General features: G+C 44.0%; 3 protein-coding genes and 1 pseudogene across 4 annotated transcripts in view; 1 reads left to right on the forward strand and 3 right to left on the reverse strand.

The window, feature by feature from the left end:
• Positions 1–3,921: 3,921 nt before the first annotated feature.
• On the reverse strand, positions 3,922–28,362 carry LOC149317842 (cytochrome P450 2J5-like). 2 transcript variants are annotated; one of them, XM_089507310.1, is made up of 9 exons: positions 28,192–28,362; positions 21,109–21,271; positions 16,561–16,710; positions 12,016–12,176; positions 9,173–9,349; positions 7,958–8,099; positions 6,935–7,122; positions 5,391–5,532; positions 3,922–4,156 (listed from the first exon to the last, which is right to left on the reverse strand). In XM_089507310.1, the coding sequence occupies exons 1-9, from the start codon at positions 28,360–28,362 to the stop codon at positions 3,966–3,968; spliced, it is 1,485 nt and encodes a 494-aa protein (XP_089363436.1). In that variant the 3' UTR covers positions 3,922–3,965. The 2 variants fall into 2 exon arrangements, with proteins under 2 accessions (XP_089363436.1, XP_089363443.1); XM_089507317.1 differs by lacking the exons at positions 12,016–12,176; positions 16,561–16,710; positions 21,109–21,271; positions 28,192–28,362 and adding an exon at positions 10,544–10,591.
• A 19,845-nt stretch (positions 28,363–48,207) lies between these two features.
• Positions 48,208–49,312, reverse strand: LOC149317843 (artemin pseudogene; annotated as a pseudogene).
• A 14,380-nt stretch (positions 49,313–63,692) lies between these two features.
• Positions 63,693–64,898, reverse strand: LOC149317844 (artemin-like). The gene is made up of 2 exons (XM_089513245.1): positions 64,763–64,898; positions 63,693–64,054 (listed from the first exon to the last, which is right to left on the reverse strand). Exons 1-2 carry the CDS (start codon positions 64,896–64,898, stop codon positions 63,693–63,695), a joined length of 498 nt encoding a protein of 165 aa, XP_089369371.1.
• LOC149317845 (persephin-like) overlaps positions 64,897–71,643 on the forward strand; it is a 16,572-nt gene continuing 9,825 nt past the window's right edge. Inside the window, exon 1 of the mRNA XM_089513246.1 lies at positions 64,897–64,926. Within this exon, the coding sequence (XP_089369372.1) occupies positions 64,897–64,926 (30 nt within the window). The remainder of the gene's footprint in view (positions 64,927–71,643) is intronic.

The following is a 71,643-nucleotide window of genomic DNA, read 5'->3' on the forward strand; positions in this document are numbered from 1 at the left end:
CATGGCCCAGTGCTATGAAATCCTGGGAACTGTAATTTGTTGTCACACCAGAGTTTGCTGAGAGAGAAGGTTAAATGTCTCACAACACTAGAATTCCCAGGATTCCCTAGCACTGAGCCAGGGCAGTTAAAGGGGTGTCAAACTGGATTATTTCTGCGGTGCGGTTGCAGCCGAACGTGTTTCTATTTGGCACAAAGCTTCCTGGACCCCCTTCATGTCAAAATAAACATCTTAAAAGTATTAGAAGGACTGAAAGATTTCTTTGGTTGGTTTTAATGGTAATTTTGAGAGTTGAAATAAGTTCCAATTATTTTTATTCAATTAGGGCTACGTTTATTTGCAAAAGGTCGGCCCTATTAACATTTCAGGGACTTTGCAGGGATTTTGACTGAATATTCCAGGTAATAGGGGAGATTCCGGGGATTCTCAAGACAGCCCCAAAACCAGGTTGAAAACCCCCTCTTGTAAAACGTTTTCTGCGATGGCCCCTAGACTTTGGAACAACCGACCGGAAGAGATCCGTCTTATACCTTCTTTGGAAGCCTTCAGGAGGGCATTGAGGACGGATCTCTTCCGGAGGGCCTATCCAACGGGTCTCCTCTAATCTGATTTTGAACATCTGAATATGATGACTCCACTCTTACGACTGTGAGCAATACTGTAACATCTCTTCCCCTTTTTATTTTTGATTGATGTATTTTGTATGTATTTTATGATGTTTCTACTGCTGTAATCCCGCTTCAATCCGAAGGGACAAGCAGGAGATATAAATAAAATGTATTATTATTATTATTATTTTGGTAAAACATGCCGGGAATATCTTCAAGGCTTGTTGGCAACACTGGTCCTTAAGCAGAGCCTGGATGGCCAACTGTCGGTTAGACTTTGATGGAGAGCTCCTGCATGGCAGAAGAAGGCAGTTACACTGGATCAGGGCCCTTCTTGGGGTCTCTCCCAACTCTGTGACTCCATGATTGAAAAGCCCAGGAGGACATACTGCATTCTAGAAGCCTGGAAGGCAGGTTAAGGCTAGTTCTGTCTGCCGAAGTCAAGCTGTTCACTTCCTTTGGATTTCTGAATATCCAGTCCAGACCCTTTTTCTGCCATGCAGGAATACATAGGATATTAAGAGTTGGAAGGGACCCCCAAGAGGTCCCTTCTTCTATCTTGCAGAAATACACAGAATCCTAGAGAGGGAAGGGACCTCCAAGGGTCATCCAGTCCAGTCCCTTCTTCTGTCCTTTAGAAATACATAGGATCCTAGAGATGGAAGGGACCCCCAAAGGGCCATCCAGTCCATCCCCTTCTTCTGTCCTGCAGGAATACATAGAATCTTATACATGGAAGGGAGCCCCAAGGGCCATCCAGTCCAACCCCTTTATTCTGCCATGCAGGGACCTTCAATCAAAACATCCCTATTGACAGATGGCCATCCAGCCTCTGTTTAAAGACCTCCAAGGAAGGAGACTCCACCACAATCTCCGAGGAAGCGCCTTCCATCATTGAATAGCTCTTACTGTCAGGAAGTTCCTCCCAATGTTGAGGTGGAATCTCTTTTCCTGTAGCTTGCATCCATTGGGTCCTATTCTCTGGAGCAGCAGAAAACAAGCTTGCTCCTTCCTCAATATGACATCCCTTCAAGTATTTAAACAGGGCTATCATATCCCCTCTTAACCTTCTCTTCTCCAGGCTAAACATCCCCAGCTCCCTAAATCCTTCCTTGCAGGGCTTCATGGTTTCCAGACCCTTCGCAATTTTGGTCGCCCTCCTTTAGACATGTGGCTCCAGTTTCTCAATGTCCTTTTTGAATTGTGGTGCCCAGAACTGGACACAATATTCCAGGTGGGGCCTGACCAAAGCAGAATACAATGGCACTATTACTTCTCTTGATCTAGACACTATACTTCTATTGATGCAGCCTAAAATTGCATTGGCCTTTTTAGCTGCTGCATTGCACTGTTGACTCATGTTCAACTTGCACTCTGCTTGGACTCCCAGATCCCTTTCACAGTTATCATTCTTCTCTCCTTTTGAGACCATAGCAGTGGCAGCTAGCAAAGGGCACGATATATGGCCACATTTTCCCCACTTCAGTCTAGTCAATTGAACAACACAATAGCATTCCTTTGAATGGCATGTTTCTATTGTGGCAGCAACTGACTGAATAGAAAAGAGAAACGGAGGCAAATAATATTTAAGGTCATGGTTGCACAGTAGAAAATTGAGGGAAATGTCACACATTGCAAAAACATTGCTTTAAGTCTGTTTATTTTTGCAGCTGGAGCAGCAACAAATCCTTGAACACGAAGGACAAACTGAAGCTAGTTTGTTAAAAAAAGTTAAATAATTTGAAATAAATTAGTCTAGGATATGAAGCTTTAATTATGATCCATAAATCTGCATGGGCAAAATGTGTGTGTGTGTGTGTGTGTGTGTGTGTGTGTAGACAGAGAGAGAGAGAGGTTGGGGAAACAGGTGTGGAGAGGTCCCTGGACTCTCATGAGATGTATTTCTAGATGTTCACATTTCTTAATATTAAATTGTTAACGCTCATGGAATCTTTAACAGAGACCATAAGATTCTCTTTGGCCTCATTCCCACTTTAACTATAATTGGTCTCTGATCCAAATAGATGGATCGATTCAACATTGGATTGTGGTTCCCACTACATTTGCTTCGATCTCATTTTCTGTCATCTAAATGCATTAAAATAACCCGCTTATGGTTTGAATCAATTCTATTTAAATTGGTTCCTGAGGCAGATAACCCACTTGTGGTTCGCATTAAGAAATGAATTGGTTTAAATAGAATCGATTCCATTAAAAAATGTCCATCATTACACACTTCTGCTTTAATAAACCAATTCTGATCTGCATCCAGTTCCCATTTGCTCAGAAGTGATTCATTTAAAACCGTCTTGTGAAACTGAATCCAATTTAGTTCTGGTTCCCACTTGCACTGATTCGATTTGGTTGAAAAGAAGTGGAAAAAATCAGTGTCAAAAAGACGCGGGTTAAATGTGTCTAGAGCATGTTCCGCCTTTCAGAATCGCATCTGTGATTCAGATTAAGTGGGAAGCAGGGTTGTTCAAACAGATTTGAACCGAACTATGATCCAGTTCAAAAGGTAGTGGGAATGAGGCCTTTGTCTAACAAAGAGAAGCCGCAGGTGTTGGATACCGAATATTCCCCATACTCTGTGCCTGTGAGAGACCCTGGTTGGGAGACTTCTGTCTATGTAGGAGGTACAGTACTGCTTTCTGCCTTTTTGCTATGCATCCTCTTCTGATCCTGTCCTCTGGGCTATGAGCTGTTCCTCTTAATTTGGTGTCATCTGCAAATTTCTATCATTTCTGTCCTTGCAAATCACCCCTAGATTCAAACTCACAATCTGTGAATGAGAATATCATCGTTGGGATGGGGCTTAACTACATGATTTGTTGTTGTGTTCCTTCAAGTCATTTCCAATTTATGGGGACCTTAAGGTGAACCTATCACAACATTTCAGAAAGGGGTTGCCTTTGCCTTCTTCTGAGGCTGAGAGAGTGTGAATTGGCCAAGCTCACCCAATGGGTTTTGAACCCTGGTCTTAGTCCCATTTCAAACCCCTACAACCACACTGGCTCTCTTAACCGCAATGACAGAACTGCCTCCATTTCTAATAACTTCTAACCAATTTCTGGAGTGTTCCTTCCTTCGGTGAAATGGCAACGGCACGACAAACGGATAGTAGTGAGAAAAGGGCTTTCTTGTTACTACAGATTTGTCCTGCCCTTTTTCCTATTTGTGTATTTTATATGTATTAGCCTATTATTTCTTAGATTGCACGCCAGAGGCAGGTTTACTCTTATATATTTATTGTTTTATGTACATCGCTGTACAAAACTACAGCGCTATATAAATAAAGATTAATAATAATAATAATAATAATAATAATAACAATAATAAAAATAAAGTGTATATCTTCTAAGATAAACCGGTGCGGGGAACAGCGCAGAGTTTGTAAGGATGGGGATGGAAGGTCAGCCCCATCACAGGCTCTTTCCGGAGCTCTTTGACACCTTCTGGCAGCTGGAACCTGAACACTTTTAGCAAGTTGCTGAAGAACAGGAAGAGCTCCATCTTTGCCATCTGCTCCCCCAAACACATCCGAGCCCCTGCCGAAAACAGGAAAGGAGGAAAGGAAAGCAGTAAGCAAGTGAGTAAGAACAGCCAACAACTCCTCCTCACTTTAAGAAGGCGATTTGTGGGGTTGTAGCTACTAGGCTGAGGACCCCAAAATGTGGGCATTGATCCTTCCAAATAAGAATTCCCTTCGCCTGGGGAAATTTCCCTTTAGTCCCATATTTCTAGCATTGCAGTTAGTTAAAATGTGCAGTGACACATTTTTGGATCGGTTGGATTCTGCGATACATAATCAAACCAAACATGGGAGTTTTATCCCACTGGGGCTAATTTTGCCATTAAAGAGAGATTAAAGCACATTTAAAGCATCTCACAAATAAAGCAAAAGTGGCAAGTAATTGCGCAAAAGACTATCACACGCAATTGCTCAAATAAAGCGATATCGGAAAAGCATGTCATTGAAACCTGAAAGTAAAAAGATGCACATTTAATGCTTCTTTGTGACTACTTTAAAGGCAAGTTCTGCACAATGTTGTGTGAAATTGTTTCACAGAATTACACAATTTTCAGGGATATTCATGGGATAAACTCCCGATCTCCTCCGTGTGATAAACTCCATGGAGAGGGAAATTCCAGAGGAGCAAGAAGGATTCAGGAAAGAAAGAGGCGCCAGGGACAAATGTCAGAAAAAGAAAACCAGCCTGTGTTTTATTGACTATAGCAAAGCATTTGACTGTACTCTTGTCCCTCCACCTTCGCTGAGGGTAGGGCAACGTGGAAAAACCGCAGATAACAAAACCACCATGTTTTTACCTGAGAGAACACCTCTCTAGGGATCTCTAGGTCCTCCAGGGCCACTCTGTGGTCAACATCTGCCAGACATTGACCGAAGAGTTGCACTGGAGGAGCTACAAAGGCCTAGCAGAGTGTTCTCTCTAGGGATCTTTTCCCCCAAGACATAACTGGATGTCCTTTGTGGTCTCTTCCAACTATGGTTCTATCATTCTAATACAGTCCTCTTCTGGAGATGAACTTGCCCTAATAAAAATCTTCCCAGGAAGGGAAAAAATCTTTGGCAATAATGGGAGTGTGGGAAAGGGTTAAACCTCCTTTAAACCTTTAGTCCCAGGGTCCTAATTTGATTTATTCCTTTGCCAACCACAGGAGAGCTAACATCAGATCTCCCACTGTTTCATTTACTCTCAACTCCAAATCTCTGCAGAGATAATGCCAGTAAACACAGCGATAAACAACGGCTGCCCTCACCTGCTCCGAATGGCAGAAATTCCTCTCTAGCCACGAAATGCCCATCCTTGTCCAAAAAATGGTGTGGGTTGAACTCTTCTGGGGTCTCCCATTGCTCAGGGTCCAGAAGAACGGAGCGCAGATCTGTGATGACAATTGTATTCTAAAAGGAAGAAAAAGTTGTGTCTGTATGCTTCCAGAACAGTACTTTCCCCTGATCCAACAGTAAGGATCAAAGGCCGCATCCGCACTGCAGAGATAATAACCCAGGTTGACGCCACTTTAATCTAAAAAGTCATAATCCAGTTTGAGAGGAATGTAATATAATGCTAGGGAATCCTGGAAATTGTAGTGTTTTGTGAGGCATTGAGCCTTCTCTGTCAGAGAGAGCTCTGGTGCCACAATCAACTACAATTCCCAGGATTCCCTAGCACTGAGCCAGGGCAGTTAAAGCCGTCTGAAACTGGGTTATTTCTGCAGTGTGTTTTGGACCCAATGTAAAGAACTGAAGCATTAGCGAATTCTACTAAAATGCAATTCTGAAGTTTGTCATATGTTGAAAGGAACTTGTCTTTGAAGAGGGAAAATAGAACATGTAGGTAGGACATGTAGGACTTTTATATTGCCCAGATAAGTTAGCTGAATAAATGTATTAGAAACCATGATTTTGGGTTGATATAAATTGAGGAACCAGTTTCTATAGAAAGCCAGACAACGGTCAGTAATCTTGTGCTCAATTAGACAAAAGACGGACATTAGCATTGGCAGACTCTGCTATAATGAAGAAGTTTCGCATCTCTACATACAGAAACTCCCTGAGGCGAGTTCCCCTTTTTACTGTCTGGACCTGAAGTCCGGCAGGTATCCATGGGATGATGACCATTGCCACCTTGCCCTCTGAGGAAGGGGCTAATGGGAGGCGAAGGAGAGGAGAAAGCACTCTTTTCTTTGTATAGTGAAAAATGTAAAAAGCTTGTTTTTCTGTAACTCTTTGCAATGCACAGTTTCTTGGCTGTGTCTCTTACATATGCAATGAAGAACTCCTTGTATCCTGGGACTATTTGTGAAGTGTTTCCTGGCTTTTGAATTTTTCCTGTTTCGTCTTCACAAAGGTTCCAAATTTCTTTGGACTTTAGGCTTTCTTCCCAGTTTTCTAGGCAGGCGGCCCATTGCGTGTACATTGTGTAGCCTTGGGATTGTTTATCCATGGATTCAAGCATTCGTGCTTTGAAAATATCCCCAAAACACATAATTTCCATAAAGTAAACCTTGATTTTACCGTTTTATATAAGGGACACCATTTTACGCTGCCTCCGTATTTAATGGGACTTGAGCATCCACGGATTTTGGTATCCACGGCGTGTCCTGGAACCAAATCCCAGCGGATACCAAGGGCCCCCTGTACTTGGCAGACGAGGGTTTCCTGAATTTCAGGGAAGGGACTTTTTCTGGACCTTCAAACTTTGCGTTTCACAGGACGTTTCTGTATGGATATACAGTATAGCCCATAAAGGATCACCTTTGCTCTTGCAGTACACAAACGAAGCCGTATCACTTTTCTGTACCTTGGGAATAGTAAAACCTTGCATGTTCACATCCTTCACGCTCCGCCTGGGAATCCCAACTGGTAACATAAATTTCGCCCGCAGGACCTCATGAACCACAGCGTTGGTGAAGGGCAGTTTGTGCCGATCCTGATAGCAGATTGCGTGAGAAGAACCAAAGACACCCGCAATCTCCCTGTGCACCTTTTCTGAGCAAAACAGAAGAAAGGGAGGTCTTTCCTGAATAGTAAAGCATATCTACTTTGCAAAGTTTAATCACTTTGATCACACTATCACAACTCCATCTTACGTGAATCCTGGGATTGGTAGCTTTTGTTAAGCAAATTAGAATTCTTTGCCAAGTTGTTCAGGGCGTTTCCCTGAACCTGAGCACTGGAACTCTCTGGCAAAGAATTCCAAGTACCTTGCCAAAATGCAAATGCTACATTGCGGTTGGTACTAGCTATATCTGATTTGCTCTTACCCAACATCTGCAGCTCATTGTGCATTCCCCGAACCTCTAAGAATATATCCCCGGCATCTGAGGAAATAAATGTTAGCCCACAAAAAACCATGATATATTTATCTCTTAGTTTTAAGGGAACATTCCTTTTAGTTCACTCTCTCATAATCTTTCAAGAGCATTACCCACAAATTAATTTACTTTTATATTCACTTCATGTACTTATTTGATCTACTTCTTATGTAACCAGGATCCAAAGTGGTTTGCAACGTAATTAAAGACAAGTAAGAATACGGACAAAAACAGTTATGCTATTAAAAAGGTAATAAAAAAGTTATAATATAAACTGAATGTTGCTTTAAGCTGTTGTTGGAAGCAAGGAATGGTATAAAATCATCATCGCCATCTTCCCTGAAGGATCGACGCCGGGTGGAGCCATGATACTTGCTTGACGGATATGAATGAATATTTATCACCCACTCGCTATGAATGTTGGAACGATTGTGAAATGCTCCTAAAGAACCAAACTCTTCCCTGCTAGGTTTTCTGTTGTTCCTTTTGGCGGCACATGCTGTCCTCACCTTGGATATCCGAATAAGCCACCATGAGGAGCAGAGCCCATTGCAAAGAGGTGGCCGTTGTCTCGGTGCCGGCTATAAAGAGGTCAAGGATGCACTCTGCCAAATTGTCTTCATTGTAGGTAGAGTTGGGGTCACCTTTGCTCTGTTTAAAAAGAAAAGAAATACTGTTTAAATCCTATTACAGACTGCATTTCAAAGCTTGCATGTGTGTATTTACTTTGAAGAGTCACCTCTTGGCTTATGCCAACCCCATGATTTTTGTAGGGTTTTCTTTGGCAAAGGAATACTCAGAGGTGGTTTTGCCAGTTCTTTCCTCTGAAATAGATCCAACGGCGCCTGGGATTTGTTGGCGGCCTCCCATCCAAATGCAAACCAGGGCTGATCTTGCGTAGCTTCCAAAAAGAGTGATCTGGTGCCTTAGGTCCAAAACACACTGCAGAAATAATCCAGTTTGAGACCGCTTTAACTGCCCTGGCTCAATGCTAGGGAGTCTTGGGAACTGTAGTTTTGTGAGACATTTAGTCTTCTCTGTCAGAGAGTTCTGGTGTCACAATGAACTAAAGTTCCCAGGATTCCCTACAACTGAGCAATTTGTAAACAAATGCAACTTGTTTCGTAAAGATCAAGCAGACAGAAGGCATTGTAAATAATGAAAATAACTTTCTGGCCTTGCATCACACATTTTAGTGCAAATATTAAGACACAAATAGTGTTCAGTTCAGCAAGTATTGCAGAATGCCACACTGCAAGTCCGCTTCGAAGAGGGCCATGACACACAGCTGTTAATAAAATGCTGCAGTATATTAAAAAACCACATGTTAAATTAATAAAATATATAGCATTGAGCCAGGGCAGTTAAAGTGGTCTCAAACTGGGTTACATCTGCAGTGTGTTTTGGGCCATTGCCTTAGCATTTTGCCATGGCAGTTAAAGCAGAATCACAGTGCTTTAACTTCGTTTTCGGACTGCAGCTCCTAGCATCCTCAGCCAGAGTAGCCAACTATGGAGTGCAAATGGCGCCCCTGGACTTTTTGTGTCCTAGGCGACTGCCTATGTGGCCTATATGGGAGAGCTGGCCCTGGTGATTCTTATTTTGATATGAGTGGTAGTACATTAAAACTATTTAACATGCTGGCTCTAGGTTGCATGCTTTTTGGGTCGCATGCAATTTGGGCCAAAGCAGGAAAATGTCTTGAGATGATGGGGGAGACTCACTTTCTCTATTTGGAGCAGATAGAAATCAATGAAATCCCTCGGTTCATGGAAGGACTGCTGCTCCTTATGCTTCTCAATCTCTCTTTTTGTGAATGAAAGGACCATCGCTGCAGAATAGAGGGCCTTCTGGTGAGGCCCTGGCAGTCTTTTCATCAGCCGCGGGAAAACTTCAGTGACCTAAAAGGAGGAGAGAAGGAAGAAAAAGGAAAACCCTGTCATCTATTTATTGATTGATTTGACTTATAGTCCTCTTTTCTCCCAAATGGGGCCCATAGTTTGGCATTACACTTATCCCTCCATATTTGCGGCTTTGATATTTACGGGTTCAGTTATTCACAGATTTTGTTAATATGTTCTCTCTAGAAACATCTAGGTCCTCCAGTGCAACTCTATGGTCAACTTTAACTAAAGGCTGCACTGAAGGGCCTAGAGGTTCCTAGAGAGGACACTCCGCTAGGCCTTTGTAGCTCCTCCAGCGCAGTTCTATGGTCAATGGAAGACCTAGAGATTCCTAGAGAGGACACTCCGTTAGGTCTTTGCAGCTCCTCCAGTGCAGTTCTATGGTCAGTGTCTGTCGAATGTTGACCACAGAGTTGCCCTGGAGGACCTAGAGGTTCCTAGAGAGGTGTCCTCTCAGATAAAAACATGGTGTTTTTGTTATCTGTGGTTTCCCCTCATTCACGGGGGGCTTGTGCCACGAACCCCAGCGAAGCGGGAGGGACAAATAACAATAAACAACCTTACAGGAACAAATGCTGCAAAACTCTGTTACATTTCTTTTTCCTATCAGGAGGAGCCTATTATCGTAATGGGACATCCACACGGAAGAGTTATAGCGGTCTGATCTCACTTTAAGTGCCAGGGTCCCACCCTTCAGAATCCTGGGATTCTAAGTTTCATGCTGTAAACAGCCCTGAGTCCCAGTCCTGGGATATAAATAAATAGAATAATAAACAATAATAACTCTCTGCCAGCGAACTCTTGGGCTAAGAGAATTCTCGCATTCTCCCTAAACTACAACTCCCAGGATTCCACAGCATGGAACCATGGCAACTGAAGTGGAATCGTAGCGCTGTAACTGTGCAGCGTGGCTCCATTCCAGGCCAAACACTGAGGTTTTTGTCCAGTTCGTTTTCTATAAGAAAAAATAAACTTCCAAAAGTTGTTAATTTCTTGATGAAGAGGATGGGAAGATTTTGAATGTTTCTGACGTAAAGGAATGCAACGTCTATATATTTACAGATCCCTAAAGTTTGTCCAACAAAGCTGTGGCTGATGGACTCTACGCTTATCCCTCTGCATTTGCTAGGGTTAGGGGGGCACAAGACCCCCATGAATGTGGAAAGACCGCAAGTAACAGGAAAAAAGCACCTCTCTAGGACTCTCTCGGTCCTCCAGGGCAACTCTGTGGTCAGCATCTGCCAGACATTGACTGTAGAATTGCTCTGGCGGAGCTGCAAATGCCTAGTGGAGTGTCCAGTCTAGGAATCTCTAGGTCCTCCAGGGCATCTCTATGGTCAACGTCCAACAGGCATTGACCATAGAATTGCGCTGGATCAAATGCCTAGTAGAGTATTCTCTCTAGGAACCTCTAGGTCATCAAGTGTGACTTTTGGTTAAAGTTGACCATAGAGTTGCCCTGGAGGACCTAGAGATTCCTAGAGAGAACATATGAATAATAATCTGTGAATAATCAAATCCACAAAAGTCAAAGCCGCAAATGTGAAGGACGAGGGTATATTCAAATAATATTTGTCACCCCAGACTATTTTTTGGGATTTTCCAGCACCGGATACAACGTTTCATTCCTATCTTTGAGTTTCTTTTTAATTCTTAAACATGCTCTAACCAAACAAACAAAGAAAGAAAAGGTATCATTTGTTCCTTTCTCTTCCATTCTCTCTCTCTCTCTCTCTTTTAAAAAAACCCTTTGGAGTTTTAGCAGATCGTTGAAACTTTTGCTCAGTAGCACTATCCAGTCACTCTACATTTTAAAAAATGGAGAGAAGAAAATTTGCCTTTGATTTTAAAAACAACTTCAGCCCATTACATCCCAGGTCTTTAAAAATATCAAACAATTTTGGAAGCGCTCTAGTGCAGATCCAAGGACTCATTATAGACAGTCCCTAAAAAGAATGGAACAAGTGGATGTGGAGAAGGTTTGGATTTGGACCCTTGTGCATTCAGGCATGTTTCCAAGGAGTTATACTGCAAGAAGTTATATTGCAAAATCCAAGGATTTATATTGCAAGTTCTTTTTCTGCCAGGTCATGGACCTCTGAAGGTGAGGAGCCAATCAGAAAAGTGAGTTGGCAACCCTAATCCGGCACCAGAAACATGTCTGAATGCACAACGATTTAAATTCAAACTTTCTAAGTACTTAAAGCTCCTTGAATTTAATTGGCTTCCCTTTCTCATATGAAATCTGGATTTATGAACGCTCGTGTTCTTTCCAGTAAATTCATGAAGAACGTTGCAAATTTCAGAATACTCTCATAACGAAATGAACCAAATTAAATTATGTTTCATTGACCAATGACTTACTGTTATGGTTCTGGGGATCCTGATTACAGATGTTAGTCTGTGAGTGCATCTACGCAGCAGAATTAATCACGTTTGAAACCACTTTAAATGCTGTAGCTGCATCCTATGGAATATTGAAATTTGTAGTTTTACAAGGTTTGTAGCCTTCTTTGCCGAAGAGTTCTTCTGGTGCCTCACAAAACTACGAATCCCAGGATCCCGTCGGATGGGGCCATGGCTCTTAAAGTGGTGCCAAACTTCATTATTTCTACAGTGTAAACTTCCCCTATTTGAAAGAGAGAGAAAAAAAGAGAACTTACAGCATGACAAAAGCTGCCTCCAAATTTTAAGAGAAAATCAACAGCTTCCATCATTTGCTGGAATTCTTCATCTTCAAGAGAAAATCGATATCCAAAAGATAAAACGCATATCAAACTGGAGACTGCATTAGTGATGGGGAGTAATGGATCCAGTGGCTGCCCTGAAGGTAAAGGAATGTAAAAGTTACTACTATTATTATGATTATTATTATGATTATGATTATTATGTTTATTCATATCCCGCTTTCCTCTCACTACAGGGACTCATTATTCTGTCCTTCATGTTGCAAGACAGAGAGTGAGGCTTCGTGATGGAAGTGCTGGAACTGTATTGGGAACTGGACTACAGTTTAAATTTATGTTTGAATCCAAGCAAAACTAAAATGGCATGAAATTCTGTTCCAAAATGTACACAGATTGTACATAAAACTATGCCACAGAGTGACTGGGGCAGATCCAATTATATTTCCATCCCACTGGAAATATCTCCATAGAGAATACAGCCAGACAGCCACACACACACACACACACACACACAAACCCCATGGTGCACTTCTATATGCATTGTGTGCAGACTCTTTCACGCCAGATAATTACACCACGGGGATCCCACTTTGACTAAAATGAAAGGAAATGAATAGCAACTGCCATAGCTCCATGCTACCCAGAAATGAGGATGCAGATTCAGGTCAAGTGTGAATTTCTACAGATGCAAAATGTGAAGGAAAGCAGATATTCTAAGATGGTGACACTTAAACTTTGGTCCTCCAGGTGCTACAAACAAGGAGACTCCCAAAAGTCCCAGTCTTTTTAGCCAGCATGTGCTTTATAGACTGTAGCAAAGCTTTTGGCTGCATAGATCATGAAAAGCTATGGCATGTCCTTAAAGACATGATGGGAGTGCCAACACATCTGATAGTCCTGATGAGGAATCTGTACTCGGGGCAGAACAGAAGACAGAGAAACAGAATGGTTCCCAATTGGAAAAGGGGTCAGACAAGGTTGCATTCTATCACTCTACCTATTCAACTTATATGCAGAACATACTGCAGTGTGCCCGCACTGTACGCGGGTGCACCATACGCGGCTTCAAGCATACGCTGAAGTTGTGTGGCAATTAAACAAATGGTGCATGCGCTGCAAGCACGCTCCCCATTGTTTGCAACAGAGCGCAGGCATACGTGGGATTTCCCTTACGCGGGGGGATCGGGAACAGAGGAAGGAATATCAACCATCTAAGATATGCAGATGACACCATAGTACTAGCAGGGAACCTCCCAGACCTGGAATAACTACAACTAAAGCACTACATGGCTTGGGTCCGGGTTACTTACGGGAATGCATCTCCCTATATAATCCGCCCCACACTCTTAGAACAAGTGGGAAGAATTTGTTGGAAATACCATCATCCAAACATGTTTCGACTTCCCTGAAGGCATTTAGTATAGCTGCCCCCAAACTTTGGAATGGACTCTCAGAAGAGACCCGCCTTACTACATCTCTAGAAATCTTTAAGGAGGCGGTAAAGACAGAACTCTTTCGCCATGCTTATCCTCCTGACCTCCTATGAAGACCATTAGTATGGAACGAGTCCAGCTGACCCCTTGATTGATGGATGCTATTGTTTTAAATTTGATGTTTTTTAGGTTTTATGTTTTTATTTTATTGTGGTTGTAATGTTGTTGTAATTTTAACTTTGTGATTTTAACCTTGTTGTGATGCCGCTTCAATCCATGGGGAGAGCGGGAAGATAGAAATAAAAATTATTATTATTATTGTTGCTGTTGTTAAGAAAGGTCAAGGAAGAAAGTGCAAAGGCAGGCTTATGGCTGAACATAAAGAAAACAAAAATAATGACCACTGAGGACCTTCACAAATTTGAATTAGAGAACGAAAAAATAGAAATAGTAAAAGACTTCCCTTATCTGGGATCAAACATTGATAGAAATGGAGACTGCAGCCAGGAAATCAGAAGAAGATGAAGAATGGGAAGAGCGGCTATGAGAGAACTAGAAAGATCCTAAAATGCAAAGACATACAGCTGAGCACCCAGTTAGAATAGTACAAGCCATTGCATTCCCTATTGGCATGGATGGATGTGAGAGCTGGACAGTAAAGAAGGAGGATAGGAGGAAAACCAACTGATTGGAGATATGGGGCTGGAGAAGAGTGCCAAGGATCCCAAGGACTCCCAAAAGGACAAACCAATGGGTCCAAGCCAGAAATCTCTCTAGAAGCCAAGATGAAAAAAGCTACCCGGTAGGCTGTCATACTTTGGACACATTGTTATTGTGGGCTTTATCACACGGGAGGAATTTCTCTTAGTTTCAAATGAAAAGAAAGTGGGGCCAGAACGCATTCACGTGAATTCACTAGTTCAGCGAATTTACGTGAATTCGAATTGTGTTCAAACTGACTCCCCATTGCCCAAAAATAGCTTACCATTGCCCGAAATTGCGCGTGATCACCTCTTACGCAATAACGTCAAACCCCCTGATTGTGTTCGGACTGACTTCCCATTGTCTGAAATTGCGTGTGGTTGTCTATCATGCAATAATGTGAAACCCCATGATTGCGTTCGGATTGCCATTGGATTATACTTCCAATTTGCCTTCCATGAGAAGGCATGAATCGTTAGAAAAGGCAATAATATTAGGAAAGGTAGAAGGAAGTAGAAAGAGAGGAAGGCCATGGACCAGATGAATGGACTTTATTAAAGAGATCATGAATATGGGTTTGCATGACCTGGGCAGAGCAGGAGAGGACAGAAGGACTGGAGATGTCTCGTCCATAGGATCGCCATGGGTCCAGGTCAATGTGAAGGTAGTTAACAACAACAAGGTGACCTCCTATTAATCCCAATTTTGGGGTCAAACCATATGTTTTTAAAACCCAGTTCTCCCCCAAAGAGTGAACTGGAGGTTTTTAAAATTGCCTTGCAGCCCTGAGGCATCAGAAAACAGTGTTTTCACATCAGAAGGAGAGGAAAGTTGTGTGTTCCAACAAGACTAGAACCCAGGAGAGGATGCATTATTTAGCCTTGTAGATTCAGTCCAGGATTCCCAAGGGTCCCAAAGAGAACTGGTGTATGTTTGTTCTTTGTTCTCCAGCTTGTTTGGGTTTTGTTTTGTTTTGTTACATTATTTTACATTATCTTTTAAAAAGGGGAGTAGTGCAATAGCTCAGTTGTGATGTAATCTCATTAAGGTTTAATGCCCAGAGCAAATGGTATAAATGGTGTTGTATTATTTCAAGTTTGATAAAGCAACATGGGCCTCACATTCCCACTCACAATCAATCAATCAATTAATCAGTCTTTATTGCTTTTGGCCAATGGCCATTGCAAAAACCAAAGTAGTAAAACAATACACATAAAATTTCCATAAAAGCAATATACAATGAATTGTATCAAATAACAGAAGTTTAACATTAACAATTGTGGGTAACTTATATGACATGAATATGTTAAATGGCCCTGTACAGACGGGCCCTTTGATGTGCTAGGGTTGCCTTAGGGTGGCGTGTGCACACGCCCCGTAACTCTAGCACATGATGAGGCCGTTGCAGCTGTGGAGCACCACCCACACGGCGCACACAGCTATGACGTTGCAGCTGCGCAGTGTCCAAACAGCGCTGTGCAGCTGTGACACCATCGGGATGTCTTTGTAGGTTTGCAGCAGTGCAACTGAACTGCAGAAAGAAGCAGCTTTTTAATGCTTCTTTGTTGCTGCGCAGCAGCGTCGCACAGTTTGGTTGCTGTGGCGCTGCTGCAGAGCAAAAAGAGGTGTCTCTCCGGCGCCTCTTTCTGGCGGTCTGTACCCCACCATTCACAGTTGAACCCTTACAAATAAATTGCTCTGTGATGTGAATTAATGGATCGGTTCAGCAGCGGAGCGTGGCTCACACTGCATTTGCCCCAGTCGCATTTTCTTTCTGTAAAATAAAATAAAATTCTATGATCCTGGAAAACGAATTGGTTCAATTTGAAGCGTTTTCAGCAGGACTTTTTTTTCTCTGCCCATCACTGCAATCGCATTTATCTACTTCCATACGCGCATCAAAGGGTGGGCGCACACAGGTTGTTAATTCCCACTTTTCCACCCAGCGACCCCTTATCATAGTGAATCGATTCCGAGCCACATCATGTTCACACTGACAGTGGATCGATTTGTGAATTTGATTCTTCAGATCGATTCTTGAAATTGATTCCAATCTACATCTGGTTCACTTGAATGCAATTGATTTATCCAAAAGGATGTGGAAAAAACCAGCGTCAAAAAGACGTGGGTGAAATGGTTCTAGCGCATGGCCCCCCTCTCTGAATCACTTCAGAGAACCAAAGTCATTGAAACTGCTTCAAACTGATTTGCAAACCAGTTTAAAACATAGTGGGAATGAGAACTAATCCGACTGAAGTGCAAATGCAATGATGGTGCAAAAGAGTGTGCTGCTGTTTCATTACCTTTCCAGGTACAGGCAAAGCAGTTTTCAAAAAGAACAACCTGAAACGACTGAAACAATGGGACATTACTAAATATCACGCACCCTTTGCACGGGCAAAAATCTCCACCAGCTGCTGGGCCTCCTCTTCGATCTGGTGCTCCATCCCTTTCTTCCCCAGCCCCAGGTTGCGCATGGTCACAGCACCAAACCGTCTCTGCTGCTTCCAGGTGTGTCCGTTTGAAAGTACAATACCTGAGGGCATCGAGAATCAATGAGAAAAGAGCGCAAGCACCCAGAATGCTGTTCATGCCCATGCGACTAAGAGCAATCATAAGGTGAGCAGAGGCTGGCGTCTGGCGTTATCAATTGCCGCCAAATGGACTTCAATGTATTGCAGTCCCATCAAGAAGAGACCTCCAAGTCACCTGGGAATCAGTGGCCCTGACCAGGTCTTATAAAACCAGATGCTGAACCTATTTTGGGGAGATATAGGATTATATACAGGGAAACAGATATTTCAAGAAAAAGTTTGGATGCAGCCCTGGGGATGTGTGCCTTTAAGTCACCCGTCAACTTACGGCACTTTCTTAGGGTTTGCTTTGGCAAGGAATACTGATTTTGCCATATCCTTCATCTGAAATGTGGCTTGCAACACCTGATATTCACTGGCAGTCTCTCATCCAAATACTAACCAGGACCAACCCTATGTAATTTCCAAGATCAGAGGGATCATTTGGTACCTTCAGAGTATTTCGCCAGAATTGAACATACTCAGCTGAAATAAAAAATAACTGGAAAGGCTTGATAATTGCAGATTTTGTTCCCATCCTGGATGAGCCCTTACTTGACTTTTTCCACCTCGCCATGCCAAATGTTTTCACTTACAAAAGTAGAAGCGAGAGGGGAAAGAGGAAAAGAACCAAGAGGAAAGCAGGAAGAGTTTGGGGGTTACTTGAGGAGAGGAGAGAAAAATGTGGGTCTGTATGTGCCTTCAAGTCACTTGTCGATTTAGAGCAACTCCTTGAAGTCCATAGGGGTTTCTTAGGCAAGAGAGATGATCAGACAGAGACGAGATCTCTTTCCCATCCTTATTGTGATCACGCAAAAGCATTTCATAGACGATGTGCTTATCCTGTCACTGAAGTGGAATTGTATTAAGGCAAACTCCTGTTGGTACAAAATAATAGGACAATTCCACTTCAATAAGTGTGACGCCATATGAAGATCTTTTGCGCAATCATGGCCAATTGCACCCCATAAAAACCCACCAAAAATTATGATCAATTGCAGTTCACGGATGGGACACTGACAGGATAGTTGTGACATCGTACAGAAATCTTTTTGCAATGGTGGCATAAGGACGGGACAAGGACATCCTTTTCCCTGTCTGATAATCTCCCAGGGAACCTCAGAGATGGTTTCGCCAGTGCTTTCCTCTGAAATGTAGTCTATAGCACCTGGGATTCGCTGATGGTCTCCCACCCAAGTACTAACCAAGGCTGATCCTGTTTAATTTCCAAGATCAGAGGGGATCTGGTGCCTTTAAGGCATTAGGCCATTAGCAGAGGGAAGGCTTCTTCTTTTTTAACTGGATGTTGTGTCTTCCTTCCCTCCATAGACCTCCTCACCTCTTTCTCTCGAGAAGATAAAGGAGACTTAGCTTTTACTATATCTTCTTGCCATGGTTGTAGTAAGCTAGGATTTGCATGCTGAGTTTTCCACAGATTCTTACTTGTTTCTGGAGATTTTGCTCCTCTCTTATCAGAACGGTCCCTAAGGATTTTAACAGACAATTAGCTTTATCTCAGGCTGGGTTTTTCAACTGCTGGGCAACTTTGGTCATAATGTCTTTCTTTCTTAGCTTATGTTTTCTGTTATGGAAAACATGCCAATAAGGTTTTGATAGGCTCAAAAATGTAAAAAGTTAAGCTCAAGCATTGGGCTCTTCCTTGCTTTCAGGCTGATTTCGGAAAGACAGAATCACTTATTTCAAAGGCCGTCAGACATCTTATGTATGACGAATCACAGTAAGTCATACATCTTTTGGCATTACATACTTGATGATGGAGAAAGGATTATTTGAAGACAGTTACCTCCTGGTCCTCAAATATAATTTCTGCATATTCACATCCCAGGAACCACATCCTGCCCCCAGTTTCACGGCTTTTTGTTTTATGGCTCCTGGTTTATAGCCATGTACTTCTATACTAGTTTGCAGAAATATTCTAATCTATACTGGATTATAGCACCTCTTTATTGAATTGAGATGGTTTGTTACATCTATTAATATATTTATTCTTAATATATTTATTTATATCCCGCTTTCCACCTAAAATTGGTACTCAAAGTTGCTCACAATTCAAAAGAACAGGACAACTAAAAGCATACAAAAAGTGAGCATCAAAATAGGATGAAATTACTATAGTATTAAAACAAATCAGGGAATAAAAGAATAAAGGGCCATTAAAAAAGATAAAAGCTCTAAAAAGCAGGTGTCAAAACATTACAGAATCAGCCAGCCTTTATAAAAAAAAGACCCTTTCTGTTTGTAGGGCCAATTTACGATGGCTGCTTTTGTGAATGATCATAGCCATGTTATGGAGTCTGTGAAACAAGGCACCTCTTCTCTGCATTTCATTTGATCCAGAGTTTTCTCAGAGGCATCTTATAATTAGATTCTCTAACTGTATAATTAGTTCAATGTGCCCAGGATCTGTGGCACAAGTGAGAATATACACTGGCATGCTCTAGCATGACTGTTCCTATGTTCAGAGTGCCAAAGGACATAGGCCAAAATCTTACAGGATGTGTGAGCTCCTCTATGGAGGTAGTTGGATATTTTTCCCCCTGATTGAAATGTACACATTCAGTCCAAAGTTGTGGGAGGGGACTTTCCTGTGCAGCGCCTGTTTGTGCATGCAGATGTATGCGCATAATGCTGCGGAAAGTACATGCTGTGATGAGGCATACTGCACTTGCATAAAGGCACATGCACATTTGATGGTGCAACTGGTTTCACATTTGGTGTCTTCATTCAGTTGCAACATTATTATTATTACTGCTATTTTTCTTCTATCCCATCTTTCTCCCAACTTAGGGACTCAAATGACATTCCCATTCAACACAAGGGTCATGCAGCAGAATAAATGCATAGGACCACATGCAAAGATTTAGCAGTTTATCACATGAGCCCTGTTCTTGAGCCTCAATCGCATTAGAGAAAGAAACTAGATACATACTGGTTTGGGAGCTTATTTAACATGCTGCACTATGCCTCAACCCTTGAGGAGAGGCAGGAAAGAAATAAAATTCATCATTAGCCATCATCATTATCATCATCTGTCAGGTGTGCTTTGATTGAGAGTTCCTGCATGGCAGGGGGTTGGACTGGATGGCCCTTCTTGGGGTCTCTTCCAACTCTAAGATTCTATCATCATCATCATGATCATCATCACACCATTCCTCCATTAACGTTATCAAGGCTGTCTGTGGCATAGACTCTTCCCATAACCTTGCCTCCCTGCCCAGCATGTCTCCCCGTTGTTTATTTCTCTTTTTAATTGGTTTTAGCCATTATGGCATTGCAATTTAGGCAAAAGGGGGGGGGGAGGAAAAAAGAAGGTGAAATACAATCTGTCTGGAGCTAGTTGGGGGAGTGGGAATTGGGGAAAGCAAGAGACACTGAGACCTCTTGGCTGGTCAATGTCGGATCTGGAGATGGAGACATTATTGCATGGCAGGGCTAATGTTGTTTTATTTATGTTTTATGCGCTGTTGGGAGCCTATTCATGGGACTTCCCCGTGAATGAAAAAAGGATACCCCAACCATGCTTCTGAGACACAGCATTCACACTTTTGAGACAACGTCATGCGATGAGTATTGCTAAAGGTGCTTTTTCCTGCTTTAATTGTGGTTTCAAAGCCATGTGTGATAAAGTCCTACACTACATGACCCTAATCGAGAAGCTTGACCATAGCAAGCAAGTGCAATGCAGTGGCAAAACACCAACTAATGCATTCCAGAACCCTAATGCTTTTGACTTTTCTTCATACAACTCTTCACAACTATTGCCGACGCCTCACATTTGCAGCTTTGATTATTTATGGGTTTGATTAATATGCGCTGTCTTAGGAGCTGGTCCTTGGGAGGTTTTGGACTTCAGATCCCAACGGCCTCAGTCAACTAAGCCGATGGCCAGGGATTCTGGGAGCTGAAGTCCAAAACATCTGGAGGATCAGAGTTTGGGAACCTCTGCTCTACGTCCTGCAGAGAAATTCTGCTGGAAGTTGGCCACAGAGTTGCATTGGAGAACCTAAAGCTTTCAAGAGAAAGCAGTTCTCTAGCTATTTCTAGGTTCTCCAGTGATTTTCTAGTCAACTTTTGGCAGATCTTGACCATAGAGTTGCATTGGAGGACCTAGAGATTCCTAGAGAAAACACCTCTAGGCATATGTAGGTCCTCCAGAGTTATTCTCAGGTCAGGCTTTGGCAGATGTTGACCATAGAGTTGTGATGGAGGACCTAGAGATCCCTAGAGAGGTGGTTTCTCATATTTAAAAAGTAGTATTTCTTATTATTGGTGGGTTTTCTGCTTCCACGGGGGTCCTGTGCCCCTAACCCCAACGAATGCGGAGGCCCTGCTGTACTTACCCTTTTTTTTAAAGGCTTCTTTAAGTAAAGGGGTCACCGGTCGTCCGGCCAGGCCTTCTGAATGGGTGACCAGGCCTTCCTTCACCGTTTGGAACCCGGACAGGACCACTAGAGGGTAATGGCCGACCCATATAGTGTAAATATGTCCATATTGCTTGGCCAGCTGGAACAAAACAGAAGGGCAGGGGAAACAACACATTCACACGAAGGGATTGTTTCAATTAACAAAGAGTCCTCAATTCTTCTCAGCTTTGTGACTTCTTCTTTTTAAATTATAATAATAATAAATAAAAATAAAACTTTTATTTATGTCAAGCTTTTTGTAACAACAACCAAAGTGGCTAACAGCATATAAAACCATACAATAATATCATATACACAATATCTGCCCCTTAAAAAAGAATTAAATAATCTGCAATTAAAACTACATAAAACATTAACTATAAAATCAAATAGTCATGGGGAGAGTCATAACATAATACATAGATGTACATAATGTTTGGGAGTGGTCATTTGTGGTTATTTGTGGTTATTATATGGCCAAGGACTTCATTCTGGAAATACACTCATACCTCCATATTTGCGGCTTTGATATTTGTGGATTTGATTATTCATGGATTTGATTAATATGTTCTCTCTATGAATATCTAGGTCTTCCAGTGCAACTCTATGGTCAACTTTAACTAAAAGTTGCCCTGGAGGACCTAGAAATTCCTAGAGAAAATACTAGGCCTTTGTAGCTCCTCCGGCGCAGTTCTATGGTCAGTGTCTGTCGGATGTTGACCATTGAGTTGCCCTGGAGGACCTAGAGATTCCTAGAGAGAACACTCTACTAGGCCTTTGTAGCTCCTCCAGTGCAGTTCTATGGCCAGTGTCTGTCGGACGTTGACCACAGAGTTGCCCTGGAGGACCTAGAGATTCCTAGAGAGAACACTCTACTAGGCCTTTGTAGCTCCTCCAACGCAGTTCAATGGCCAGTGTCTGTCGGACGTTGACCACAGAGTTGCCCTGGAGGACCTAGAGATTCCTAGAGAGAACACTCTACTAGGCCTTTGTAGCTCCTCCAGCGCAGTTCTATGGCCAGTGTCTGTCGGACGTTGACCACAGAGTTGCCCTGGAGGACCTAGAGATTCCTAGAGAGAACACTCTACTAGGCCTTTGTAGCTCCTCCTGCGCAGTTCTATGGCCAGTGTCTGTCGGACGTTGACCACAGAGTTGCCCTGGAGGACCTAGAGATTCCTAGAGAGAACACTCTACTAGGCCTTTGTAGCTCCTCCTGCGCAGTTCTATGGCCAGTGTCTGTCGGACGTTGACCACAGAGTTGCCCTGGAGGACCTAGAGATTCCTAGAGAGAACACTCTACTAGGCCTTTGTAGCTCCTCCAGGGCAGTTCTATGGCCAGTGTCTGTCGGACGTTGACCACAGAGTTGTCCTGGAGGACCTAGAGATCCCTAGAGAGAATACTAGGCCTTTGTAGCTCCTCCAGCGCAGTTCTATGGTCAGTGTCTGTCGGATGTTGACCATTGAGTTGCCCTGGAGGACCTAGAGATTGCAAGAGAGGTGTTCTCTCCGGGAAAAACAAGGTGTTTTGTTATTTGTGGTTTTTCCACATTCACGGGGGTCTTGTGCCCCTAACCCTAGTGAATGCAGAGGGACAAGTGTACTTTATTTATTTCAGTTATTTGGGTATTTACATAAAATCATACATTAATAAAATAAAACAATATCACTTACTCCTCCCTCCCATTTCATCATTCTTACACACATTCTTACTTTTGGTCTTCCTCTTAACCTTCTCCAGGCTAAACATCCCCAGCTCCCTAAGTCTTTCCTCATAGGGCTTCATGGTTTCCAGACCCTCCACCATTTTGGTCATCCTCCTTTGGACACATGGCTCCAGTTTCTCCACATCCTTCTTGAATTGTTTTGCCTAGAACTGGACCCAGGATTATTCCAGGCAGGGCCTGACCAAAGCAGAATAGAGCGGCACTGTGACTTCCTTTGATTTAGACGCTATACTTCTATTGATGCAGCCTGTGATCTTAGCATGTGGGTCGGGTGGCCAAGACATGAGACATATGATAAGAGAGATCTAAGAGATAAAAAGTTCCATCCAGCCACTGAAATACTTTCCAGAATCAACAACATCGCCATGTTTGATGAGTTGAACTTGGCCCTGAAGGCAAAAGGGAGATCGGGAATGTAAAGGTGTCGAGTCATGAAAAGTTGTGCCGCGGCATTGTCTGAAGCTTTTGAATTGAAAAAGGCGTTCTTGGCTCTGCTGCCCTTTATTTAGCTGCATCTAGATCAATAGCGTTGGAAGGGATTTGATGCCATTACCGCTGCAGGAAAATTTATATATTGGGAATGCTGTGCCATCTGGTAACTGAAATGCCTTCCTAGAGGAATTTAATAAAAAATGGCATCCTGGCCTAAGTCACATTGTTAGGTTATATCCAAAGGTCCCTATTTGGCAAGGATGGTCCCAACTGATCCTCTGCTGTCCCACTTTTCAGCTGCTTTCAAACTGTCCCAATTTCTCTGTCTTCCCCATTTGTCTTCTGCTTACTCCAGTTGCTTCAAACTGAGTTCAATGTGCAAAAATAGTTTGCATTCACTTAGTGAGGAAGAGGAGAAGAGAAGGACAGAATCTATAGTTTTTGATGGGTTTTCGGGGGGCTCTGTGGCCATGTTCTAGCAGAGTTTCTTTCTGACGTTTCGCCAGCATCTGTGGCATCTGGCATCTTCAGAGAAACAGAATCATCTTGCCCTTTCCAGCAGACTCAGGCAAAAGCAAACTGCTGCTGCCTCTCCCAGCTTGTGTCTTCTCCCTCATTAAGAACATTTGCCATCATGGCTGTGATCGATTATTGCTTGGCCACGCAAGTCCTGGTTTTCATCTGTGAAATCTTGGAGGGTATTCTTGAGTGATGGGTCTCCTGTAAGGTCTCAAAACATGGGCAGGTTCATATGGGAGAACGCAGACCTTCAAATACCGACAGAGATCTGACTTGAGCTCTGTAAACTAACAGCATTTTGGGGTGCTGCCTTCTTCTTCTGACTCTTCCTAGAGATCTAATGTGCGAATGGCGGACATGGCTGTCCATTGCAATGTGAAGCTGTCCCCTGAGCTGTGCTCTGATATATATCTTTGTACACCAATGCAGCTGTGACACCAATGCACTTGTGACTTTGACTTTTGTGGATTTGATTATTAGCAGTTTTGATTTGTATGTTCTGCCCGGCGTTGACCAAAGAGTTTTGCTGGAGGACCTATGGTCAACATCTGGCAGATGTTAACCATAGAGTTGCACTGGGGGACATGGAGATTCCTAGAGATGATTCTCTTAGATAAAAAGAATAGTAGGTTTTTTTTAAAGTTGCATTTTCCCCACATTCCTGGGGGTCCTTCACCCCAAACCCCAGAGAATGTGAAGGGACCACTGTACTACAAAAATGCTATAAGGCTCCCCATGGCTTCCTTCCAGAGGAGTCAGTGGCAGTTAATGGGTCGTGATGGAGGTATATCGCTCTTAGAGTCAACATAAAACCAGTATGTATGCAGAATATGTATTACAGTCGGCTCTCCTTATCCACAGATTTTTTTATCCACAGATTCAAGCATCCACAAAAATATCCCCCCCCCCCCAAAAAAAAAAAAAAAAAGGATAAGATCCAAACTCTTGACGTGAAGTCGAAGGCGTTCATGGCCGGCATCCATAGTTTTCTGTGGGTTTTTTGGGGCTATGCGGTCTCTTCTAGACCAGCCTTTTCTGAAGATGCCAAACATAGATAATAAATCAAATAATAAAAAAAATATTTATATTTTCCCGCTTCTCCAGGGGGGATCGAGGCGGGATTACAAACCAGTAAAATACATACAAAACGCATCAATAAAATGCAATAACAATAATTTTTACATTGCTTCAGATGCGGGCAAAACGTCAGGAATAAATTCTTCTAGAACATGGCCACAGAGCCTGAAAAACCCACAGAAAACTCTTGATTTTCCATTTTCTATAAGGGACACCATTTTGCTTTGCCGTTATATTTAATGGGACCCTGTAGTTCATTAATGTCCTCTGAGGCCTACCTAGTAACACCTGTCCTGGTCAGGTGCCAAAACCAGGTGTTTTCATTTATAGCCTGTCTTCCAGTTTCATTGTAGTCAGAGACTAATTAAACATCTTTATTGGCTTGCCTTGATCTGAATAAAGAGACACCTCCAGCTGTCTGTCATCAGCATATTCATGGCAATCCCCTACAGACCTTGCATAATCTCACGGAGTGCTTTCATGTCGATATTAGATGGGGCAAAGGGCAAGTAGGGATGAGGCAGAAGGTTGCTTGCATTGTACAGTAATGCAAGCTCAGCTAAATCCACATTTTCCAGTACACAAACTTTGGTATCTATAATTTCTCGGATTTCATGGCTCAGTTTTCCAATACAAAAGTTTCATGCAAAAGTGTTCAGCAAATTTAAATCGGGTGTCCCTAGGAGAAATACACAGGAATGTAAGTGGATATGAAATCTGGTGTTGCAGGTGTACCCTTTAAACCTGTATTCGGCTGCTTCTCTTCCTATCTGCCTTCTTCACTGTCTAGCTTTCATAACCATGCATAAAAACAGGGAATTGATGGTATGGACAATCCTAACTTTGGTATTTAATTGTACACATGTCCTTGCCCGTTTGCGGACTTGGAGTCCGCGGTTTGGGTCTTTTGCAGATGGCAAGCAAGGAGGGACAAAATGGTGTGCATGCCCGCAGTGTGCGCTTGGTGGCGCATGCGGGAGTGCATCACCATTATAACCAATGGGGTTTGAATATCTGAGATATTTCTGATTCGCAGTGGGGTCTAGAATGGATCCCCCGTGAATTGGGAGGGACGTGTGTGTGTGTGTGTCACACTTTCAAACTGTCAGAGTGCGAGACCAGAATCCTGGACAATCAACCAGTCAGCTTAATTGATAAATCAACAGTACTTTATTGATGGTTCCAGAATCGGACATTCCACATCACCCAGCTTCTTAGCTGAGACTGACCCCTCCCAACCAACCAATGCATAAATCCCTCTTAGCAAACTACTCCTCCCCTAAGCAAAAGCCTGCGCTAGCGGACACCCTCCCATTCCTCCCTGGTTCCCATCCTCCATAGCTCATCTCCACAACCTAGAGACTGCACTCCAAATCTCTGAGAACCAGGCCTTCAAGGCCCCCTGATAAGCACCACCTGGAGCTAACAGTTACAACCCAGCTTTCCCTCTACAAGCCTAGCTAAGCCTACCCTAGCCCTCATTATCCACAACCACTATATATCTGGTAGAAGACACCAGGATTCTAACACAGATCATGTGCAGTTCCTTCACAGCTGCCCTAATTCTGATTTCTTGACTGCAGTCTTCTGATTAATGACTGAGCAACAGTATGAAAAATCTTGTAATATTTCTGTGTCTTTATCAGCTGCTTTAAAGTTATGTAAGTCATCTATGATCTGCGGTCATTATTTTTTCCCCTTCATGTTCAGCTGTATGTCTGCCTTGGCACTTTCTTCCTTCACTTTTTTTTGGTAACCATTCCAAGTCTTGGCTGTTTTCTCCTAGTAGTATGGAGTCGTCTGCATATCTTCCATTGCTGATGTTCCTTTCCCCAATTTTCATGCCTCCTTCCTCGCTCTGAGTCTAATCCTGCTTTGATGTTGTGTCATTTCCGATTTATGGCAATCCTAAAGCAAACCTATCATGGCTTTTCCTTTTTTGCAAGATTTGTTGCAAAGGGGGTTTGCCATTGCCTTCCCCTGAGCTAAGAGCATATGGCTTGTCCATAGACACCCATTTTGGGCGGACAAATCAAGCAGATAGGGGCTTTAAGATGCAGCCCAACAATCAGATATTGTGGCACACCCATTTTTTAAGACTGATCCATAGCTTTTCATGATCTATACATCAAAGGCTTTGCTATGTTGGATAAAGCACAAGTGGAGCTGAATCTTTGTTCGTGAAGCAAAGCCAGAGATTTTATTTTGAAACGCTTTGGTGTGCTTCATTATCTAATGTATGTTTGCATCCCTAGTGCCTCTTCCTTTCTTGAACCCAGCTATGTAGGAAAAGTCTGTGGAGTTTATCAGACGGGAGGCTAAGTGGCTAAATCCTGTGCAGAAACAGGATTTAAATCCTGGAAAAATCCCACAAAAGCGGGATCGTTTTCAGACTCATCGGAGGCATTGAGCATTGATATGAAAATAACCCACACAGAAAGTGGACAAAACCAGCCAATTTTGTCCACTTTCTGTGTGGGTTAATGCCAGATTAATGGTGAATGCCTCCAACATCGTGTGAAAATGGTCCTGCTTTTGCGAGATTTGTCCACTTTCTGTGTGCATTAATTCCCATTTTAAATCCCGTTTCTGCACAGGATAAACCCCGTGTGATAAACTCCTCTGTTGCAGAATTTTGACCAGGACTTTGCTTGCATGGGAAACTAATGCTCCTTTTGGTTACTGCAATGCCCTTTCTTGGAATCAGGAATATATTGCTCCATTGTCTCCTGTTCTCTGGAGCAGCAGAAAACAAGCTTGTTCCGTCCTCAATATCATCCCTTCAAGTATTTAAACAGGGCTATCATATCAGCTCTTAATCTTATTTTCTCCAGGCTAAACTTCCCCAGCTCCTTAAGTCATTCCTCATAGGGCTTGCAAGTTTGCAGATCTTCAACCATTTTGGTCACCCCCCTTTGGACATATGGCTCTAGTTGCTCAACATCCTTTTAAAATTGTTTTGCACAGAACTGGACACAGGATTCTTCCAGGTGAGACCTGACCAAATCAGAATGGAGTGGCACTACTTCTTCCCTTGATCTAGACACTATACTTCTATTGATGCAGCCTAGAATTGCATTGGCCTTTTTAGCTGCCACATTGCACTGTTGACTCCTGTTCAACTTCTGGTCTACTTGGACTCCGAGATCCCTTTCACATGCTTAAGTCTTGTTAAGCCCTCCTATGGGTTTAATGAAACCTTGACCCCAAATGACCACAGACAGAATATGATTCACAAACCCTTAAATATGGGTTGGTGGGGAAATACCTGAATGAGGATGTCTTGAGAAAGCCGGATGCCTGTCTGCCAAATCCCTCCAACGATCGGAAGTGGGAAAGGCCCGGGAGGATAGTGTCTGTGCAAGCGGAGCTGTTTCAGATAGTGCAGAATCAGAAAACCCAGCGGAAGAAGGAGCAGAAACCCCCAGATCCCTGCCATCCTCCTGTGTGTAATTGCTTCTTCTTCTTCTTCCTTCTTCTCTCTTTGAAGCCTTTCAGTTCAAGTGGGTGTGTGGAACACAACTCTCCTGATAATTATCTCCCTCTCTCTGTGTGTGTGTCCTCTGCAATGATGTTACCACTTTGTTGGATGCTTTCCCAACAAGAGCCTTTCATATATTGCAAATTGGGATGCAAAGCCACAAGATTTCTTTCACCACATTACTGTTAGTGGAGGAATTTGTCTCTACTTGCCTAGAAAGGCGAAAAACCACTTCTTAGACACTTACATCTGATTGGGTTAAATTAAATTGCTGATGGAAAGACAGCTTCAGTGAGGAATCCCACACACAACACAACGATATCGGGGAAAGCGAGGAGCTTATGTCACTCTTAGGCCAAATTTTATTTATTTGGGGATTTTTGCTTATAATTTATTTATTTCATTCTTTGCCTCAATCTTCTCACAAAAGGCAAAGGGTGCTTAACCTGAGGATAATGGAGCAGAAGACAGAATAGGGGAGTTTCAGCACAGAATAAGTAAAGAGATAGTAGAGGAATACCTTGTTAATCTAAATGAATTTAAGTCTCCAGGACCAGATGAACTACATCCAAGGGCATTAAAAGAACTGGCAAATGTCATATCGGAGCCATTGGCCATAATAGTCTTTGAGGACTCCTGGAGAACAGGAGAAGTCCCAGCAGAATGGAGGAGGGCAAACGTTGTCCCCATCTTCAAAAAGGGGAAAAGAGGATCCCAACAATTATCGTCCAGTTAGTCTGACATCAATCCCAGGAAAGATTCTGGAGCAGATCATTAAACAGAGAGTCTGTGAACATCTAGAAGGCAATGCCATAATCACAAAAAGTCAACATGGGGTTCAGAGAAAAAAGTCATGCCAGACAAATCTGATCTCTTTCTTTGATGGACAGGGGCATGGACAGGGGAAGCGTGTCCCTGTTAGTGCTCTTAAACATCTCAGCGGCTTTCGATACCATCGACCATGGTATCCTTCTGGATCGCCTGGGGGAGTTAGGTATCGGGGGCACTGCGCTCCAGTGGTTCCGTTCCTACCTCTCAGGCAGATTCCAGATGGTGCAGCTGGGGGACGTCTGCTCCGATAAGAGGGCCCTTACATCTGGTGTCCCTCAAGGAGCCATTCTTTCCCCCATGCTATTTAACATTTACATGAAATCGCTGGGAGAGATCATCCAGAGACACGGGGCGCGGTGTTATCAGTACGCTGATGACACCCAAATATGCTTCTCTGTGTCCCCGACTGATGCAGTGACTAGGGATGGCATCTCTCCTCTTAATTCCTGCCTGGAGTCGGTAAGGAGGGAAAACAGACTCAGCTTGAATCCAGAGAAAACGGAAGTACTCATGATAGGTTACCTGGGCCCGGGGATGGAGATTTGTCCACCTGTCCTGAATTAGGAGGAATAGCTAATACCCCAGAGGACAGGATCAAAATTCAAGATGATCTGAATAGACTAGAAAGCTGGGCCAAAGCTAACAAAATGAAATTCAACACGGAGAAATGTAACGTACTGCACTTAGGGCGAAAAAATGAAATGCACAGATATAGGATGGGGGACACCTGGCTGAAGGAGTCTTATACATGTGAAAGGGATCTAGGAGTCCAAGTAGACCACAAGCTGAACATGAGTCAACAGTGCGGTGCGGCAGCTTACAAGGCCAATGCAATTTTAGGCTGCATCAATAGAAGTATAGTGTCTAGATCAAGAGAAGTAATAGTGCCGTTCTATTCTGCTCTGGTCAGGCCCCACCTGGAATAATATTGTCTCCAGTTCTGGGCACCACAATTTAACAAGGATGTTGAGAAACTGGAGCCATGTGTCCAAAGGAGAGTGACTAAAATGGTGAAGGGCCTGGAAACCATGAAGCCCTGCAAGGAAGGATTTAGGGAGCTGGGGATGTTTAGCCTGGAGAAGAGAAGGTTAAGAGGTGATATGATGATAGCCCTGTTTAAATATTTGAAGGGATGTCATATTGAGAAGGGAGCAACCTTTCTGATTTCCGTTGGGTCCACAATGCCTTCCTTTCAAAACTTTGCTGTGAATTTAGTCTATATATAAGAGTATTGTTCTATTTTTAATTTTCCAGGGGACCTTGCTATGTAGCTGGGAATTTGGGGAGCGTCATGTAACGTGTTTGAACTGGTAAAGGTTTGGCAGGAGCTAAGTAAGCATTGAAAGTGCTGCCAGTTTTCTTTGCCACAATCTTTTATGCCAGACCTGTTTCATTTGATATTCTGAGACAGTCTTTAATAGTCTCTTCACTTAGGGAATGTCAGAATGGATTAAACTGGAGCCAAATTTGCATTTTATAATCCTTGTCTGTAGTAATAATCCTGCATTTATTACTGTTGCATTTCCCCACCATAATTATTGCCAGTTTTACAAGTCATTTTTATACATAATGCTCTTTTGTATTTGCTCTCTCATCTTGAATAGTCCAAAGAATATTTACCAGGGTTTTTGTATGTATGTTTTTTGCCTGGGGTTTTAAAGAAAACTTCCACATATATTGTGCCTATCAGTGTCTTTGGGTTATATCTGGAGTCTTCACAGACCATAAGTTGAGCATGGGTCAAAAGTGTGATGTGGCCAATGATATAACAGTCATACATTGCAATTTCATAAACATATGGACTTTTGATTTCTCGTTTTACATAAAGAGCAGAGAAATTTGCCACCTCCTTGCTTTAGGCATGGGAACCTTCAGATGGTTCAGTTGCAAATGAGACAATAATAAATGCCCATTTGAAATTCGTTCTGTATGGTTTTACGGCCTTAAGTTGAGCACTTAAGCAGCAATTCACTCTCTCCTTTGCTGTTGTTGCATGCTTTCAAGTCCTTTCTGACCCATGGCAATCCTAAGGCAAACCTATCCCAGAGTTTTCATGGCCACGTTTGTTCAGAGGGCGATTGCCTTTGCCTTGCACTGAGGCTGAGAGAGTGTGACTTAGCCAAGGTCACCCAGTGGGACTCTCCTTCATACTGCTGGAGAGCAAGCATGGGGTTGTGGCTTGACCACTGGACTATGGGGCTGTGCAAACAGCCCCAAAGGGACAGCCTCCAGCCGCCCCTTCTTCAGCCGGATTGGGGCCATGGCATCTGCACACACAGTCCCAATCCAGCCTGGGAAGGGTGCAATAGCCACGTTGCTGCGGCTATATGATGCTCCTTTGGCGCTGTGTCATATGGATACAGTGTCAGAGAAGTGCCGTGATGCTGCGCAGCATCTGGAGCAGTGCGCAGCGTCATGGTGCCCTGGGGGAGGAGCCGGGGTGTGTGTCATGGAGATGCTAAGCCCCAACTCCGGCTCAAAGTGCCGGCCTGTACAGGGCCTAGGACTTATAAGCTCCAGGCTGCAGAGATTATAAGGACATTTGTGATCATATAAGTCCTACAGGTGTTTTGGACTTCAGCTCCCAGAAACCTCAGCGGTCTTGGCGAATGGTCTGGCATTCTGGGAACTGAAGTCAAAAATACTGAAAAGCCAGAGTTTGGGAATCGTTGGAGATCCAACTGGCTCAGCATGGGGAATCCTAAGAGCACATGGCCAGGACAGATCAATCATGATCTGCATCTCCACAATCACTTCATTGATGAGAGTGATGGTGAGCAATAGACCTGGTGCTTACATGTGAACAGAAATCCAAGTGCACTCCCCTCTGGGAGGAGATACTGCATATTCTCATGTATAAGTCTAGAAATGTTAGTCAAAAAGTTGACCCCAAAACCTGGGCTGACTTATTCATGGGTCGATGTAAGTACTGTACCTTAACTCATATGTGTGTGTGTGTGTGTATATATATATATATATATGGAGCTATTCCCCTTTTCTGAATAGAGTGGTAAAAGGCATGAGCTTGGTCCATCCTAGGAGCACCAAAAAGAAGCATGGATCCCCTCTACTCTCTCATCCATTCAGCCTTTAGGATCAGCAGAAACACTTCATGTCTCTGGAATTGTTTAAGTTCTTTGGCATCATTTCCTTTTGCATCATCCTTTACATCCTTTCTTACATGCCCCTAAGTTTTACCCTCAACTTATCCATGGATCATATCAAAATCCATAATTTTGGTCCCCAAACTTGCCCTCGACTTATACATGAGGTCGACTTAATAGTATATAAGGTACTCCCTTGTCCAGAGACATTTTCAGTGATTGTGCAGTCCCCTTCTCATTCTTCTATCCTGGAAACACCATTTTAATCCCAAAATGTGCCCTGGATATGTTTGGCCCTATAAATATGGCTGCCAAGACATCCACAATTTGGTCTCGCTTGAGATGCAGTGTCAGTAGCATTTTGCTTGATTCCTGCTGAGCAACCTTCATCTGACAGAATCCTTTGACTGGAACCTCCGCTTCTGGAATTTGTAGTGTTATCTTTGCTATCCCTATCAGGTCACCATCTGCTACCACCCTTTATATTCATCAGTGATACCTTTGTTGGCCAACTGAAATGCACAATATACTTGTTGCAAGTTTTCGAAGCTCTGCAGGCTTCTTCATCGGGCAAGATGAAGCCCATGGAGCTTTGAAAGCTTGCAACAAGGATATTGTGCCTTTCAATTGGCCAATGAACGGTATCACTGATGGATTATTGTTTGCATTTGTTAAAAGGCCAACACAGTTATCCCGGCATGCTTTCTGTATTGTGAGATACCACCTTTTATATTATTAGTTCTTGTAAGTCTGTGCGGATTTCTTTTTGTGTGCGTGGTGATTCCCTTGTATAAATAATGCTACATTTGGACCTTGCAATCTTGAGTTTTGTTTCTTGGAACAGGTATACAAAAGCTTGCTCCCTGCTTTTAGTTGCCCAGTTCCTCTCAGAAGCTTTAATGGAGCTAATAAAAGTCCCTTATTAAATACTGATTGTGAATGCTTTCTTGGGACCCTGGCTTTTTAGGTAACAATCCAGCAAAAATGTGCACCTGCTTCCATAGGGGAGGTTACACCTGTGTAAGACACCAACAGGATCCAAGCCCCTGTTGCTAGCTCTGTCTAGAGTAAAACACACTGAATCAATTGGATTTCCTTCTGTACTGACTCACCATTAAAGAGCTGATTCAGTGGTTCAAGCCAAGTAATGATTTCATTTACATCCGGTTCCATATGTGTGCTTTTATTGCTGTTGCTCATATTGGTGTTATACTGAACAATAATATCATATTTAAAAAATAAGCAAGCAAACAAGTGTAAATTTGGAGAGCTTAACAAGCAAATGCACTAACTGCAGCAATAAAATAATACTTCAATGTTAAATTCAAGAAGCACTATAATCTGGGGAAAATGTTACACACACAACACTGATCTTTCTGGATTAAAGGTTGCCTATCATTGGTCTGGCACAACAGAGCTGGCTTCTGGTCAGAAAGCAAAGAAATGAGGCCATTTAAAACATTAACAATACCTGCGGGCAGAAAATACATATTATACACTTAAAAACCCATAAAATTTGTTTTGAAAGATTTGTGGGTTTTATTCCTCCAACCCCATGTAAGTACTAGCATTAATGTCGGAAGGGGTCAAGAAGCAACTATCTCAGTATTAGGGATATGGTTCTGTATGGGCTGAGTCCCCCTTATTCAAAATGCTTTGGACCAGAAGCACTTTGCATGTTGGATTGTTTGGGGGTATTTTTTTTTTTTTTTTTGAATATTTGCAAATACATAATGAAATATCTTCTAGATGGGACCTAATTCTAAACAAAAAATCCTTTTATATTTCCTATATGCTTAGTACACATAGAAGATAACTTATGCACAATATTTTTTGTTAATTTTGTGCATCAAACAAAGCTTGTGTACACTGAACCATGAAAAAGCAAAGGTGCCGCTATCTCAGCCACCCTTATGGACAATTTGGGGTTTTCGAGTATTTTGGATTTCTGGACAAGGAAAACTCTGCCTGTTTCGCAGTTGTACAGCATAAATCTCCACATCTGGAGTAACACTTGGATGGCTGCACAACTCTTGCACAGAATAACAAAGCTGCACAACTGAAAGCACTCCTGAAGGTCCAACCTAATGCATATGTATGTATGCATGCACATATATGCAGATAGTGGCACTGCAGGATCTGGTGTCTCCTGGTTCCTGAATGGTTTCCATGTGAGAAATAGCATGTGTTTGCTATTGTCATTTCCTTTGAAAGCCATATTTTATATTTTGCATTTCAAGGGGACTCCCCTGCGCCAAATTGTATTCCATTGTATTCCATTTCTCAGTGTTTTAGAAGGATTCTGTTATGTATCCCTGCATACCCAATGCTGTATTTTGGGATCCTCATAGTTTGATCTCTCATATTTGGAGGTAACATGTTTTTGAGCAATTGATGACCTTTCACAAACATTAAACAGGTCAAGTTCCCAGGGGGAAAAAAAAGGAATCGCTTCCCCCAAGCATGTGGACATCCAAGCAAACAAAACCATCAAATCTAAAGCGCTTCATCCATCCTTCAAATAAGCTGCATTTCCCCTTGAAACCTGAAGGATCTCTTCGTAGCCAAAGCAATATGCCAATTTCCTCCTACCTATCCCTTGTTGTGTTCCCATCCAAACTTATCCATCCATCCATCCATCCATCCATCCATCCATCCATCCATCTATCTCAAGGCTCTCCTGACCCAATCGCTGCTTTTGTTAAAACCATCAATCAGTCCAGAAGCCCTTTGTCAGTTCCTGAGACAAGTCATTTGGCCTTTCTTACCTGTCCAGAGAGTCCATCACCTGGGGCTGGTTTGAATAGCAATGGCAAGTACACTCATCCTTCCACGTTTGCGGCTTTGATATTTGCGGATTTGATTATTCACGGATTTGATTAATATGTTCTCCCTAGGAATATCAAGGTCCTCCAGGGCAACTCTATGGTCAACTTTAACTAAAAGTTGCACAGAAAGACCTAGAGATTCCTAGAGAGAACATACTCTACTAGGCCTTTGTAGCTCCTCCAGCGTGGTTTGATGGTCAGTGTCTGTCGGACGTTGATCACAGAGTTGCCCTGGAGCACCTAAGGATTCCTAGAGAGGTGTCTTCTCAGGTGAAGTACTGGTATATATTGGTGCTCCAAAAGGTTACGCAAGCCTCTCGCAAAGCTAATTTCCCCCGACATTTGAAGCTTTGCTGACAGCAGGTGAGACCCCCGCTCCCTCTGTACTTTGGTTAACAAACCCCCCCCCCCAAAAAAAAAAGGAAACTCAAAATAACACACAGTGGCTGCCATCTTGTTGCTTGGTTCCAACTAAATCTGACCTAGGTCTCACCTGCGCTGCTTTAACTTTCCATGGCTTAGTGCTGTGGAATTCTGGGATGTGTAGTTTTGTGAGATATTTAGCCTTCCCTGTAAGAGAGCTTTTGTGCCTCAACAAACTGCAAATCCCAGGGTTCCATAGCATGGGGCAATGTGTTGCCAATCTGGTGACTTTCACACCAAAATGGGTACTTTTCAGAGCCTTTGGTGTGATTTTGGTGCCTGGCTCTCTTTGGGTGAAGATTTGGTGACTTTTGCCCATTTGAGAGCAAGGCTGGCAAGCAACCCTTTGGAGTGTCACACACTAACGGTTTTCAGCCAATCAGAGAGAGGACTGGAGAGTGGTCGCCGCCCCGCCCTCAGAAAAAGCCCTCTAGTCTCTCAGCCCCTGACTCCCTCTGAGCGCGAGGCACAGAGCAACCAATCCTGTTTGGAGTCACACTAACAGCCAATCAGAGAGAGGACAGTGGTCGCCCCCACCCTCAGGAAAAGCTCCGCCAACTCTCCTGGCTCAGTGCTAGGGAATCCTGGGAATTCTAGTTTGTTGTGGCACCAGAGCTCTTTTTGATAGAGAAGGCTCAATGTCTCAGAAAACTACCATTCCCAGGATTCCCTAGCACTGAGCCAGGGCAGTTAAAGCAGTCTCGAACTGGATTATTTCTGCAGTGGGTCTTGGACCCAACTCACTCCAGAGACAATCCAGTCTCATACCGTTTTAACTGCTGTGGCTCAATGCTATGAAATCCTGGGAATTGTAGTTTGTGACAATCTCTCAGCAAACTACTCAGAGTTTGCTGAGAGAGAAGGTTAAATGTCTCACAAAACTAGAATTCCCAGGATTCCCTAGCACTGAGCCAGGGTAGTTAAAGGGGTGTCAAACTGGATTATTTCTGCAGTGCGGTTGCAGCCAAACACGTTTCTATTTGGCACAAAGCTTCCTGGACCCCCTTCATGTCAAAATAAACATCTTAAAAGTATTAGAAGGACTGAAAGAGTCTTTGGTTGGTTTTAATGGTAATTTTGAGAGTTGAAATAAGTTCCAATTATTTTTATTCAATTAGGGCTACATTTTATTGCCATATTAACATTACGGGGACTTTTTGGGGATTTTGACTGAATATTTGGTGAGATACGGGGAGGTTTGGTGAGTTTTGGCCAAACGTTTGGGGAATTATCTTCGAGGCTTGTTGGCAACACTGCTTAAAATCATGTCAAACTGCGCAATTTTTTCAGTGCAGATCAGTTGTTGAACAGTGAGTCAACATGTAGGTAAATTTCTTTGACTGAATGGGTCTACTCTAGCCAGGACAAAAAACAGGGTTTGGGCCAATGCATATCATAATGAGCAATATAACAACTAAGGGCCTGAACAGACCGTGGGGGGCAGGGAACTGACCGGGTATCTCACCCTCTTCTGGGGCGTCACCCGGTGCACCTTGCACCCCTCAGTGACGCTACTGGGGGTGTGGCGCCCACACAACGCATGTCCCAACACCACCATCACACTGTGCGTCTGACCACACACTGGGCAGCCTCATGGCACTCCTTTGACGGAGCACCCAAAGGAGCACCAGACGGTGCTGCTGCAGCAGCAAAAACATCCTTTCCGCAGCGCAAAAAGGAGCAGCTGTTGGAGGCTCCTTTTTGCACTGCTGAAATGCCAGATTGCACCGCAAAAGTGCAACTGCGTGCCGCGGCCCTGATTTGGCGTTGAAAGTGGAGGCTGCAGGCTGTCCCTTAGGAGCGGTCTGTTCAGCCTCTTATAGAAATTTTTAGGGGACAGATATAGAATGAATAACCACAATGAGTCACTTAAAAAACCCCACTGAGTAATATTAACAATTCAGAGTAACTCCACTCCCTTTGCTACTCCCAACTGAAACTGTATAGAGCAGTCTCCCCTCCTGGACAGTTTAGTGGAGCGCAAGGTTGCTAGTTTTGTACTTCTTAAGCAACCCAGTCTTTTAAAAGTAAGTATTGCCTCTTACTTACTTTCTTGATTAAAAGTTTACACCTGATGTAATAATAAGTCAGCAGATGGGAGCACAAAGCCTTCCTTTCTTGGGAATGAAAAAGAAGTTTACAGAAAATGGAAGAGTGGTGAAAAGGGATTGCGCTTAAGGCGCACAATCTTGCATAAGGATGAACATGCTGCAATTAAACCTGATATGGCCACACCTCGCCTGTTTTAACCTTGGCACATTTATTGTTAAAAATGGCACACTGCAGCAGAAAGCTTTCTCTTTCTGTGTGCGCATGGATGGGGAGAGAGAGAGAGAGAGCGAATCCTATATATAAACACACCCACCACAGTCCTGAGAACATCAGAACACCTGCTGTTCCTTATTGAGTAAAAGTGTGGCACATTCCCTTTGCAGTTTCAGTCAAATATCCCTTTTGCCTCCCTAGTTACTGGAAGATTCGGTAGTAAGGTAGATCAAATTGCCCAGTTAGAGCAGTTGGGTCTCATTTTAATTGCAATGGTTCCATATGGTGGGATTGTGGGGTTGGGAGTTCGGGGAGAGGCAGCATGGTCTAGTGGTTTGAGCGTTGGATTATGGCTTTGGAGACCAGGGTTCGATTCCCTGCATGGCCATGAAACCCAGTAGATGACCTTGGGCAAGTCACACATTCTCAGCCTCAGAGGAAGGCAATGGCAAACCTCCTCTGAAAAAATCTTGCCAAGAAAACCCTAGGATAGTTGTACAGTCGCCATTCCTTTCTTGCGAACTTGAGGTCCATGGTATTGATTTTTCATGGAGGGGCAACCTCCATTATTTTTAATGGGGCATGCTCCCACGGTGCGTGCCCTGCACACGCTCATGAACACACTCTCCATTTAATCCTATGGGGCATGAATATCGGCGACCTTCCGTTGTCGTGGGGGTGGTAGTGGTCGGGAATGGATCCCCCACAAAAATGGAGGGCCGACTGTAGTCCAATGTACGGTCACCATAAGTTGGAAATAACTTGAAGGCATACAAGAATAACAAAATGTGAGTCAGAGTGGTGAGTATTAGATTACAGCTCCTGGAGACCATGGAAACCGAGAGGGTGAACCTGGATGAAGCACATTCTCTCAGCTTCAGAGGAAGGGTAAGGCAAGCCCTCTTTCTTGCCAAGAAAACCCCAGGATAGGTTCGCCTTTGGGTTGCCATAAATCAGAAGTGACTTGAAGGCACACAACAACAACAACAACAGTCTGGTGAGGAACATCACGGGGGGTGTTCCCACTTGCGATTTACAACGCTTTAAAATACACCGGTATGAGTTAAATCGATTCAAAATAACCCTGGTCTTATCCCGCGTTCCGAATCGCTTTTTTTTCTTCGTTCTCATTTACCAACTGATTCACTTTAAGTGATCCTCTTTCGTTCCTATTCAAATAAAACGGTGTATATATAAACCGGTTTTAGCCTTATTTCGTTCCCACTCACCATTTTGGGGCTGTCAATCAAAGCAACGTCATCATAACGTCACTTTTAAATTTCGCGGTTTGTTATAAAAGAGCCAATGAGGAGGCGCTTAAAGTGCCTATGAGTCCTGCAGTTATTCGTGGGGAAGGATGGTTGAGGGAGAGAAAACTGCCTCCCCAAAGCACTTCTTCTGCCTTGGAAAAAGACCCCAGGCTGGGGGAGGCTGCAGGCAAAGCGAATTTAGGGAAAGCTGCTTCCAGAGGAACTATGGCATGGGAGCACTCTTCCCAAAGATTCTCTTTCCAGGGTTGGAGGAGAAGGCAGATTCCGTTTGGGAAAGAGAGATGGAAAGGCTCTATCCCCCCCCCCCCGATTGCTGTGCATCCCCCCTTTCCTCCGTTACACATGGTGTTCAATGATACACACACACACACACACACACATCCAGGGTTTCCTGTGTCTCCCCAGATAGGGAAAGAGAGATGGAAAGGCTCTATTTCCCCAGAGATTGCTGTGCATCCTGCCTCTCCTCCGTTACAAATGGGCTCTCCCCACACAGAGGGGAGGTTGCAATCCACCAGGAGAAGCCTTTAAGAGTAGGGTTGCCATATCCCACCTGGGGGCGGGACTTTCCCGGTTTGGGGCGGGGTCCCACGGTCCCACCCCAGTTTGGCCCCACCCCCGGGACTCCCCCCCAGCGAGGCCCTGGAGGCAGCTCCACCCCTCCCTCCCTGCCTGGCTCAGCCCAGAGAGCGGGTCTTCAGGAGACCTGCCACTCAGAGCTATTGCCAGCCCACTTGGTATATATGTCTTGCAAAAAGGCCTTACTTTCCAGGTTACAGTGAGGGAAAAAAAGGCCATAAATGGTTCATGTTTCCCTGGGAGTCTAATCGCCTCATCTTTTAAATGTCTACCGCGTCAGTATTCTTGTAATTCTTTATCACAGGATCGTTTTTGAGGCCCTAAACAGCTTTACTTGTAATATGCACATTTCTCCCAAAGCTGACCAATGAGAAACAAGCAACCAGCCCTCCCCTTGGGTTGGTTTTCAATGGCTTGGAAGGAAGAGATTTTGCCTTGCTTGTAAATAGGAAGGGCTTTGGGGTAGCAAAAGGCTGCAGAAATAGTTTGACCCCCCCTTAAACATCCATGGCTCAGTGCTATAGGATTCTGGGAATTGTAGTTTCTTGTGGCACCAGAGCTCTCTTGACAAAAGGAGGCCGAATGGTCCACAGAGCTACAGTTCCCAGGATTCCATAGCCTTGAGGAGGAGGAGAAGGAGGAGGAGGAGGAAGGGTGCCTTGAAGGGCAGAATTGGGGCAGAGGAGGAGGAGGAGGAGTTGGAGGAAAGCTGAGTCAGTGGCCATTAGGTCTGCCTTGGTTTTTTGGGGTTTTTTAATTATTTTTAAAAATATAAAATACTTGTTTTATTTTATTTCATTATTTTTTATTATTGCTTGTTTTATTTTATTTTATTAATTTTTATTATTGCTTGTTTTATTTTATTTCATTAATTTTTATTATTGCTTGTTTTATTTTATTTTATTAATTTTTATTATTGCTTGTTTTATTTTATTTCATTAATTTTTATTATTGCTTGTTTTATTTTATTTTATTAATTTTTATTATTGCTTGTTTTATTTTATTTCATTAATTTTTATTATTGCTTGTTTTTTATTTTATTACATTAATTTTTATTATTAAATATATACACCCCTGCCTTGTTTTTTATTTTTTTTCCATTATTTTTTATTATTAAATATATGCAAGTGCATTTTCTGTGTATTTATGGTGCTTTGAATGCTAACAAGTCTGCCTTTCTTGGCCAATTATAGTGGTGGTGGTGGTGGTGGTGGTGATGATGATGATGATGATGATGATGATGATGATGGTGATATTGATATCAACAAGCCTCTAAGGCACGGCCAATGTAACTTGGTGTGATTTTTACAAACTCATGCGCAGTGACGAAAAACCACAGTCCCTTGCCCAAGTACACATTTCTGAGAAGTACAGTTGAACCCGAGGGCAAGTCCATTTCTGCTATCTGTCTAGGAATAATGCCAAAATGTCCTCCATTTTGATCATGCCTAAAAACATGCATTTATATTAACATTTTTTTAAAAAAAACCTCAATTTTTGCGCGTCCTCCATTTTTATAAAAAAATGTGTCCTACATTTGAAAATGTTGCCCTACATTTGTCCCGGTTTGGAGGTCCTGACTTATGGCAACCCTATTTAAGAGTCCTTTGGCTGATGCAGGCGCTTGAGTGGCCGGGACTTCAGGCGCTTAAAGCGCTGAAGAGATTAAGCGCCTGTAAACCATTAAAATAAAAAATAACAAAAAATCCTTATCAGCGGGCAAAGTGGTGAGGGAAGCAAAGATGGCGACAGCCACGACGGATGGGGACAGAAAGGGTGACTCCCCCAAGCCAGCCCATCGCGCTCCGCTCCTCCCATCCAGCTAGCCCGATTTCTGAGGCTGATCGTTCCTATTTAAATAACCCAATTCCTGTCTCGAATCAAGGAAAAAATGTTGGTTCAACCCTTCTATTTTTTTAACACGGGTTATACGCTTTTAACACGGATCAAATTAAAATCCGATTGACGATTTGCATTTTAGTGGGAACGATTGCGGGTTGCTCTAGAACTGTTCTAGAGTTAATTCGGTTTCTAATAGGAACGATGTACCTTGGATTCGATTTGTAACACGGAATATAAGCCAATGGGAGCACCCTCACGGAGTTCCATTGGTGCCCTCTAAATGGCAGCACTCAACTAAAGAATTTTAACTCATTCATCAAACTACAAGTCCCAGGATTCTGTAGGATTGAGCCGTGGCAGTTAATGTAGTCTAACATTGTAAATTACATTGTAGTGTAAACTCACTCATAGACCATCTCATTCAAGCAGAATAGAACAGCACTATTTCTTCTCTCAGTCTGGACAGTATACTCTTGTAGATGCAGTCTAGAATTACATTGGCTTTTTTGGCCATTGCAACACACTGTTGAAGAACCTATGTTGTGTTTTGAACATTGGACTATGACTCTGGAGACCAGGGTTTGGATGCCATGGAAACCCACTGGGTGACTTTGGAAAAGTCACACTCTCTCAATCTCAGAGGAAGGCACTGAACAAATCTTGCCAAGAAAACCCCATGATAAGTTCACTTTATGGTCACCATAAATTGGAAATGACCTTAGAATCATAGAATCATAGAGTTGGAAGAGACAACAGCAATCCTACTGTTGGCTCCTGTGCGCCAGTGTACCATTTTATTCACTGGGGTTGCAGAAACCGCAATTGTGTGTGCTGATCTGCAGTAGGTTTTATAATAGGTGTCTTCAGCAGAAGGGTGGTGTGGCCTAATCCTTACTTAACAAAACTGGTGTAGATTTATGCTACCCAAGCCCAGTGCTGGAAGTTGGCTCACTTGTGAGAACGGAGTGTGGCAGGAGGGAGAAAGTGGTATCTTCTCAGGGCTACACCTTCCCAGGAGCTCTTTTCCTGGGCCACCAGGTGCTAAGAATGCCATCTTGCTGCAAGCCAGATCTGCAATAGCCAGCATCTCGTTTGATGGGATGTCCTTCCCCACCTCTCTCCCCGCTGTCCATCACAGCCTTTTTTTGGGGGAAATCCACCGTCATGCGGGGCAAGTTTTGCAGGTGCTTTTGCCTCTGCTTGTCCCGCAGAATGTTGCCTGGTGACTTTGGCATCCAGGAGGGTCCTGCGCAATCCTGCAGCTGAAGGATGCTCTCCGTTTCCAAGTTTCTGAATGTTCACATTTAAAAAATCGCTGCTTATGTTCTGCTTGTGTCATTTGCCATCCCTGATTCCTCTGCCTTCAACCGTATAATAAATACCTGGAACTAGAAACACCGAGTTAACTGGAAAACAAAACAAAACATTAAGCTGAATGCTCTCACTTCACAACTGGCCGTTCTGCCTAAATGCAACTATCAAAAGATTAAAAGGAGGCAGACACACCTTTTGTGCTTCTCACCTGATCTGGGTTCCACAGCCAAGGCCCTGCATCAAAGTTGTGAAATGTAGATATATCCACACATGGCATCCCTCCTCGATTGTATTATGCGACCCTTAATATTGAATGGCAAAGTTGTGCAGCTTAATGGCAAATGGAAATACAAACTGAATAATCAGTGAAAGGCAAAACCAATCAGCATCTGAATTCTGGTTCATACATCCAGATTATGGCTGTCACACATGTCTACATGACAGGCAAGGGAGAGCCCAGATGGGATGGATACAGGTTGATATGGCTTCAAGAGATTTGGGATGATATGCCTTTGACAGGCAGAAAAATTGAAATGCATAGATATAGGATGGCAGACACCTGTTTTAGGAGATTATCGCACTACATTCCTTAAGCGTTGCTATTGCACTTTAATCTTTCTGACTGCCTCTTATTGCATTTTGGGGTTTGTAGTTCGGTGAGGCCTAAGAGATTACTGGCTGAATATTCGAAATGCCCCTCTGTAAACTGCAAATCCCAGAATGCAACAGGAGGCAGCCTTTTCCTAAACACAAGTCACCGTGACATTACATATTTATAATCATCAACACCTATAATAAATTGAGCTATCTGTATAATCACATCTAAACCTTATATATTTATACGCCAGCACAATCTTAAACAATATTATACTCTAAACTCCCTCCTCTTATCCAAGCCTCTGGCCGCAGTCAGAACTGGAACATCCCACGCATGGCAGGGCTTCCATTCTGACTTCCAGGAAACAGCCAGAGCCAGTGTATGTTTGGGAATTATGAATCAGCTCAATGGTAGTGGCTGGGTTACTTAGCCATGGGGTCCAGTGTGTAGGAGCTAATAAGCACAGCTGTTGAAGTCTGGGCTTCTATTGCAAAGTCAAATCATCGACATTATGTCTTGGGTTAAAACCAGTGCCTATAATCTTTTGTCATATATCTTATATATATAAATCCCATCTCCAACTTCAGTCAAATTTATGGCAGAAAAGCATCAGTCAGATGTGAATTCTGACAACATTTTGCTGATGCAGTTTAGAATCGTTGGCCTTTTTAGGTGCCACATCACACTGTTGACTCGTGTTAATGTTGTCACTGGTATACGTAGGGACTGGATCCCAAGGCTACATAACCCAGCCACTACCATTGAGCTGATTCATAATTCCCAAACATACATTGACTCTTGAGTGTTCCTTTTTGGGACAGGTATATATACCCAGGGTTACACTGTCGATGATTTGACTTTGCAGTAGAAGCCCAGACTATTAGCTCTTACACATTGCCCAGACTATATTCCACCTGCTGCAGGCTTGTTCTCTCCAGGATGAAAGACTCTAAGCAGGAATTAATAATAATAATAATAATAATAATAATAATAATAAAATGTATTTATGTTTCCCCACCTCTCCTGGCGGATCGAAGTGGCGTTACAGACTAAATAAAAACACAGTGTTTGCATAAAAATTCAATGAACAGCAGCTAAAAACAATAAAATATACAACATCATACAGTAACAAGGCAGGGATCATACACAGACAGGGCATGCCATTCATATCAGGGGGGTACTCATATCAGGTGGGGGATGCTCGGCTAAAAAGCTCAGGTTTACCCACTTTTCTAAATGTCTCTAGCAAGGTCTCCGAATGGATCTCCTCAGGAAGACTGTTCTAGAGTCTTGGAGCCGTTGTTGAAAATGCTCTTTGCGAAGTAGCAACATACTTAGAGGTTGCTATCTCCAATAGGTTCTTACCTGATGTTCTAAGAGTGCAGGGCGGATTATGTAGGGAGATGCAGTCCCGTAAGTAACTCGGGCCCAAGCCATGTAGGAAGAAAGGCCCAGAACAAAATCAAAAGATTTGCTGTGCATACTGGTGGGAAAGGCTGGGTTGGGAATGGAGCCAGAGCATAGCGTCCATATCATGCATGCCCTGGCTCCACCTCCAGTTTTGCCTGAAAGTGCGCACCGCACCACATGATGCATGGCATCTCGGTGCTCCTCTGGTGCTGCATCTGCACGATGCAGTGCTGAAGGAGCACCATAAAGCCAAGCTGCTGCGGCTATCGTGCTCTTTCCAGGGGGCAAAAAGTAGCTGCTTTTTGCGGCTTCTTTTTGTCCCCTGGAAAGGCTGGATCGGGCCCGCAGCGTGCTGGAGGCACAGCCTGTATGTGAGCCATTTGGTTCTCAATTCGTATGCTGGCTATTCTAGTACAGGCCTAATGGCAGTACCAATCACTGAGTCTCCAGAACATAAGAGGAGCCAGGCGCAGAAAAACAACTGTAGGCTGACCCTGGACCTTCTACTAAGGGTTGTTAAGCTGGCCTTCACGCTCAACTACACCTTCTCCTTCACCGAGATAGACCAAGCTGCTTGGGGAAATGGAGGCTGCTGGTGTGAAGAAGAAGCGGGGAGAGGACATGAGTGTTGCAGCAGATGCATCTGAGTGACCCTAGTAAGCAGCCTATTTCCTTAAACCGGCTAAAGAAGGACTAGTGCTAAGGAGGGGCACTTCAGGAGCTATCCGTTAGCACCACAGTTCTGCCACTCGTCCTTTGAATAAGGTTTGGGCAATTCCAGCCATGTGTCTCTGCTGGAGGAGGAGACTCAATGTGCGAGTAAAGTCACAACACTATTGAAAGATCCTCCCAGAGTGAGGTTTGTTGCTGACTTCAGTGGCTTGGCTGAGCTTAGTCCCACCGTCCTGTTGCAAGCTTCCACAGACGCTGTAAAGATGTCCAGTATCAATGTCTGTAAGACCCCTAGACCCATTTGAGCCAAGAATGCTCCCCTCCAACCTATTGTCCACTTGCTGCTTCTGTCTGCTCTGGCAAACCGCACCACGGACTTTGTATCTCCTTGTCCCAAGAGCCGCAGACAGGGAGGCCTGCATGGGAACACGAACCCCTGCCAACCCTGGTGACATGGTGAGCTCTGGGCAGACAGCACACCTCAGTTGAATGATTTTTGCATTCTCTTCCCCCTTCTGTAGATAGATAGGGATTTCCTGCATGCAAATCCTGCTGTCTCCTCTCATTCAAACTAACCATGTGAATTAGGTCACTCCCCTTTTCTATTGCCTTGTTCAGTTTGGGGTCGAACAGGCCGCCCCTCATCTTTGTTGGGTCAGGGCTGTGGCAACTACAAGTGACTCCTTTTTGTGCAGCAGAAAAAACACCCTTGCAGACGGCACCTTGGTTTTTTGGCCCTCCTTTGGCACTGCATCATTGGGACACAGCGCCAAAGGAGTGCCATGACGCTGACTGCCGTGTGGTGGGGCATGCGGCTTCATGCCGACATGGGAGTGGAGCCAGGCCATGTGTCGTGCAGATGCCACGCCCTCATTCTGCTCCAATGCTGGTCTTTGATGCCAGTCTGTCGAGGCTGTTCCCCCATCTATATCTCCCATCAACTTTCTTTGGAAAGATGCTGAGATTTCTTTTTAACCTGAACCTGAACTATTCATTAGCTAAAAAACATCTCAGGGAAGCCTTGTTGGCCATATAGCAAATCCAATAATATCCAAACAATGATATCTTTATTGGGCCAGCCAAAATGCACAATTACACGTTTCAAGTCACAACTGGCTTCTTCATCAGGCAAACAGGAGAAAGAAATTGAAGATGTTAGTTATAGGCTTGAATTTTCTATTTCTGGTCTTAGTTCAGATGGTAGAAAATGCAGAAAATGCAGGCCTATGACTAACGCCTTCTGATTTCTTTCTCCCGTTTGCCTGACAAAGAAGCCAGTGGGACTTTGTAAGCTCGCAACATGTAATTGTACATTTTGGTTGGCCCCATAAAGGTATTGTTGCTTGGATGTTATTGGATTCATTAGCTAGATTAGTACAGTGCGCCCTTCCTGTACGCGGGGGATCCGTTCCAGACCTCCCTCATGTAAGGGAAATACTGCGCATGCTCAAGCCCCATGTGGCTTTCAGCATATGACATGGGCGCACTGTATGTATATAAAACCATGGGTAAACTTTTGTTTGAACTGCAAGCTACTTGTGTTGTTTCTGAGGACTTTATCACAGATGAGGAATTTCTCTTAATTTTGAATGAAAAGAAAGTGGGGCCAGAATGCATTTACGTGAATTCGCTAGTTCAGTGAATTTACGTGAATGCAAATTGCTTTTGAACTGGCTTCCCAATGCCCGAAAATAGCATGCCATTGCCCGAAATTGCATCTATCATGCAATAACATGAAACCCCATGATTGCACTCAGCCTCACTTCCCATTGCCCGAATTTGTGTGTGGTAGTCTATCACGCAATAACGTTAAACCCCATGATTGCGTTCGGATTGCCATTAGATTATACTTCCAATTTCCCTTGTCTGATCATGTCCTGAGTCAGTCTCAGTCCTTAGCTTTTGACCTCTGAAGCCCTAAACGGCTTGGGTCCAGACTGTCTGAAGGACAGTATCTCCCCATACGTAAGCCAGCCCAAGCGCTGAGAGGGTCAGGAGAGGGCTTTCTCTCAGTGCCACCGCTTCCTCAGGTGCGGCTGGTGAGGACTCAGCCTTCTTCTTCTCTGGGGCTATTTCCAGTCGGTGGGACTCCCTGCCGCTGGAGCTCAGGCCATTCCCCTCCTGCTCTCTTTCTGCCGGCATCTTTAGTTAGGCAGGCATTCGGTGGGTGAACTTTCTTTGAGTAATGTGCTGTGCAGTTTTAATGGGTTTTTAACTATGCTGTTTCTAACCTGTGTTTTAATGTTGGTAGTAGCATTTAATTCTTTTTTAACTTTTGCAATTCAATGTTTTAGCTCTATTTTTTGTTGTTGTTGAAAATACTGTAATCTGCCTTGAATCCCACTGTGGAAGAGAGGCAGGATATAAATCCTGGAGCAACGTGGGGTATAAAACATGGAAACAAACAAACAAACAAATAATGGATGCATATACATAGATCTTGTGGCACCTTTGAGACTCACTGAAAGAAAGAAATTGGCAGCATGACCTTTGCTAGACTTCAGTCTGCTTCTTCAGATGCATTTAGTGGAGTGGAAGCAGTTAGACAAGGACACGTTAGTTTCTGCTACTCTGCTGATTTAATGCTAGATCCTGATATTTTGATATTTCAACATTTGTTTTTCCTTAACAAAGGCTGAAGCCCTATGAAACTTGGATTTGCCGTACTAGCCCACACAGCCACACTTTGATGCCGTGATTTGGTGCACTGTATGCCAGTTATTGCGCACATCCATGAAGCTGATGTCCTCGAAGCGTGTGGGCCGGCAGCATGGCTGGGAGGAGGGATTGTAAGGCACTAGTACGTCTTGCTTCAGCAGGTAACCCAAGGCGAGGTCGTAGTTGATGCGGTCATTCTGGCAGGACCTTTCCTGGCATGACCCAATGCAGTACTTGAACTGCATAATCTCATCTGAATCATAGCCGAGTCCCAGATTCTCTACCTTCACCAACTGGTTGCGGAGGCGGCACTGGCTGCCACGCTTCTCACGACCAGCTTTCCTGGATGCGCTTCGGACTTTGGCGACACTTTCTGGGTAGAATCCTAGAACCATAGAATTGGAAGATACCACAAGAGCCATCCAGTCCAACCCCATTTTGCCATGCAGGAACTCACAATCAAAGCATTCCCATTGACAGATGGCCCTCCAGCCTCCGCTTCAAAATCTCCAAAGGAGACTCCACCAAAATCTCGAAGGAAGGAGTGTGTTCCACTGTCAAACAGCCCTTATTGTCAGGAGGTTCCTCCTAATGTTGAGCTAAAATTCCTTTTCCTGAAGCTTGCATCCATTATTCTGGGTCTTATTCTCTGGAGCAGCAGAAAAGAAGCTTGCTCCCTCGTCAATATGGCATCCCTTCAAATACTTAAAGAGGGCTCTCATATCACCTCTTAACCTTCTCTTCTCCAGGCTAAAAATAATGTTCAGCCACAGCAGATCTGAGGCACTGGACCCTTGTATGGTCATATTTTCCCTTAAAGAGATAGAAAAAGGGGAGCCAGAAGAAAAAAGAAAGCACAGGGAAAGGGGATGATGCATGAATTCCGTATATATCTGTTCCCTGAGTCCAGGTTAACTGCCCCAAAAGACCATTTTCATTGCCCCCCTCAAATTAATCGCTGCCTGACTTGCGTGAGCAAGTGAGTACATTAGAGAAGTGTCTCAGGTTTCAAAGAACTGTCAAAGAACTCTTACTGTCATGGCTGGCAGTGCCCACGCTTCCAGCGGTTGCTCCCAATTTCTGGTTACGATGCTGAGTCTGGTGGGTTGCCATGACTGTCCCAGCAAAGAGTGACAACAGAGTGAGTGTACCCCACAACCCCGACCCCTAGGAAAAGAAAACAGCAGGTTGTAGTAAATATGCTCAAAACAGTGAGACACAGAGACAGTTAGAAGGCCCTTCTAGAAAGAAATGGGAGCAAAGTCATGATGCAAAAACGCAAACGTGTCAGGGCCAGTCCGCATACCTTCCCCTCATGGGAATCCCTTCGGTCTTGGAAAGGGCATGAACTTTGTGTCATATAAAGATGAGAACGGAGTCTGTCTCGTCACATGTACAGGGATAAGCGGAACATGGAAATGCTGCTCTTCTTTGGACTTCAATCCCTACAATTCCGAAATCGGCATGGACAGTGGCCATTGCAGCAGCTATATACATATGCACCAGAACCAACCCTTTAAGCATTGGGTCCAGGTTATCTGAAGGACTGCATCTCCCCTTATGAGCCCATTTCCAATATCAAACAGCTTCATTTCTATACCGCTTCATACTGAGCTAATAGTTTCTAAGCGGTTTACAACTGCACGCTACTTGCCCCCAACAATCTGGGTCCTCATTTTAGCCACCGACGGAGGAAGGACGCAAGCCTGAGTCGAGCTTCAGCCCTTTCGCTGGCATTGAACTCACAACCGTATATCCTCAGGAGAGGCCCTTCTCAGTGGCTGCTCCCAGATTTTGGAACTCCTTCCCTAGAGAGGCCAGGATGGCACCATCCCTGATCTCCTTTCGGTGGCAAATGAAAACATTTTTGTGCCGTCAGGCTTTTTCAAATCTATGAGCTGCTTTGAGTCCCTAGACCAAGACAGAGGCATGAAATGAAATGAAACGAAACAATCACGTAAACTTTGCAACATGCAAGTAAAATGCCCCGTGCGACGGATGATGGCCCTGTGCGAGAGGTGGGTCCTCGGAGGGCAGGGACTGTGCTAAGAGTGAGAAGTAAAATGCCAGACCAAAGAAGGGGGATGTAGAAGGAAAGACCCCATTCCAATTTTCACACTTTTGGAGGAAGATGGCATCTTCTCTGAGGGAAGATTGAGTTGCCCCTTGTTTCTGTAGCTAGTGCCCCCCTGTCAAAACTATTCCCCAGCAAGACCGACTCACCCAGGAGTGTCCCTGATGGGATCTGGGCCTCTGCACTCTGCCCTCCATCCTACTTGCAACACAAAGGCACACTTGGCTGGTAAAGTAGCCTCAGTTCTGCTTCAGTAGCTTACAAAGTGGATCGTCATCCTTGCCCTTCTCTGAAGCTCTGAGCATTCACTCCTTCCCACCTTGAAAGGTTATCTAGATAATGTAATGGTACCTGTAGGCACCTGGCATGGGCACACTGTGCTTTTCAAGTGAGCCCAGGTGGGGAACTGGCAGGTTGCATTGTGCCTGAGACCACTCTCTCATTTGTCCTTATTGGCTCAGCTGTTTCTTTGCTGGAAACATGCTGCAGACCAGAACTAGTCCATAGCCCACTACTTTGAGTAGCAATGATCTCATAGAATTATAGAATCATAGCGTTGGAAGAGACCCCAAAAAGAGCCATCCAGTCCAACCCGCTTCTGCCATGCAGGAACGCTCAATCAAAGCATCCCGAACTGATGGCCATCCAGCCTCTGTTTAAAGACCTCCAGAGAAGGAGACTCCACTACACTTTGAGGCAGAAGCATCTTTCACTACTAAACAGCCCTTACTGTCAGGAAGTTTTTACTAATGTTGAGCTGGAATCTCTTTTCCTGGAGCTTGCATCCATTGCTCCATTAGGTCCTATTCTCTGGAGCAGCAGAAAACAAGCTTCCTCCCTCCTCAATGTGACATCCCTTCAAATATTCAAACAGGGCTCTATCATATCACCCCTTAACCTTCTCTTCTCCAGGCTAAACATCCCCAGCTCCCCAAAGCTCTCCTCACCTCACAGGGCTTTATGGTTTCCAGATCTTTCACCATTTTGGTCACTCTCCTTTGGACACCCTCCAGCTTCTCAACATCCTTTTTGAATTGTGAGCCCAGAACTGGAACCAGCATTATTCCAGGTGAGGCCTGACCAAAGCAGAACAGAGTGGCACTATGACTTCCCTTGAAGTAATTTCACCATCTGGCTGGCTGGCTCAAAGCAAGCATTGGCGATCTCATGCTAAGCTTTCTCAGCGGAGATGACGGGGCCATAGGTGGCCAGAGGGAGGTGGACTGGATCAGGGCCCTTCTGGTATCTTCCTGCTCTATGATTCTATGAAATCAGGATAGCAGGATTGCACTCGGTCTTCTTTTACCAGTGGGAGGAATAGCTTTTAGATCAAATAAAGCATATCCATTACAATCCAGTCCAGATGTACAACATATCTCTCGAAGAAAGATCACGTCGAACTCATTGATGAAATCTATCACATCAAAGTCATTGATCTTAGCTTTCCACCTAGCTATGTTCCAAGATATGCACTTGAATAGAGAATTAGTAGATGGAAGTGATTTCATCCTATTAGAGGCTAGGGCAACAGGCTCAAAGCTAAGAGACTGTGCAGTTTTAAGTGCTATGCCCAGGTGATCATTTAGTCAGACAGTACTTTGCAACTGGTTCAGATATCTCCAATTGTTATCGAATATGGCTCCGTTGGTTGAAGTATGCTCACTGTCCTGGGTCTTTTCACTGGCTCTTTTAGAGTTACTTGTTGATACGTTACTGTATATTTTCGATAGGAATTACAAGCCTCATTTATTTTACTTACTTATACTGGATGACTCTCTGGAAAGAGGATAATTGTTTTGCTGTGATTCCAAGTGCATCTGTCAGGTTATTATTTTATAACACAGTGTCCATATGTGAACAATATACTAACTATACTACATTCCCATTTTTTAGCCTTGTATTCCACTGAAAACGTGTTTGGATGTTTTTATACTTTTGACTTTGTATGCTCTTTGGAAGTTCATATACTTCTTATTTCCCATGTACTTTGGATGTGCCTATACTTTTGCCTTTGTATGTATTGTGGAAGTGCATTCTGGCATAGTGTATTGCTCTGTTTACACACTGCTTATTTGGATGCAAGGAAATTTGCTGTTTTGCATCATTTCAACATTTTAGATATTAAAACTTATGTGTTACTCGGTGAGCCCTTTTTCCTAGACCTTTCTGTTTGTCATATTGTTTTGCTTTTGGTTTAGGCCAACACTTCGTTGTTTTCATTATTTCATTGTTGGAGTTCTCCGACCCAAACCAACCCAAGTTTTTATAATTGTTGTCCTTAACTGAAGTTGTCCCCGTCTTCAAAAAGGGGAAAAGGGGGATCCCAACAATGATCTTCCAGTTAGTCTGACATCAATCCCAGGAAAGATTCTGGAGCAGATCATTAAACAGAGAGTCTGTGAAAATCTAGAAGGCAATGCCATAATCACAAAGAGTCAACATGGGTTTCAGAGAAACAAGTCATGCCAGACAAAACTAATCTCTTTCTTTGATAAAATGACCATCTTGGTAGATGAAGGGAATGCTGTGGATATAGTATATCTTGATTTCAGTAAGGCCTTTGACAAGGTTTCCCATGACATTCTTGCAAACAAGCTTGTAAAATGTGGACTAGACAAGGTAACTGTTAAATGGATCTGTAATTGGTTGACCGGCCGAACCCAAAGGGTGCTCAACAATGGCTCCTCTTCTTCATCCTGGAGAGAAGTGACCAGTGGGGTGTCCAGTGAGGCTCTGTCCAGTGCTATTCAACATCTTTATCAATGACCTGGATGACAGAATTGGGAGCATACTTATAAATTTGCAGATGACACCAAATTAGGAGGAATAGCTAATACTCCAGAGGACAGGATCAAAACTCAAACTGACCTGAATAGACTAGAAAGCTGGGCCAACGCTAATCAAAATGAAATTCAACACGGAGAAATGTAAGGTACTGCACTTAGGGCAAAAAAATGAAATGCACAGATATAGGATTATGGGGGACACCTGACATAAGGAGACTTCTACGTGTGAAAGGGATATAGGAGTCCAAGTAGACCACAAGTTGAACATGAGTGAACAGTGTGATGCGGCAGCTAAAAAGGCCAATGCGATTCTAGGCTGCATCAATAGCAGTATAGTGTCTAGATCAAGAGAAGTAATAGTGCCCCTCTATTCTGCTCTGGTCAGGCCCCACCTAGAATATTGTGTCCAGTTCTGGGCGCCACAATTCAAAAAGGATGTTGAGAAAGTGGAGCCATGTGTCCAAAGGAGGGCGACTAAAATGGTGAAAGGTCTGGAAACCATGAAACCCTATGAGGAGAGACTTAGGGAGCTGGGGATGTTTAGCCTGGAGAAGAGAAGGTTAAGAGGTGATATGATAGCCCTGTTTAAATACTTAGAATCATAAAATCATAGAATCCTAGAGTTGGAAGAGACCAGAAGGGCCCTGATCCAGCCCAACCCCATTCTGCCATGCAGGAACTCTCAATCAAAGCATCCCCATTGACAGATGGCCATCCAGCCTCTGCTTAAAGACCTCCAAAGAAGGAGACTCGACTACACTACACTTGAAGGGATGTCAAATTGAGGAGGGAGCAACCCTTCTGATTTCCGTTGGGTTTACAATGCCTTCCTTTCATAACTTTGCTGTGAATTTAGTCTATATATAAGAGTATTGTTCTATTTTTAATTTTCCAGGGGACCTTGCTATGTAGCTGGGAATTTGGGGAGCGTCATGTAACATGTTTGAACTGGTAAAGGTTTGGCAGGAGCTAAGTAACCCTAATTTAGAACTAGGATCCTTCCATAGTTTGTGGTTGGGTAATTGCATTCTTCCATATTTGTGATTCAGAAAAATGGAAGAATCTGGAAGGTTAACTTGGTGTAAAAAGATAGTAACAGAAGGAAGGCCTAATGAAGGGCCAGTTGAAACAGATAGGGAACTGGTGAAAGGGTTAACCTTCCAAGGAAAGATAAGGAGGGGGAAAGGATGCTGCGGAGAGGAATGGTAACCATGATAAAGGATAGCTTTTACAGTTTACAGCTCTCATCCTCCGAAGAGCTGGGCCTGACTCTTGGTGGGATAGTTATAGGGGAACCATCAACAGATGGTTCTGAGAATATATGTTGCGGGTGGTTCCATTCAAGGCTGTATACTGGTTGGGAACATGAACTGTTATCTTGTTGTTGTGAAGAGGTTGGTGAGAACCTTGTTGTTCTTGCAGTAGTTCTCAAAACATAGTCTGTTGGAGGGAGGTTGGGTTTGGGGATAATTAAGGTGTCCATGGTGGGTTTGGAGGGAACAGGTCAGCCAATGGGTTTTGTTGTGGGGAGGGTTCCTGTGAGGGGTCTAAAAATGGCAAATTGTTATTGTAAGTTAGATCTAACTAAAACGTCTTGTACTGCGCAAATCTATCAATGCTTTTATTCCAATACAGTTTCTAGTTTGGACGTTGTTCTACCGCTGGACTTTTGATGGAGCTTTGGTGGGGCCAGGTTCTGAGACCATTGAAAGCGCTGCCAGTTTTCTTTGCCATAGTCTTTTATGCCAGACCTGTTTCATTTGATGCTCCGAGAGAGTCTTTTAATAGTCTCTTCACTTAGGGAGAGTCAGAATGGATTAAACTGGAGCCAAATTGGCATTTATAATATAATAATAATAATAATAATAATAATAATAATAATAATGATGATGATGATTTATTTCTAGCCTGCCCAATCACAAAGAATCTGGGCGGATTACAACAGTAAAATACATCAATTACAATAGAGTAAAAAATCAAACCCTAGACCTACCGCCCCCCCCTCCATACCCAGTACTAAAACAGAATTAAACAGTAATAGTATAAAAAACATTAAAAGCATTTTTAAAAAAGGCAGAAAGATAGGCAGGGAAGAATAGACAAATGAGGGGACAATATCTCTGTATCTGGGGAGGGTAACTAAGTTGGAAAGGCTGCCAGAAGAGATCCGTCTTGAGTGCTTTCTTAAAAGCTGCCAGAGTGGAAATGTGACGCATCTCCTCCAGAAGGTCATTCCATAGTTTAGGAGCAGTAGTAGAGAAGGCCCTCTGGGAGACAGATGTTAGCCTAGATCTTTTTGGCTGTAGTAGATTTCTTCCAGAGGACCTTAGTGTGCGGGACTACACACTAATCCTTGTCTGTAGTAACAGTCCTGCATTTATTACTGTTGCATTTCCCCACTGTAATTATTGCCAGTTTTACAAGTCACTTTTGCACATAATGTTCTTTTGTATTTGCTCTCCCCCAGAAAACAATTCTATTCATTTTCGTTCTATATTTCTTAGGAGGCAGTTTTTCGTCTTGAAGCGCTTAATAAATAAAGGTTAATAATAATAATATTCCAAAGAGTTTTCCCCAGGGTTTTTGTATGTTTGTTTTTTGCCTGGGGTTTTAAAGAAAACCTCCACATATATTGTGCCTATATCAGTGTCTTTGGGGTATATCTGGAGTCTTCACAGACCTTAAGTTGAGCGTGAGTCAAAAGTGTCATGCAGCCAATGATGCAACACATTTGGACGTTTTCCTCTGAGGATGCTGCAGCAAAAATAAGCTATGTTTTCCTTTCCCTGCTGATTCTGGTTTTAAATTAGTCTGCAACACTTAAGCAGCGATTCACACTCTCTCCTTTGCGGTTGCTGCAAGCCTATCCCAGAGTTTCCCTGGCCAGGTTTGTTCGGAGGGTGTTTGCCTTTGCCTTGCACTGAGGCTGAGAGAGTGTGACTTAGCCAAGGACACCCAGTGGGACTCTCCTTCATGCTGCTGGAGAGCAAGTGTGGGGCTTGACCACTGGACTAAGACTCATGAGCTCCAGGCTGCAGAGATTATAAGGACATTTGTGATCATATAAGGCAGGGATTCCCAAACTCTGGTCCTACAGGTGTTTTGGACTTCAGCTCCCAGAAACCTCAGCTGTCTTGGGCAATGGTCTGGAATTCTGGGAGCTGAAGTCAAAAATGCTGAAAAGCCAGAGTTTGGGAATCGTTGGAGATGCGGCTGGCTTCTAAAGGTTTGGCACACCCCGGAAAGCCAAGAAATTAAGCAATTTAAGACATTAACAATACCTGCAGCCAGGAAATGAATATTATACAATGTGGAGCATCCATAGTTTTTTGTGGGATTTTTGGGCTATGTGTTATTATTATTATTATTATTATTATTATTATTATTATTAACTTTTATTTATGAAGCGCTGTAAATTTACACAGTGCTGTACATACAATCTTTTTAATTAGACAGTTCCCTGCCCTCGGGCTTACAATCTAAAAAGACATGACACAGAAGGAGAAGGGAGTGGTGGAGGGGAAGGGGATGAGGTCCAGCAGTTCCTCTCTACCTCCGAGGCCTGGACCAAGGCAGATGGACTGGAGGTATGCCATGAAGTTGCCAGCCACAGATGCTGGTGAAACGTCAGGAAGAAACTCTTCTAGAACACGGTCACATAGCCCCAAAAACCCACAAAAAAATTATATACTATATATATATATAATTTGTTTTGAAAGATTTGTGGGTTTTATTCCTCCAACCCCATGTAAGTACTAGCATTAATGTCGGAAGGGGTCAAGAAGCAACTATCTCAGTATTAGGGATATGGTTCTGTATGGGCTGAGTCCCCCTTATTCAAAATGCTTTGGACCAGAAGCACTTTGCATGTTGGATTGTTTGGGGCTATTTTTTTTTTTTTTGAATATTTGCAAATACATAATGAAATATCTTCTAGATGGGACCTAATTCTAAACAAAAAATCCTTTTATATTTCCTATATGCCTAGTACACATAGAAGATAACTTATGCACAATATTTTTATTAATTTGACCTTTCATAATTTTGGTCAACAAAACAGTTCTTACTCTCCGGCCGCTGGAAAGGTATGAAGAGTGGCTTAGGGAGCTGGGTTGGTTTCACCTGGGACCAAGAAGGTTAAGGACAGGTGACAATTTATTTGTTCATTTATTTTCTATCCCGCCTTTCTCCCCAAAGAGGCCCAAGGCGGCTCACAATAACAATAAAAATTCTAAAAATATAGTGTCATAAAACAATTAAAACATCATCTAAAAACAGTATAAAATTACAAACATTAAAACCCCAATAAAACCAGCCCATGTCTAGACATGAAAAGCCTGCCTGAACAGTACTGTTTTCAGCTGCTAATGGAAGGAGTGGCAGATGTGGGTTTCATCTCTGCTAATCCAAAGGTGTCAGCACCGGCTGCCCTGCAACCCTGCCTTTGAGCGATGTAGTGATAGCTGCCCATCGCTCAAAACTGGGAAGGTGCAAAACATAGCCATTGGAACGGGCTTCAACAAAACCAATGAGATGTTAGAAATGAAGCCAACACATTCTGGGCATTCCAGAGAAAGGAAAGGATCACAGAGTCTTTTTATGCAATATGGAGTAACCTTTCATAATAATTCAATGGATACCTTGACACAGCGTTTGACTTGCATATCTGCATAGTAGTAGTTGTTTTCCCTCCCTTCGGCATGCAAATATACATAAAGTCAATTTTGCACTTCCTCAGCAGACTTTATGGCTACAGGAAGCTACTGGGGTACAAAAAGCAGAGTTTATCCAAATGCAAATAAAGGGAAGAGAATATAAAACTAGGAAAGGAGGAAGAGGAAGTGCCTTTGCTCAGGCCTTGTCCTTTGCTCAAGGACAAGGGGGTGCCAACTGCAGGCTGGGGCATAGCATCAATATCTGCTTTAAATGTTACCCCAGGGCCACCCATTTCTCAGCCTGATAAATGGGTGCCACCAGAGGTGACTGGGGTGTAAACAAATAAATAAGGTAAGAGAGTAAATAACTTTGTTCAGAGAGTGTCACTTCTAGGGTGGTACCAAGAGACGGCTGGCTTAGGACATGGCAGGGCTGTTGCTGCTTCCAGAGCTGGCCTGAAAAATGTGCAGTAGCCAAACTCCAAGTTGTTACTGATGCAACAGGGAATGTCACAAATTTGAATGTCAACACCATCATGGATTTATAAGAGAAGTCTTTTTTCTAGCTCTTGCTAGCTTCCTTCCACTTCTCTTCTTTTGATATCAGAAATGCAGGTTAATTCACTCTTCTATGGCCCTACCGTGAACGCCATTACTGGGTTCCTTCGTCACATGTAAGCTAGCAATAGAGTCACCTGGCCCTGTTTTTCGGACACAATGGGATGGTGGCAAGGTGTGGCAACCCCATTGGCAAAACCACGGGGTCGCGACCCTCTCTCAGGATAGCAATGCTCATCAAGATTGAGATGTGACAATTCTGCTGGCAAACCACAGAAAGGTGACTCTCTCTTGAGATGACAATGCTTTATCCATAATTAGATAGATAAGTCCATGCTGACTTAGCCGGTCTTCACATCCTGCTTCCACTGCAAAAAGGGCACGTAACCTAGCAAATGATTGTAAGGCAAACAACGGACTAATGTAAGCAAAATGACAATAAAAAGCCCAGCCAAAAAACCTGGCGGGGGAAGCTTGTGAAGAGGCTTGTGAACCCCACTCTCGTCTCTGCGTTTCCTTGCCGCGACAGCAAGGGGTCAGTGGCCATGGCATCTTTGTGCGTTAATCCATCCTGCTTCAGAAATGCGCCCCAATCACCCATATTCACACCCCAGTGCCACCAGCTCCAAAAAACGACTTCAAAGTGATTCGAATCCATTTCAAAGGAAGCACCCACATTTGGCTTTTTAACCCCAGGGCTAAAATTCTGTATATATTCTGGTGCTTTTCTCCAGTATCCATGCTGCAAATTTGCTTGGCTAATCTTTCTCTAACATGCCAACCTTCATTCGTCTCAGGAGCGAGTGAGTTCCTTTTATCTTTGGATCTGCAACTATTCAATTCAGGTGCAGTATTTCCATCAGTTTGGCCTTCTCTGTTCCAACGTAACACCTTTGAATTTCCTAGTCCTTGTGAGTGTGCATGGTTGTATGTATTGGATGACTATTGAATTCCCCTTTTTACAGTAAACTACTTAGAAGCCTGCCTCTGGAATTCTTCATGTCTCAGGACTTGGTATACATACATAACCCAGCCCCTAGACCCATTTGAGCCAAGAATGCTCCCCTCCAACCTATTGTCCACTTGCTGCTTCTGTTTGCTCTGGCAAACCACACCACGGACTGTGTATCTCTTCGTCCCAAGAGCCGCAGACAGGAGAGGCCTGCAATGGGAACACGAACCCCTGCCAACCTCACTGACACTGTGAGCTCTGCACAGACAGCACACCTCAGTTGGAAGATTTCTGCATTCTCTTCCCCCTTCCGTAGATAGATAGGGATTTCCTGCATGCAAATCCTGCTGTCTCCCCTCATTCATTTAAGTCACTCCCCATTTCTATTGCCTTGTTGAGTTTGGGGTTGAACAGACCACCCCTGAGGGGTAGCTTGCAGCCGCCTCTGTCTTTGCTGGATCGGGGCTGCGGCAACTACAAGTGACTCCTTTTTGAGCAGCAGAAAAGGCACCATTGCTGTTGGCACCTTGGCTTCTTGGCGCTGCATCATGTGGACGTAGTGCCAAAGGAGTGCTGTGACGCTGACCGTTGTGTGGTGGGGCACGTGGCTTCATGCCGACATGGGGGTGGAGTCGGGCTGTGCGTCATGCAGATGCCATGCCCCACTCTGCCCCAATGCAGGCCTTTGATGCCAGTCTGTCGAGGCTGTTCCTCCATCTTCCTCTCCTCTTGACTTTCTTTGGAAAGATGCTGAGATAAAGGTTTCTTTTTAACCTGAACCTGAACTATTCATTAACTAAAAAACATCTTGGGGTAGCTATGTTGGCCATATAGCAAATCCAGTAACGTCCAAACAATGGTACGGTAGAGATGGTGCTAATGCGTCATGCTGACACCATACTACGGTTAAGGGACCACGCAGGAATCACATGGTCCCTAACCCTAGTACAGTGCAGCGCCGTAACAATGGCGACACCCTGTATACATGGGCGCCACCATTGTTATGTAACCGCCATGTGGCGCCCGCACGTTGCTGCATGGTGCTTATGTAACCAGTGCTTTTTGTGGGTTCTTTTTCCTCCACAGGGAAGCCGCACGGTTTGGCGGCTGCAGCTTCCCTGTGGAGGAAAAATGCCGCTGTCAGCCCAGACATCATGGAAGGTATGTACCGGGCCAATGATACCTTTATGGGGCCAACTAAAATGCACAGTTACATGTTACAAGCTTTCAAAGTCACACTGGCTTCTTCTTCATCAGGCAAGCAGGGGAAAGAAATTTAGGATGTTGGTCCTAGGCCTGCATTTTCTGTTTCTGGTCTTAGTTCAGATGGCAGGGAGTGCTAACAGAAAATGCAGGCCTAGGACTAACACCTTTGATTCCTTTCTCCTGTTTGCCTGACGAAGAAGCCGGTGTGACTTTGAAAGCTTGCAGTGTGTAATTGTGCATTTTGCTTGGCCCAATAAAGGTATTGTTGTTTGGATGTTATTGCATTTGTTAGCTAGATTAGTACAGTGCACCTTTCCCTTATGTGGGGAAACTGTTCTGGACCTAGGGTTACCATACGTCAGCACCTCCAAACTGGGACAAATGTAGGACAAAATTTTCAAATGTAGGACACATTTTTTTTGTGTCTTACATTTGAATAGGAGCCTCGCTGAGGGGAGGCTTTCCCTCCTGGCCTGGGCCCCGGCCTCACCGCGACGGCGGCAGAGCCCAAGCGGGGAGGGAATATGGCAACCCTATCCGGACCCCCCCCCTGCATAAGGGAAATACCTTATATGTTCATGACTCATTGAAAACTATGGGGCTTGTGCCTGCGCCACAGACACCTGTGCCGTTGCCTCTTCTGGCACGTGGATTTCAGCATATGACATGGGTGCACTGTTTAGCTTCTGTATATATGTTGTGTTGTGTCTGTTGGACGCTGACGGCAGAGTTGCCCTGGAGGACCTAGAGATTCCTAGAGAGGTTCCTCTCAGGTAAAAACATGGTGCTTTTGTTATTTGCAGTTTTTCCATATTCACGGGGGTCTTGTTCCCCCAACCCTAGCAAATATGGAGGGAGAAGTATGCTGCTTTTAACCTATGTTTTAATGTCGGTAGTAGTTAATTATTTTTCAACTTTTGCAATTCAATGTTTTAGCTCTGTTTTATTTTGCTGGTGTTGTTGTTGATGAAAATATTGTAATCTGCCTTGAATCCCACTGTGGAAGAGAGACGGGATATAAATCCCGGAGCAAGGTGGGGTATAAAACATGGAAATAAATAAATAAGTAAATAAGGGATGCATATAGAGAGATCTTGTAGCACCTTTGAGACTCACTGAAAGAAAGAAATTGGCAGCCGGAGCTTTCCTAGGCTTCAGTCTACTTCCTCTGATGCATTTAGATGCAATAATAATAATAATAAGTAGAGGGATCTTGTAGTGAGATGGATAGATTTGAATAATCAAAATTCAGCTATAAATGTATAGTAGAAATATAGAAACCAAAGCCATATTAGCTTTAAAAGGTATTGGCAAAGGTTTGGCCTAATTGCATACATGGGAAGGAATTTGAAATTAGGGCCCCAGCAATGAATGCCAGAGAGGATCTGGAGCAGAAGTGTTTAGAGACAGAATGACCCTCTGAAGGACCCTTGCCCATCAAGGCCCCATATGGCGCCTGGCATTGTTCTGAAAGCCATAATAAACCAAAGATCAGAGAGCAGCATCCCTGGCAGAGAAAGAGGGCTCAGGGTAACACACAGGTGATAAGAGGATGATGGAATGTTGCCAGATGTACCTTAAGTATATTTTAATGTATTCATGTATCGTTGCTCTGATTGTAAGAAGAACCAATATGTTTAAACTTTGAACCCGCCAATGAAAGGTATGTTAGGCGCGGTACAGAGCGCCACAAAGAGGCGCCTCCCCAGCGCCTCTCTTTGCTCCACAGGAGCGCTGCAGCAAGCAAATTGCGCGACACTGCTGCGCAGCTAAAAAGGAACACCCGGAAGCAGCTCCTTTTTCTGGCACTGCTGCAATGCAGCAAAGCACCAGAGACGTTGTGATGACGTCGCAGCTGCGCCGCCCTGTTTGGAAGTGGTGCAACTGCAGTGTCATTGTTACACATCCCATCTGGTGGGCGCGCCACAGCTGCGACGCCCTTGTCACATGCAGGGGTTGGCGGGCCTGTGGGCACTCCGCCCTGTTAAGGAAAAAGCAACATGGGATATACAGTGAAAGAAATAAAACATGTATGTGAGAGTCAGGATGACTCAGCAAAAAGCAATTAGGAGCCACACAGGTGTAAAAGGTAATGTAATTAACAAGTCCTAAATGCCAAGGACAGAAATGCAAAGTGGATAATTGAACACACCTGAGAATTGTTAAGTGGACAAGGTGAAATGATGAAATCATTAATTGTGGGATGAAACAAGAGAACCAATGAAAGTGGATGTACACGCCCACTGGGTGGAAACTGACAAGAGTGGGTGGTATTATCCAATGACTATAATAATGGCTATGAATCCCAATGTATTTTGTGGGTAGTAGTGAGGAGTTGTGTTGGATAGTTTTGGAGCTGTATATAGTAGAATAAAGTAGATCTTTTATATAAGACTACTGAGTTGTCTGGTGTCTTGAGTGAAGAGACAAGAGCCAGCTGGATCCTGAAGAAGTGGGAAGACTTCTGTGGAAGCAAGAGCGAGAAGGCTTGGAGAGTTTGTCAGGGTCTTCAGCCTATTCTCTGTAACTCTGCTGCTTTAGAGCAAAGCTTTAACCACTGGCCAAAACTGGTCAGCGCCGGTGCGTAACAAGGTGGTGAGTTCGAGCCGGAGGTGAAGAGCTACAACTCCCATCATCCCTGACATGCCCACCAGGCAACCCTCACACATGACGAGGGCGCCACAAAGGCCTGTCTATTCCGGGCCTTAGGGACCTCTTTTTCTGAACTGCTATAAAGGTAGCCATTTTCTTCTGTTCTGGGCCCCAGTTTGACTTTTGGAGTAGGAATTCCACTGGGGTCTGCCAGCTTAATAAACTCAGCGATTATCTGGGTCCTCTTGCCTACTTTGTTCTGTCAAGCTATGGACTAAGTGAGAGTGGTCCGAGCTATTAAGAACCCGGTTTTCTATAACAGTAGCACCTTTGAGACTAACGGAAAGAAAGAAATTGGCAGCATGAGCTTTCCTAGTTGTCACTCAACTTCCTCTGGTCTATTTGGATGCAACAATAACAACAACAACAATAATATGTAGAGGGATCTTGTGGCACCTTTGAGACTCACTGAAAGAAATTGGCAGCATGACCTTTGCTAGACTTCAGTCTGCTTCTTCAGATGCATTTAGTGGAGTGGAAGCAGTTAGACAAGGACACATTAGTTTCTGCTACTCTGCTGATTTAATGCTAGACCCTGATATTTTTGATATTTCAACATTTGTGTTTCCTTAACAAAGGCTGAAGCCCTATGAAACTTGGATTTGCTGTACTAGCCCACACAGCCACACTGTGATGCCATGATTTGGCGCACTGTCTTCCAGTTATTGCGCACATCCATGAAGCTGATGTCTTGGAAGCGTGTGGGCCGGCAGCATGGCTGGGAGGAGGGACTGTCAGGTGCCAGAGCATCTTGCTTCAGCAGGTTACCCAAGGCGAGGTCGTAGTCGGTGCGGTCTTTCTGGCAGTCCCCGCTGCAGTACATGAACCGGATAATCTCCTCTGAATCATAGCCGAGTCCCAGATCCTCTACCTTCACCAACTGGTTGCGGAGGCGGCACTGGCTGCCAGGCATCTTATGACCAGCTTTCCTGGATGCGCTCCGGATTTTGGCGACACTTTCAGGGTAGAATCCTAGAACCATAGAATTGGAAGATACCACAAGAGCCATCCAGTCCAACCCCATTTTGCCATGCAGTAACTCACAATCAAAGCATCCCCATTGACAGATGGCCCTCCAGCCTCCGCTTCAAAATCTCCAAAGAAGGAGACTCTACCAAAATCTCTAAGGAAGGAGTGTGTTCCACTGTCAAACAGCCCTTATTGTCAGGAGGTTCCTCCTAATGTTGAGCTAAAATTCCTTTTCCTGAAGCTTGCATCCATTATTCTGGGTCCTATTCTCTGGAGCAGCAGAAAAGAAGCTTGCTCCCTCATGAATATGGCATCCCTTCAAATACTTAAACAGGGCTCTCATATCACCTCTCAACCTTCTCCAGGCTAAAAATAATGTTCAGCCACAGCAGGTCTGAGGCACTGGACCCTTAAAGGAGATAGAAAAAGGTGAGCCAGAAGAGAAAAGAAAGCACAGGCAGACTGCAGGGCCCCATGAAACAAGGAAAGGAGACGATGCATGAATTCTGTATATATCTGTTCCCTGAGTCCAGGTTAACTGCCCCAAAGGACCATTTTCACTGCCCCCCTCAAATTAATTGCTGCCTGACTTCATTGAGTGAGTGAGTACATTACAGAAGTGAAGCATCGGACTACCAGACTTGAGCAGAAGGGAATTGGAGACTTAGCTCGATGATCCCAATATAAGACCCCCTTTCTCTAGGTTCCTACCATGCCAGTTCCTTCCGGTGCCCAGGAATGGGATTCCCCAGCTGCCTTCCTCCATGGGGGCATGGCTGGCAGTGCCCACGCTTCCAGCGGTTGCTCCCAATTTCTGGTTACGATGCTGAGTCTGGTGGGTTGCCATGACTGTCCCAGCAAAGAGTGACAACAGAGTGAGTGTACCCCACAACCCCGACCCCTAGGAAAAGAAAACGGCAGGTTGTAGTAAATATGCTCAAAACAGTGAGACACAGGAGATTATCGCACTGCGTTCTGAGAACGTTCCTATCATCACGTGATGAGAACGTTCCTGGAACAGATATTACTGCATTAGTAAACTAGAACGTGATCAGACCGTGATCAGAACTGCATTTTACCGCACAGCGATTCCTGAAACCGTTCCGAGAACATATTCCACCAAGGCCGCCTCCGTCTCCTGATTGGCTGAAAGAATGACAGGCAGGGAGGCAGGGAAGCAGGCAAGCGAGCGACTGCAGTGAGGGAAGGGGTGTGTGTGAGAGAGAGAGGGGGGAAAGGAGGAGGGAGGGAAGGGAGGGAAGAAGGAGGGATCGGGAGGAAGGCAGGGAGAAAGAGAAATGGGGAGAGATGAGCCTCGCAAGTTACATCCCAAACCTCCTTTGCAAGGCTGGGAAGAAGGAGGAGCTCCATGCAGGTCTCTTCAAGCCGAAGGAAAGCAAGTTGCCAGGGAGGGACTGGGCCAAGGGCAGAGCCCCGGCAGCCATAGCAGCTCTTTAAACCGGTTAGAAAAGAAGAGTCCTCTGCTGTCATCCCAATTCCCCATTTTGGCTGCTTGTCAGCCTTTTGCCTCCTGTGTGTGTGCGCATGTAATGTGTGCCTTCATAGAATCATAGAATCATAGAGTTGGAAGAGACCCCAGGGCCATCCAGTCCAACCCCATTCTGCCATGCAGGAAATCCAAATCAAAGCATCCCCAACAGATGGCCATCCAGCCTCTGCTTAAAGACCTCCAAAGAAGGAGACTCCAAGGGAGTTTGTTCCACTGTCGAACAGCCCTTACTCTCAGGAAGTTCCTCCTAATATTGAAGTGGGATCTCTTTTCCTGGAGCTTGCATCCATTGCTCCGGGTCCTAGTCTCTGGAGCAGCAGAAAACAAGCTTGCTCCCTCATGAATATGACATCCCTTCAAATATTTAAACAGGGCTATCATATCACCTCTTAATCTTCTCTTCTCCAGGCTAAACATCCCCAGCTCCCTAAGTCGTTCCTTGTAGGGCTTCATGGTTTCCAGACCTTTCACCATTTTAGTCGCCCTCCTTTGGACACGCTCCTTTTTGAATTGTAGTGCCCAGAACTGGACACAATATTCCAGGTGGGGCCTGTGAGCTTCCCTCCCCGCTTTAATTCTTGTCTGGCTCTTTGCTATGGAATTCTGGGAGTTGTTTGCTTGCTTTTGTGTGTTGCTCCAAACAGAGGAGCTTTTGTGGGTTCCTTCCTGGAGGGAAGGAGGAGAAGGTCCTGGGCATCCCTGCCATCCTTGCCTCCTGCAGGCTGCCAGCACAGGAGCCCCGCTGGACATGACACTAGAGGCCCCCGCAGAAGCAGCCAGACCCTCTCCTCTTGCTCTCTGCTCTGGCCCCCCTGTTTCCCTCTCTCTTTCTCTCTCTTTCCCTTCTTTCCTCTTCTCTCACTTGTCCCAACTTTCCTCCCTTCCCTCCCTCCTTCTTTCCCCCCTCACACACACACACCTTCCCTCACTGCAGTCGCTCGCCTGCCTGCCTCCCTCCCTGCCTGTCATTCTTTCAGCCAATCAGGAGACGGAGGAATGAGAGAACGGATTTGAGAACAGATAAGAATATCGCACACACTTCTGTTGGAACGTTCTCATCACGTTTCAGCTCTCTGGGAACACATTCATATCTGTACCCTCCTGGAACACATTTGGAACACATTTAAACGTTCTGAGAACCCGATTGGAACACATACGTGCGGTATACTCAAATGCGTTCCGTTCTCATCACGTGATGAGAACGGTCTCAGAACGCAGTGCGATAATCTCCACAGAGACAGTTAGAAGGCCCTTCTAGAAAGAAATGGGAGCAAAGTCATGATGCAAAAATGCTAGCGTCTCAGGGCCGGTTCGCATACTTTGTTTCATGGATATCTCTCCTGCCTTTGCACTTTCATCTTTGACCTTCCTTATTAACTCTTCCAATTCCTGAATGTTTTCTGCTAATATTATGGTGTCATGCTCCACATATCTTCAGTTGTTAATGTTGCTACAGCAGTTGTATCACTCCGAATTTCTAAGCTCTGATTAGGTGTTACAGCTATGAACACATGCAGCGAAATCAATACAACTAAGGGACTGTACAGATTGTCAGAAAGGTGTGTTGAGATGCCTCCCCTTTCTGCCCCGGATGGAAACCACGCCAACCAAATGGCACGGCCTCTGGGAGGCCTAAAAAGAACCTGCTCCCGGCGATGATGATGTCTGTGCGGCGTGGTGCTGTTTGGGTGCTGTGCTGCACAGATGTCATAATCGATGGTCCTGTGTGGCACGGCAAGATGGTGCACGGATGGCGATAGTAGGGCTGGGTGCATGTGGATGCCCAGCCCTACCGAGCCCTAAATTTGGCTGCAGGGCAGTGCAAAGCTCCTGTCTGTACCGAGCCTAAGTTTTGACCCATAAAGCCCTATAAAGCTTGGGTCCTGGTTAAGTGAAGGACTCCATCTCCCTTTATGAGCCCATTAGCGTCCCAATATCCTCAGGAGAGGCCCTTCTCGGTGGCTGCTCCCAGTTTTGGAACTCCTTCCCTAAAAAGGCCAGGATGGCACAATCCCTGACCTCCTTTTGGTGGCAAGTAAAAACATTTTTGTGCCATCAGGCTTTTTCAAATCTATGAGCTGCCTTGAGTCTCTTGAGAGGCAAGATATAAATAAAATAATAAAATAAAAATAATCACATAAACCTTGCAATGTGCAAGAAAAATGCCCTGCGCAATGGATGATGGCCCTGAGTGAGAGGTGGGTCCCTGGAGGGCAGAGGCTGGGCTAAGAGTGAGAAGTAAAATGGTAGAACCATACAAATGTAGAGTTGGAAGAGACCACAAGGGCCATTCAATCCAATCCCATGCAGGACTTCTCAATCAAAGCATCCCCAGGGGATGGCCATCCAGCCTCTGTAAAAAAACCGAAAGAAGGAGACTCCACCAAAGTCACCAAAGGAGCATCTTCTACTGTCAAACAGCCCTTACTGTCGGGAAGTTCCTCCTAATGTTGAGCTGGAATCTCTTTTCCTGGAGCTTGCATCCATGGCTCCATTGTGTCCTGTTCTCTGGAGCAGAAAACAAGCTTGCTCCATCTTCAATGTGGCATCTCTTCAAAGACTAAAACAGGGCAATCATATCAACTCTTAACCTTCTCTTCCTTAGGCTAAACTTCAGTACAAAGTGTTGGTTATTATCTTTAAAGCCCTACATGGCTTGGGTCCAACTTATTTAAGGAATCACCTACTTCCATATAATCCGCTTTGCACTCAGGTCCTCTGGGAGGAATTTATTGCAACCTTTAAAGACCAGGTTAGTTGCTAGCTCCCGGAGGACTTTTTCCACATCCGCTCCCAGTCTGTGGAATAGCCTCCGGATGAGTTCTGTCAGTTACCAACTTAGACACTTCTAAAAAAGCTGTCAGGACGGATCTCTTCCGACAGGCCTTTCCAGAATAAAGTCCTTGGCCACACAGCGATCACTGCCATGCACCAGGGACACTTTTGGTTGATGCCATGACTCTGCCCACGATCATTACATTTTAATGTTATTTATGTAATTTTAATCTCAATTTGCTTAATTCTTTTTTAAGGGGGGTATTGTGTATACTATTGTATCATTTTATATGTTGTTCGCTGCTTTGATTGTTTTTACAAAAAGTGGGATACAAATAAAAGTTTTATATATTATTTGTTATAAACTTCCCCAGCTCCCTAAGTCTCTCCTCTTAAGGCATAGTTTCCAGACCCATCACCATTTTGGTTGCCCTCCTTTGGACATGATCCAGTTTCTCAACATCCTTTTTGAATTGTTTTGCCCAGAAGTGAACACAGGATTAATCCAGGCAAGGCCTCACCAAAACAGAGTAGCACTATGACTTCCCTTGATCTAGATACTATACTTCTATTGATGCAACCCAAAATCGCATTGGCCTTTTTAGCTGCCGCATCACACTGTTCACTCATGTTCAACTTGTGGTCTACTTGGACTCCTAGATCCCTTTGACACATATAATAATTAATTAATAATAATTTGTTTTATTTATATACCGCTATTCCAAAGATCATAGCAGTGAACAGCTTGTAAGCTAATTAGCTTACTATTATAAGTCTCCTTAAGCCAGGTGACCCCCATCGTATACCTATGCATTTCAATTTTTTTTTGCCAGACCAAAGAAGAGTGATGTAAAAGGAAAGACCCCATTTCACTTTTCCTACTTTTGGAGAGAGATGGAATCTTCTCTGTTGCAAGAGGCTCTCTATCCCTCCATTGTTTCCATAGCTAGTGCCCCCATGTCAAGACTATCCCCAGAAAGACCGACTCACCCAGTAATGGACTTGATGGGAAGGCAAGCGCCTGTCGGCAGAGAGAGACCTATCTGATCTGGGCCTTGGCCTCTGCACTCTGCCCTCCATCCTACTTGCAACACAAAGGCACAGTCAGGAACTAGAGCCCACTTGGCTGGTAAAGTAGCCTCAGTTCTGCTTCAGTAGCTTACTAAGTGGATCGTCATCCTTGCCCTTCTCTGAAGTTCTGAGCATTCACTCCTTCCCACCTTGAAAGGTTATCTAGATAATGTAATGGTACCTGTAGGCACCTGGCATGGGCACACTGTGCTTTTCAAGTGAGCCCAGGTGGGGAACTGGCAGGTTGCATTGTGCCTGAGACCACTCTCTCATTTGTCCTTATTGGCTCAGCTGTTTCTTTGCTGGAAACATGCTGCAGACCAGAACTAGTCCATAGCCCACTACTTTGAGTAGCAATGATCTAACCGATTCCTTGGTATGTGTCCCCCCGCCCCATGAAAACGGAGGCTTGCACATATTCAAGTCTCATGGGCTTGAATGGGGCGTGCTCCCGTTCACACAGACCATGCACACATGCCACTGGAAATAGCGGAGGTCGCCCCCCTCGGATATTCAAGGTCGAGGATCTTAGGTACACAAGTTTGGAGGGGAAACTGTAGAATCGAAAAAGCTTTCAGAGAATAATGCATAATCAATGGTACTGCTACCTTTTGCCAATATATTTGTGTATTCACCACATGAGTCAAATAATGGGTTTCCATTAAGTATTCTTAAAACAAGAAACTCAACCATCTGAACAAAGCATATGCCAGCATAATTAATCCCCCGGTCTTTGGAGTGTCTATCAGTATCAGTCTCCTTCCTTGGAGGTCTTTAAGCAGAGGCTGGATGGCCATCTGTCAATGGGGATGCTTTGATTTGGATTTCCTGCATTGCAGAAAGGGGTTGGACTGGATCAGGGCCCTTGGGGTCTCTTCCAACTCTACGATTCTATGAATAATACATTCCTCCATTTCATCTAGACACCAAGCATGAGAAGAATAAAGAGCCTCATTATTATGGCCAATTCAGCTGTTAAAGTCCCTCATCAGGACTAAAATAGATGAGGAGAACTGTCCCTCTCAGTTGACAATGTAATTTTCTAATGTTTCCCACACCTAATTGCTTCGATCTCTGCTAAACTTTGGTGGAATACAATCGGCCCTTCTTAGACACGGATTTTTTATACACAGATTCAAGCATCCACCGTTTGAAAACGTTCCAAAAAAGTATAAATTCCAAATATCAAACCTTGATTTTCCATTTTTTATAAGGGACACCATTTTGCTCTGTCATTATATTTAATGGGACTTGCGCATCCACAGATTTTGTTATACGCAGGGGATCTTGGGACCAAACCCCAGCGGATAACAAGGGTCCACTGTATATATATACATTAATCGACAGCAAACACCAAGTACCAAAATCAATAAAACAGGCCATAGCAATCTGATCACAACGTGGCAGGCACTTGATAGGGTCTTCAAGGGCTGTAGAAAGCAGAATAGCAAGACTTGCACTCGGTCCTCCTTTACCAGTGGAAGGAACAGCTTGTAAATCAAATAAAGCATATCCATTACAATCCAGTCCAGATGTACACCACATCTCTTGAAGAAAGATCACGTCGAACTCATTGATGAAATCTATCACATCAAAGTCATTGATCTTGGAGTTCCACCTAGCTATGTTCCAAGACATGCACTTGAATAGAGAATTTATGGATGCAAGTGATTTCATCCTATTAGAGGCTAGGGCAACAGGCTGAAAGCCAAGAGACTGTACAGTTTTAAGTGCTATGCGCAGGTGATCATTTAGTCAGACATCACAGTCTGCCCTTTCCTTACGCAGGGGATCCGTTCCAGACTCCCCCGTGTAAAGCGAATTCCGCCTATGCTTGAGCCCCATTTAAATGAATGGGGCTTGTGCACGCGGCAGTGTGGTGGGTGGTGGTGCGGTGGTGCGCACACGCCATGGTGCATGCTCCATTATTCCCTATGGGACACGCCGCCCCTTCTCCAAGTGCGGCTTTCAGTGTATGCTGAAAGCCGCATAAAGCGCACCCACATATGATGCGGGCACACTGTACTTTGCAACAGATTCAGTTAAGTATGCTCACTGCCTTGGGTCTGTATGAATATTTAGGAGCCATTTTTCAATTGACTGGTGGTTGGGCATCCCAGCAGTTTGCTGCCATTCAGTCAGCAACAAATAGTGCTAAAGCATTAGCTCAGGTTTTTTATACCAAGGGAGGCCAATTTTTACCTGTTGCATTTAGGGTATTCCAGGCTATAGTCTT

The sequence above is a fragment of the Sceloporus occidentalis genome, unplaced genomic scaffold (assembly GCF_023333645.1).
Source record: "Sceloporus occidentalis isolate IW3139 unplaced genomic scaffold, rSceOcc1.0.p SCAF_2, whole genome shotgun sequence".
NCBI classification, from domain to species: Eukaryota; Metazoa; Chordata; class Lepidosauria; order Squamata; family Phrynosomatidae; genus Sceloporus; species Sceloporus occidentalis.

What these genes read in the sequence shown, in the direction of transcription:
- LOC149317844 (XM_089513245.1), bottom strand. Translation starts at nt 64,898, where the DNA reads ATGGCAACCCACCAGACTCAGCATCGTAACCAGAAATTGGGAGCAACC. An exon ending in CACCGGAAGGAACTGGCATG is followed by an intron (nt 64,055 to 64,762) that starts GTAGGAACCTAG and finishes CTATGGTTCTAG; the next exon opens with GATTCTACCCTGAAAGTGTC.
- LOC149317842 (XM_089507310.1), bottom strand. Translation starts at nt 28,362, where the DNA reads ATGGCAGGGATCTGGGGGTTTCTGCTCCTTCTTCCGCTGGGTTTTCTG. An exon ending in GGCTTATTCGGATATCCAAG is followed by an intron (nt 7,123 to 7,957) that starts GTGAGGACAGCA and finishes TGTTTTGCTCAG; the next exon opens with AAAAGGTGCACAGGGAGATT. An exon ending in ATTTCTGCCATTCGGAGCAG is followed by an intron (nt 4,157 to 5,390) that starts GTGAGGGCAGCC and finishes TGTTTTCGGCAG; the next exon opens with GGGCTCGGATGTGTTTGGGG.